The 72,089-nt window shown below is 41.5% G+C and overlaps 1 protein-coding gene across 1 annotated transcript; it reads left to right on the forward strand.

Annotated features, from left to right (window-relative positions):
- Positions 1-6,667: 6,667 nt before the first annotated feature.
- INO80C (INO80 complex subunit C) lies at positions 6,668-37,269 on the forward strand. The gene is made up of 5 exons (XM_080610687.1): positions 6,668-6,891; positions 27,107-27,217; positions 30,032-30,143; positions 31,823-31,890; positions 36,666-37,269. The coding sequence occupies exons 1-5, from the start codon at positions 6,754-6,756 to the stop codon at positions 36,795-36,797; spliced, it is 561 nt and encodes a 186-aa protein (XP_080466813.1). The 5' UTR covers positions 6,668-6,753; the 3' UTR covers positions 36,798-37,269.
- Positions 37,270-72,089: the final 34,820 nt, after the last annotated feature.

The raw sequence follows: 72,089 nt of genomic DNA on the forward strand, positions 1-72,089 counted from the left end.
GGAAAGGTTTGGAGAGAGTCCAGAAGTGTAATGCCCAAAGCTAGACATAGCACTCAAATTGAGCCTAACCAAAGCTTTGACAAGTGAAGGGATTACAGCATGTGCCTCGCAGGCTTCCTGCTTGTGTGACGCCTGTTTCACAGCACTGCAATAGCACTGATTCACATGCAGCTCATAATTTACCCAGGTTCTGCAATGCCTTCTAATGTGACTGTTACCCACTAATTTTTACTCCAGCCCATGACTTATGTAGTTCCAATTATTTTCTGTGGTTTTTTGTGTCTTGTAGACAGACACTTTACTGAACAAGGGATGATCTTTTTTAGGAATGTCACAAAAATTACACTGATGCTAAGCACTATGGATTTGCTTCTTTTGGTCACCTCACATGGACTCCAGGGATTTTTCAGGATCAACAGACAAGACTTTTAAAAATCATTGGCTGTAGAAATAAACTATGAATTTGTGCTTGTCTGTGCTGGTTCCTATATATATATGTATATATGTATAACAGATATATATATTTTACAAAAACAAACCCCAACTTTTCCCTAAATTCTAATCTCATGCTCTAACTCGTCTCCAGTTGGATTGGGAGCATCTTCAAATTCAGTTAGGGTGGTTATTGCCTATTCCATTTCGGCAGAGATGGCAGCCAAGAGACCTTGGCTAAGACACTGTGGTTTACCTCACACTTAAATTCCTAGTTTGCATATGGAAAACAAACAAGAAAAAGGTGAGACTGACAAATTATCAGGAAAGTCAAGATGTCATCAAGCAGGCATCACACAGTGGTTGCTCTCTGCATCCTCATCTTTTGTGGGGAGGGTTTTGCATCAAGAAAGTAATAGTGAGCAAAGCTGTAACATTCACAGATGGCCCACTAGTACAGATACTGTTGACAGAATTAACTTACTCAAATTTATATCCTAACTGCAGTAGAAATATCACAGCCTTAATCTACAGGCAAATGCAGAATTACTATAGAACTAAAAGTGCTGTAGCACTGGAAGGCTCGTTCTAACAAGCGAAGATGCATGAGCTAATCCCTGTAAACAGTTTATTAAGTTACTTCAACCCCTGTTCTGTTAAGTAATTCAATGGGACACTTTTATTTCTGTGAATTTATTCTTTATTTAAAATTATTAATAAACTAATTCTACGATCATGCTCAGTCTCCAGATTGCTCACAAACTATTTGCCATTCCACAGAGCTCTTATATTCATAAATCAGATTACTTACTCAGCTAATCCACATTTTTTGCAGTCTACAAACCTACAGCATTTTCAAGGTGGTTACTGTATTAAAGATTATGCAAATGAGTATCATGGCATTTTTATCTTTCTCAGCTGAGCATTTCAGAAATCAAGAACTTGTTCACATGAATAACTGCGGAAAACATTCATCAGAATCTGAATGCAAAGTAAATAGGGAAATTCTTAACCCATTTTCACTTTCAAAAAGATAAGATTAAATCTGGTATGATAGATTAATTCATAAATCTTTTGAGACAGTGGGTAAATATGTTAAATATTGCATAATAAATAATTATCCAGAATATAGAGAATACAGGGTTCCATTAACTGCACAATGGCCAGTTTCTTCCTCTCACAGTATACGCCAACAGTGTAACGTTTGAAATCAAAGTCAAACACTATATGTCACTTGTTTTCCAGTGTAGAACTCTATTTCACCATAACAAAATCTGTATTTAACCTAACATCTTGTGTCAGATTTCTCTTGCCTACACAGTATTTTGGTTAAACTTGCCAGACACAGCATGCACACAAATTTTGGTCAGACGTCCACACTTCATGTAAAAACACTGATAAGTGGCAAGCGTGCTGCCAGCCTAACTTTACTATTAGTAGCAAAAAAATTCAAACAGAACAGCACTTTGACTCCTTTCTTACTGCTCATTTCTGATGTGTCAAATTCATCACATTTTAAAATAAACTTAGAGAAGGAGAGGCTACTAGGAAAATGGCATAAAAGGCATTCCTAAAGACCTGCTTCTCTTTTTGTGTTACTAAGAATATAGAAATGTCTTTTTCAAAACTTCTAACAGGAAGATTGCATTGAAAATTAGACATTTGATGTGTGCAGTAAAAAGGCCTTTAATATTACACAAGTAGTCTCCTTAATCCAAAGTTCAAATACCTATTTTAAAGGCACTTGGCATTATATTTAAACAAAGCTAGTGCAGCGCCTGCAGCTGCAAATTGCAGGGAACAAATGCAAATCACAAGAGTTCAAGCTGCAGGCTCTGAAAAGTCATCAAAGCCTCCAAGTACTTTTAAAGAATAATGTACAAAATGCCACCAGACCTCACAAGCTACCCTGCAGGAATCCATTGCTTTTTACCTGATAGAGCAGCGAAGCTGAGAACGTCAATCCTTTCTTTTTCCAGAGCCTCTATAAAAATGCAAATGACACCTGATAGACACATACACAGCTTAAAAAAAGAGTAATTATTTTTTTAAATAAAACGTTAAGTCTTAAGTAAGGTTAAAACCTTACAAATTATAAAATAAATTGTATCTGTGCAATGCTGCTAAAGATGGCTGAATTAACAGAAAAGTTGTCTGATACCACGGCCAGTCAATCGCAATGGTACAAATCACTAAGTAAGCATCACTAGACAATGTATCTCAACTGCCCCAACTTCCTATATTGAGTTCAACTTGTCACCTAGTAAAAAGTTAATCCCCACTTTGTAGATACCAAAAGAAATGCAGAAGTAGGTTATGTGAGAAATTGAAAGCCTTCCATTTAACTCAGTGGGATACAGAGGGATTATGTATATGCTGTCACACCATTTTGGATACTAAATCACTTTATAAACTGCAATATGGCCAATGAGTGAAGCCACAGACAGTTTAATTTTTAACCCCATTTTTCTGGTAGTACAGAAGCAAAAATACTAGGAATGTTGAAAGCTTAACAGGCATGTGGAATGTAAATTAGGTACTGAGATAGATTTAATTGCAAAGCTTAGAGCAGAATAAATTCACAGTTGTGGATACTGGCTTTTCCTTTTGATGAAGCAGAAGAGTACCAATGCATTTGGTCCAACAGCATCCAAGGCGTTTGGTCCCACTCAGCCCGAATGTGGCAGTTGTAGGGTGTCTCTCTGCAAGCAGCCACTCGCTGGGCCAGTTCACAGTACAGGTAGGAGGAGAGCTGGCACAGCTCTCTACTCACTAGCAAGCTGCTCCTGGGGCTGGGACAGGGAGCTGCTCTGATAAGGTGTGAGCTGTCCCAAAACTTTTGGCCTACAGATCTTCACCAGCTGCTGCTGGACCTCTAGGTACACACTAGTGATGTTCATAACGGCAGCATCTTTTTCCATTTCAGGTCAGTCCTTGCTGACGTGATGCCTCTCAGCCCACAGCAGAGCTCTTCCACAACCCCCACAGCTCACAGACACAGCCTGCACAGGGGCCTTGCTCTCTACTCTGCCTTATTCTAATTCATGCTAAAGATCCTTCTGCTGGTTTTCCAAACATTTTCTGCTGTTACTGTTTTCTTCCTCCATTAAGGAAAAAACAAAATAGAAAATTTTAAATTATCCTAATCATGAAGCATCCTCCACCCTTCATATGCATCAATAGCTTCACAGTAATTCCCTCTGTGTGATGAGAAAACTATTGTTTGTGGCCACTTTCGATCCAGCGAAAGGAACACATCCCCCCCCCCCGCCCCCAGCAAAACCAAAACACCACCTCACAATCCTGGGCTAGGAGCCTGAAATCTTCTTCCCTAATTCAGGAGACTCCTGCATTTTTCCACACCTATTATCAAGAAAAGCACAAGGAGCTTTTCCAGTTCATTGACACTATTACTAACAGTCAGATAGGCGACTGCTCATATCAAAAAGCTTGCAGGGTTATTGCTGAATATTATTTAATTTTCTTATTAGCCAGGCAGCATATAAAAAAATAGACACTGCAGTACTAATGAGGGAAAGGGTGTTCACCTCAGGCCAGGTTTAGAATAAGCAGCAGCAAAAGCCATGCCACACCAAAGCAGACTGGCAATTGCAATGTGCACTTCTTCAAGCAAGCCCTCGTCTATATGACAAAGCAACTGCCTATTTATGCATGTAACAGGAACTTAGCAAGATACTACACACTTACTCACCAGACCACCACCTCTCAATGTTCAGCAGGGCTGGGTGTGGGCAGCCACTCAAGGAGCAGGGAGATGGCTGCCCTGCAACTCCATAGCCCTTCCCACATCCCTAATTCCATTACTCATCCCCTGCAGACACTCTCACCGTTTACATTGCCATTAATGCTATTTTCCAATGAGTTGTAAGCCTCCTGGGATTGTAAAGCATTTGGTACCATGTAAAATTGCATTGCATTTAATATTGCTGCAACACACATGGGCCTTGTGATCTTGTTTCAAGCCAACTGATTGATAAAAATGGGTACAGATAAGAAAATGCCTGGGTAAATGCTATTTAAAAACTTTCACTGATGCAGCATGTTCATTCTCTGCATGACTTACATGCAACATCTACTGCACAGTGGCATTAAAATTGCTCCTCTCAGTAAAAACATTCCTCTGATAAGGTACACTTTCTTTTTTAATCGGGCATGCTGGGAGCTAAGCACACAGTGTGTGCGTGGGAAAGGGACGGGACCCAGCCCTGGGAACGAAAAAAGCTGACTAAGATCAATGCTCTGAGCACACAGCACAGCACAGCACATTTGGCTTTGTCCGGGAACACGACTCCCCTGCAATTCCCAGTGTTCCTGCTAATTTCGAGCTCAGGTCACCACGCTGGGCATGCAACAGGAGGCTGTCACCTGAAACACACAGAAACACATACTGCATCATACGCAACAGCCAAAAACAGTCACTGAGGGCAAACACAATCGTGTTTCCCAGTTGGCTTTGCAGTGCTGTTGGCAGCCCACACACTCAGCCAGAAAGACAACAACTACCATTGGGGAGGAGAAGATGGCACTTGGATGTTTGTACAAGGCCTTGCTTACACCCCTGGAAAGCAAATCTTGTCCTGCTTTTCTGCTATATACACAGGTGCCTGGAACACAGCCTGGAAGTCCAGGCTTTTGTCTCCAGCTCTCTTTCAGGCCACCTTCAGAGCTTTTGTTTTTCACAGCGCTGCCTGGCACCCCTACTGTGACCAAGCTCAGCTCTCATTACAGCACTATCTATAAACGTGACCTAATTTTTATGCCTGAACATCAACTTGTTGGATCTCTGCCTCTCCACAATGCACATGCTGGGGCAGGATCTCATACAGCTGCAGCTAGAAACCTAGTAGTGAGGCATTATATAGAGGTGCCTCAAACAAATCTGGTAATAAGTTGACCAGTATGTTGAATGCAGGAGTATGCAAGCTTAAAGAAGCTAAAACCAGTTTTAACAGCCATCAAGCAGCTCGAGAAGTGTCTGCAACCTCTTACTGCCACCAACTTGTTCTCTGGGGTAGGGTGTGAAATAGCACCAGACAGCAAGAGGACTGCAAAAGCACATTGTAGTTCTGCCTGAATCATCACAAATCTATTCTGGCATGTTGCTCCAGTGCAAAATTACTCCAAATTCCAATAAAAGGAAAAAAATTGCTGGACCAGGTCACTAGCTATGCCAAAACAGCTTGGAAGCAAACAAATCTGTAACAGTAGGAATCAATCAGAAAGACATTCACTATCAGCTCTCTGTAGTCGTATACTCAAGCCTTTAATGACAACTGTAACTACTTGCAACTTGCATTTTAAAGGTGGTACAGTTTAAGTGCGGACAACCACACACAACACTTACGGGTAGGCTTCTCTGAGCTCATGATCGCAGAACCGAGGGACGCGATTAAAACCAACTGTAGGTTTTACCAAGGCAAATGGAAAAACCCACAGACCCTTCTTGTGGTCTGAAAGTGGTGTGCATAAACTACCTCACTTTGGGGAGGCTTAAGACAGCGACTGCCTGCAAACACAGCACTGTACTCCAGAGCTCAAGCTGTGCATGGGCTAGGTCCCACGTGTCCCAGACTACAGATTACATTCATTCAGTCAAATCTTACACAGCTTTTCAGTTTGCACTTCCAAAGTGACTGCATAGTGCAAAACTGAAAAGCCTCTGTGATACATGGGGCTTGGTGAGAGCACACTTCCTACCTCTGACGGTTAGCAAACCCCAAGCTCACCACATTTTGTTACCGCCTACACTCGGGAGCACTAGGGCTATGCTGCCAGCCGAGGTGAGATGAACTGAGCACAGAAGGGGCCTGAGCTACTGTAGGCCTGGTGGGAGGAACACAATAAGGCGGCAGCTTCCTGCGAGGTTCACCCCCGCTGCTGAAGCACTGGTCTCACACACCCGTGGTGGAAAAACTTGCGAGTGGGGCCAAACCGCCATGACCTGCCTGAGAATGCTGAGGCCCTGGCACAGGCTGCCCAGAGAGGCTGCAGATGCCCCATCCCTGGCAGTGCTCAAGGCCAGGTTCGACGGGGCTTGAAGCAACCCGGTCTAGTGGAAGGCGTCCCTGCCCATGGTAGAGAGTTGGAACTGCATAATCTTAAGATCCCTTCCAACCCAAACCATTCTATGAGCCCCCCATGACTAGCACCTTTCCTCACACATCCCAGACGGTAACGGGAAGGTCGCGCCGCGGCTACTGCGCATGCACGTCCCGCCGCCCGGTGAGGGGAAGCAGACAGCTGTCTCTCTCGGTTCCGCCCCTCCGGCGCGCTCAGCCCGGGCGCGGAGGGGGGAAAGAAATGGCGAGTGTGATCCCAGCGGCAGCCTCCTCTCCCGCCGGTGGCCCATCCCGTACCAAGAAGCGCCCGGCGAGCCCCGGCACAGGCGGCGGCCTCGCCAAGAAAAAGAAAGCGACGGCGGCGCCAGGCGGCTCGCAGGTACTAAAGCGCAGGGCGGCCAGAGCGCGTGCGCGGAGGCGGCCTTTTCCCTGCTCTCCCCATCGCGCATGCTCCTGTGCGATTGACATGCCGCGAGCGGGGCGGCCTGGTGGTTACGCTATGCAGGTGGCTGCTGCAGGGCTCCTGTCTCGCCCGGGAAGGGCCGGCAGCTGCCAAAGCCCGCCGACTGGGTGTCTGCCGCGGAGTAGCGGGCCGGCGGTTCCTTTATAGGCCTTTGGACCCGAGGTTCAGGCTGCTTTCATCCTCCTGTAGTGAGGAGGATGTGTGCCCTCCGTCTACTAGAGCTAGGGACTAGCGCTCGGATGAGCTGCTAATTCTGTTGTGTGCAGCTCAAATACAATTTTGCATTATGGCTTTCTCTTCGTTGATCTCAGTAGACCTAAGAGTTAAATGTGAAATGAAGACGTAATGTCAGAGCCTGAGTTTTAGGGAACAGGGTCAGGGGAGGGCTGTTAATGTGCGTTTCTCCAAACCACTGCTCCTGCATTGTGTGACACCACCACAGGCCCATCCCCACCTGATGGCAGCTGCCACTTGATCATGACGGAGCACCTCATGCTCCAAAATAAGTCCAGGAAGAGGGTCAGAGTTACTGTGTATATGACAATTGTATAGACTTTAGATGCAGTATGTCTTGGATTACTTTTAGAAAGATTTTGGTAGTTAAAAAAAGGGTTGGAAAAAATGGTTGGTTTTTTTCTTATTACTCCTTCCAGAACAATTCTTCTCAGTAATGTTTTATGAACTACACCAGTAGTATACCTACAAAACGTACCCAACTGTCACTTAGGTTGCTCATTTTCACAGGAGCCATCAGATCAGGGGAGCATTGCTGCATTTTTCATCAGGTCTTCTCTCCAGCCGATTAAAAGCCACTGTGCACACACTGGAGCACAGGCACAAACCCTTCCTAATTCTGAATGTTGCTTTTGTAACACTCGATTTTCACCTTGTTACATAGTTCATAGATCATTTGCCTTTCCTCCTGGGCTTATCCCTACTAGAAGGCTTGTGATCTGTAGTGCTGAATGTAACTAACAAACTGCACTGCAACTGTGAAAAGTTATTGCCTGACATGATCAGGTTTGACAACTTTTGAAGGTCTGCTAGGGATAGCAGTCTGGATTTTCCAGTATGGAAAGGACTGCTCTGTGCATGTGTGTGTGTCTGTGTATGCAGATATAAAATATGATGTATATAATTTAAATATTTAATATACAATATTTCATATTTTAAAAAATCCTCCAAACCCTTTAGCCTCTCAGACTGTCTTAAGTTCACACCAAACTTAAGCTTGTGGACAGCTTCCAGTATTCTGAGACAATCCGTGATTTCTTACTCAAGCTGGGTTTTGGTAGTGTGTGATAAACAGTTTTTGTAATCCTTCTCACAAGTGATTTCAGTGGAGAAAGGAGTAATTTCTCAACGTTATGTCTGAGTACGCATTCAGACTTCAGCAGTACAGATCAATCCCATAAGGAAAAGGAAAAAAACTGAGCCTCAGAAAATGTGTAACCTCAGGAATGGGGCAAGAAACAGCTCGTTGATCTTCTAGCAATCACATTCAATGTTGCTGACTAGCTCTGGAGCAAGCCAGTTCAAACAGAAATTAAATGGGGGCTTTGCATTTTTTGAGAGAGAAGCATTGATCATTGGGCAATTTCTTCTGCAGAAATCTCCGCAAGTCCTTATAAAGTCCATAGCTAATTGCTGAGTAATGTACTCTTTCTGGATAAGGAAACCTGTGACACAATGAAGCACTCAATAATTCTGATCTGCTGAGCTATTCAGAACATAGACAGTCAACAAGCACTTAACACTCTGTTTTATAACTTACCCAATCTTTAAGAGGCCAAGCCAGTTAGGGACTAGGTCATCCATGGCTTTTAAATACTTTTCCTAAATATGTTACATACCAAGTATCCAGTCATTGTGGGATTTTTATTTTCTTTTATTTTTTTAACTCCAAACAAGGAACATTCATCTATCAGCCTAATAGGTACACACCTTTAATAGAATCATAGAATATACATACCGCTTTCAGCACAGGTTTGCAGGTAGCACTTGTTAGTCCTCCAACTGTTCACTTTCCTAATTAACCCTTTTAATATTTTTTAACCCTTTTAATATTTTTTTATATTTTTTCTTAACCCTTTTAATGTTTTAATATTAATTTCAGCCTTTCAGAAGACATATAAGTTGTGCTATTGCTCAGCACCAAATAGTTTCTGTTTGAAATAAACTGACATTGTGAAACAGAAATAGTGAATTATTTCCTTGGCTGACTAGCAAACTATAGGTAAGAGGATTCCTATGGAGAGTTTTGTGACTAATTTCAGGGGTCAGCTTGGGATCTGGGGACTCAGCTAATATTCTCATGATATTAACTGGTAACCTCTGCTGAGGACCTAGTGCCTGGCCTACGTGAAAATACACTTCACATTGTGCCAGCTGTGAACTTACCCACATCTGTGATTCCATCACTGTGAAATTACACAAAAAGGGGCTTTTGTAAGTTCTGCAAATCACACAGTTTGTTTTTCTTTCGCATGCTTTATGTCACAAGTGGCTCTCTCAGTGCTTGCCCTGAAAGACATGCTGGTCTGGTAAAGCTGTAGATTTCAAAAATGTGTTTATTTTTTTATATATAACAAATTTACTTAAGTATAGCCATGTAATCAAGTAGTTTGTATAACTGTGTGTATCCTACAAGAAGCCACAATTATCACACAGCATGCAAATTTTTATAAACCCAATTTTGATTATGTTTCTCCAACAGATGAATTGCTACTTTCTCTAAGATACACTTTAGGAATGTTACCAAAAAACATTCTTCATCATTCGTATGAGTTACCGACCCAAAGGTATTGAGTCATGTTTGTTTTGGAAGCATATTGCACACAGGCCTTGTCAGTCATGTCTGCAGAAGGAGACACATGCTTTTTGGATATAATGCCTGTATTTGCCAAATGTAAAATTAAAAGCGAGTTTACAGGAAAGCATGATTGCAAATTGATTACATCATTTTCATTAGCATTACAGAATTATTCCTCCCATGCAGTTGTGTCACTGAAAAATACCTCAGTCCTTGCTGCAGGAGAAAACTTTAATGTTGAGGATTAGTACACATATTAAATGGTAACATTCCTGTATCAAAAACAATGCTGTTGAGTTGTTTATGTAGCACCGTTCAGTTAGAGGTCCTTGTCTGATAATTTGCCATAGCTGCTGTGCTGGCTCAGCTCTGTCTCTGGCTCTCGTGCAGACTTGTCTCCAGGTCTCCTGTCTTCTTGATTACTATCACTTAACCTGGGATATAATCTTGACACAGATCTTAAAATGCCAGCAGTTCTTCTACTTTAATGTTCACATCATGATTTTTATAGATTGTACAGCAACAGGAGCCTTTTAAGAGTATATGCCACATCATGATGTAATTGATGAAACAGAATGCTTACCCGTGACAGATAGCATGCTTTAAAGATAAAATTTGCAGTGAGATAAGAAGGTGATTTGGAAAAAAGGTCTCTTGATTTTGTTGGATGACAATTAAAGAGAGAAAATATGCCAAGTACTATAGTAAATATATGTCTACTTGCATGATTTGTGAAACAGCTTCAGAGTTACGTGATAAAGTGAACGCCTCACTTTGAGAATGACACCATGTTTCATCTTACATTTTGCATTGATGTACCCTGTGGACTATGGAAGTGCACAAAGAATACCTTATACTTCATTCTTCTCCATCACTGTAGCAAGGACAGGTCTTGGTACCATTTAGAAAATAAATTCTGAACTTGCAGTGGTATTAAAGAGTTAAATTATCAAATATGTTGATTTTATCTGTAATTGTGAATATTGCAGCAGTACTACTGGTGACCTTCCATTTTATGTATCTACTCTCATGTATACTTAACACTTTCTGTATTTCTTGTTCTATGCTTAAAAACAGAAGCTATACAACAATACTGGAAAATAAAGTCAAAATGGTTTAAAGTCATTGTCCTCTAAAATAAGCTTCTCTCAGGCACAACATGAAAAAAAAAGGAGCTTAGAAATCCTTTTTTATTTTAAATGTAAATGAACAATGAAGTTTTGTATCATAAACTGAAGATCAGAGTAGAGTTCAACAAGAATAATTAAATACATACACATTAACATGGTTACTGTTAGGTATTCAAAAGCTGTCTGCCAAGGCAGAGAGCTTACCCTAGTACATAAACAGCGTGCAGTTGGACTGCAAACCATCAGTAAGTTTCATCAATTCTCCTCCTGTGCTGTTTTAACAAGCCCATCACTGTAAGTAGGAAACCATCAAACCAATTTAAAAATAACTTTATTTTAAGGAGTCCATTTGATCTGGCTGTAATTTCCTGAAAAATGAGGTTAGGGGGAATGAGTGTAACTACAGAATCAGTGAGTACCACTACAGCTGCTGAGCTGAACTGCTGCTCTCACCATGTTCTGGGACAAGTACCTCCTCTTGTGCGTCACAGTATAATAACTTTCCGATCTGAAATTAAAAATTGCCTACTTAAGAATTCAGACCTTCTTTACTCCAATCATTATAACACTAAACCTATTCTAATTATTATAACGCTATTCCATATAAGACTTTCTGTAACAGAAAAGCATGATTTTCCTTTGTAGTTGGAAATTTAGTAAGTTGTGTTTCTTACCAATCCACCTTCCTTGGAAGAGACATCAGGACCCTGAAACAGCATGATATAGTAAGCATATATAAGTGCATAAGTATTTGCCAGTTTATTAAAAAGCTACCTTGTCATTATACTCTAGACTACATTTCTTGGGTTTTTTAAACATCTCCCAGCCCTTAAGGTTATGACAGTAACAGAAAATGTATGAATTTAACCAATGAAGCAGTGCCAGTCTGAAGCTACTGCTTGCCTGGAATGATATCTTTCATGGATGTAATGTGCTCCCAGGGGATGTTAACTCAAACCTAATTAAATTTACTTAAATGACACTTTCATTGGATAAACTACAGATATCATAATACAGTGCAGTTGCTTGGTAGTTACTGATAAGAACTGCTGAAGTGAGCTCTTAAAGTTCAGCTACTTGCACACTTACATCCCAAGAGTCTTGTCTCTAACAAAACTAGCAGCCAGTTTAGAACAAATTGCCATGTCTTAACAAGAGTTTTAGCAGGTAATGTTTAAATTGGGGCATCTATCCCACAGATGGGTAACATACTCTGGCATCATGCTGCATGTCAACAGACCACAGAGCACTGAAAATCCCCCAGACTTGCAGTTCTCTGAATGAAGCACTCAGAGGGTCATCGCTTAGTCTCCTAATCCTTTCAAACAAGACCACGAAGATACTTTCTGCAACAAAGCAGATAGTGAACAGCTGAAATATTAAGCATCTTTTCTTCCATGGGTTTTTGTACTCTTCCCAAAAAACAGTTTATATTTAGGCAGTCCACTAATGAGAGTCAGGATTATCCTTGTGTACCAGCTTTTGTATCTTGCACATTTGAAGTCAAATCTGTCAAAGAACCAGAATCTCTCGAGTCCCTAATGGGGAAAAATGACAATTAAAAGACAATTAACAGATTTCATAGGGAAATCTGGTAAAATGTATGTATGCTTAAAGTTTACCTTTACTTAAAAAAAGGGAATTGCTGTTACAGAGAAATCTAGATTGAAAGAGAAACTGTCAACACTGAGAGCTTGTCATTTATCACATACTGAAGACTTTAGATGATCTGTAATCATGAAAGTATGTGAATTTCCAAACCAGACTATGCCAGGCTCAGAGAATTACCAACCCCCCAACCAAATGTGATTAGATTTCAGATTTAGAGTAAACACAGATGTGTTATGTTGTAGAAAGGCAAAAGCATATGTCTATTGACTTCTACTTTGGGTGTCAATATGTTTGTGTCATGAGGGTTTTTACCCTTCTCCCCTTATCCTAGTAGAGAATTTTATTTTTTTCCTTTAGCTAACAGAAAATAGAGAGTTCTACTTTAAGTGATCCCACTTAATTTCAGGATTCATGATAAACATGCAAGAAACTTAGAAGAGATAATAAAGATAGTTTACTGGTTCTATCATAAGGAGATAAAATAGGATGGGTTATTTTTTGTAAAGTCTTGTACGCATGTACTTTAGCATGACAATTTGACACATAGTGCTCCTAAAAAGCAATCTCAGAATCCAGTTAGTGCATTAAAAGGTTCAGATTGACAAAAGAAAACTTGGAATAAATTAACTGTCTAGATATCGCAGATCTGAAGAGGTGTCAGACTGTGTTTATATTTTTGTAAAGTGTAATGCTTATGTTAGTTAACTTCAGTTCTTGCTTTAGCAAGGCATTAGTAGTTCAGTAAACATATTAATTTTGGATTAGAAAGGCTAATAGAAATATTAATTTGGTAGCCTGGAATGGTTTTGAACACATTTTTAACATTCCAAGAAAACAGAATGGAGACATTGGCTATTTATGTAGACGTGCAGAAAAGCCATTAAAAGTTGTGACACTCCATGTTGTGAAATATACTTGGTCCTCACAGAATTCATATCCATGAACATCATGTCTTGTCTCACTGTAAAGCATACCTGCAACTTCAAGAGGCTTAGTCAGGCAATCTATAGAGTTCCAGTCTCCTATCTTCTGCACTCTTACCTTCACTAGTCTCAGCTGCATGCTCACAGCCAGCTCTGGTACTTGCCAGACCTGCTCAACCACTGGTGAAGGGCAACTTCCCGTCTCTCTGTGTTGTCTCCTGCTGCACTGGTGAACCCCACTGAATCACAAGGAGGTCTAACAGGTGTAGGTAGTACAAGAAAGTAACAGGACCACGTAGCAAGGAAAACCACTTCTCCACTACAAGCAGCCCACTCTTCACTGCTATTTCATTAGTTTACTAATAATAAATGAGTCAATTACTAATAATAAATGAGTCAATCTCTAAGTACCTGAACTGATTCTACAAATGCCAGCAAGCACTGTGAGACGCCACCAAAATAATCTACCCGGAAATCCCATGGACTAGTCCTACTTCTCTTTCCACTTTGGAAAGAACCGTGAACATCTATCAGCTTTCTTGAAAGTAGGTACTAAATCCCTTCTTTCAAAAATAGAACAGAAGGTACACTTCTGGCACCGATACTTGCTTTTTGTATCATGTATCCTTACAAGTGTTTGCTGTGCCCTCCACTTCAAGTTAGTTCTGTTCGTGCCACTGCCTGAGGGGATTCCAAATCTCTTTTTGCCCCATGTGCATCCTAACCACCAGGCTGGAAGACAGTCTGGTGTGGTGGGAGGGGAGCATGAAAATGTTTTCTCCTATACATCCAAGGATGGAGGTTCTGTCAGTTTCAAAGAGAATGACTCCATAGTCTGGTATTGAACACATCTTGAACTGCTGTAGTTGCCAGAATGGTCTGCTTATGTATTTTAGGCATTTATTTCTGTAGCACGTTTTATCTAATAATTTTAATGACAAATACACAGTTGTGCAAACAGGGATCAGAAATATTTTCCATGCAAAACTGTAGCCAAAAAGCTACATATTCATGCCATCTAATAACATGCATTTATGTTGTAATGAAAATGCATCACTGTTAATTCAACAAATTTGAAATGGATAGAAAGAAACTGTTTTGTGAGTAATAATGTAATTTAGCAGAGTCCATCATGCTGGGAGGGGTGAGTATCTATAGTTATGTTGTTTGTAACCATCCTTCTCTGGAAGAACTATTCTTCCTGATTATAAGACCCTGCTGTGGTCAAGGAGCATTTAGGAAAGAAATCTTCACTCTGAGGATGGTGAGGCACTGAACAGGTTGCCCAGATAAATTGTGGCTGCTGCATCCCTGGAAAAGTTCACGGCCAGGTTGGTTGGGGTTTTGAGCAACCTGGTCTAGTGGGAGTCCCTGCCCATGGCAGGGGGGTGGAACTACGTGATCTTTAAGGGCCCTTACAACCCAAACCTTTCTGTGTTTCTGTATGTGCCTAATTTTCATTAAATAGACAGAATGTTGCACTACCATGTGCTTCTGTGCACAACCTGCCTAATGTGTGAATTACATAAAATCTGATATAATTTATAAAACCCAAACCCAACTAATTTTGCAAATATCCACAGACTTAGAGGTGAAAGCATCTATACAATTTTAAGCAAGTTAGTTGTTTTACTTTTCTACTGTTATAGTAGTGTTGGCATGCTTGTAGCATTACTTACTCCTGTGTTCGTAAGGATGCAATGTGCTTATCACAACTGCCTTGTTTACTGCTTCCTCAGATTTATGCTTTTCTGAGTTAGTGAAAGAATGAGAAGAAGGGCAGAAAAGGCTGAGAAGCTTATAGTTTCTGCATAAATTACACATGATTTACAGGTATGGATAGTGTCATTTAAGTGGTACAGATGGAAAAATAATACAAGCTTGCAAGCATGTAAGTCTTTTTTTCAAATCTGAAAATGAAACAGCAACTTCCCAAGCTAAAAACAGAACTGCTTAGCGTTTGGTTAGGTGTGTATCCGGTAGACCAACTTTGAAGAAGAGGTTAGTGGCATTCCAGAAGTACAGGGGATGTTAATCGGGGAAGGGAGAGAGTATTATGAAAATACTCATCATCTAGGAGAAAGGAGAAGGGAGTTAAAACCCTGTTGGAAGCTGCATGAAAGTTATGTACCATAAAAAGTCTTTTTGTTTAGTCAGTGGTGTATTGATATGTAGTCCATCCAGAAGCTTCTCTTAATTTTCCAGATAAACAGGTACCTTTAATAAAAGATGACCCATCTGCCTAGGAACTTTGTTACATTTATGCCCTGAAACCATCAGGACTACAGAAAATACTGCTGAAATGGAACATGTAGAAATTAGGGCAGTAATTAACGTGAGTTATATGACTGCTCGTGACCAGAAGAGCTTTTTGTTAATAAACCCAGTATTTTCTATTTTATAGGATATTGATTTCTAACTAGGGAGATGGAGAGTTGCCCAGAGAGCTGCGGAATCTCTGTCCTTGGAGGTGTTCAAGACCTGCTGGGACAAAGCCCTAAGCAGCCTCGTCCAAGGTCAGTTCTGACCACACTTTGAATAGGCTAGTGACCTCCAAAGACCTCTTCCAGCCACAATGATTCAGTGTTACCATGTCTCATTTCAGCTGTCTGATTTATGTGATTAAGATGGGTGCGTCCTCTCCCTAGACAAGCAGTCAGACACTCCTGCATTAATAAAGCCCAAAACTCAATGGCTACATTCAAACAGTATATAATTCTCCCTACACTGTAACAATGCTTCTGTTTTAGTAGAACTGCTTTTCCCTGGGAGGAACAGCACAATGTTCTTACAGCAAAATTAACTCTTAAAATCAACATATTTGCATGGGAGAACTTCATTTTTCCCTGATATATGCACAGTGTGTTCAGGCTTCTCAAACCAAGTGGTTTGCTGAGAAGTCCTTATTCCTTAAGTTGCTTATCTTTGTTTACACAGTCTAGAACAAGCAATGCAAGTTTGAGTCTCACGTTAACAACCTTAAACTTTCTCAAGTCAGAAATTCCTTTTTCTCCTTAATTTTTGTTAAATCTATCTGTTCCAGCCAGAATTGCCCTTTTTACTCTCCTCCTTTCCATCTGTCCCATTTGCTAAATAATTCATTGTGGGAAACTTCTTTTAAAATCCTATTAAAGCCATCACAAAATATCAAATACTATGTTTCCCTCTCACCTACAATTGCGGATGTGATACCAAAACTTCACTAATTCTAATGAAGTGGAAAAGTCAAGTCTTCTAATAGTTCTGTTCTGTTTCAAGTCCAGCAAAAAAGGCAGTTGGGATACAAATTGATACACAAAACACTGAACGCACTTTTCGGATGTGCTGCAGTTTCTGAACTTCAGTATATAGTATCAGGGCAAAATGTCTGGCCGCGAAACTTACAGAGGTGATTAACCAGCCACCTACTTGTATGAATGTTTCTGCAGAAATATTTCAGAAATTTGCTTTGAAATTAGCATCATTATACAACTCTCTTCCCCCCTTTTCCTCCTGAGCAGCCTCAAAATAGTCTACAATAGAGACCCCTATTACCTTATTTTCATCTAAATTAGAATTTGCTGCTCTTTATTTTGGTTCAGTCATCAGTTTTTTTCATTATCCAGTTAAATGTAGGTATCCATAGGATAGTGCCCCTAAAGTTTTGCTGAGTTCAGGAGACTTGGTGTGCTATTCAAAACTCAATGGTTGTGTTGAGTTTGCTAGCTGAAGGAAAGTGGATGTAGTAGTGAGGGCATGCCAGACTTTTTCTGTGCCATAATATGAGACAGACAGTGAAGATGACATTTGTAGTCTGAAGATTTTTAAAAAACTATAGTTTATTTTCTTGTCCTCTTTTAGAGACCTTTGGGGCATCTTATACAATTACTGCTCTCTGATATGTTATGCCTTTGATAACTTTTTGAAGGTTTGCTGAAAGAACAGTTTTATTCTGAGTTGCTTTAGAAGTGAAATGTTCCATATGTCAGTGTACCTAACGTTTATCTTTCTGACATGGTTTTTGGTCATGGCGGTCTTAGGTACCTGTACAAAAATGGAAAAACCTTGTGAGCAACTTTCAACTGCAATGCTAAGCCTTTGCAGTACAACTGCCAGTGTTAACTAATGCATAATGGCAGCAGTAGGTGTAGTTAGCAGAAACACAATAGAAATAGAATTTTTATCTACTTAAAATGACAAGACAGACAGAAGGAAGTGTTAAAATTTGCAAATGCTAAATGTACATTTGCAAATGCTAAATTTGCAAATGCTAAAGTTAAGTTCTGTTTTCTGTGTCAGTTTACCAGTTCATAACATCCAAATGTAAAATTTGACTGTACTAATTCAGATCTATTTTTCCTAAGAAAAATAGGTAGAATAGGAGCACTGGAAGAAAGATACACCCTGTGTCTTTGTACACTCAAAACTAATTGCTTTTCCTTGAAGAGATGGTTTTTATGTTTTTGTTTGTTACTCAAATGTTTTTTCCTGTCAAAATGAGTAACATTTTACGGAATAAACTATAAATTCAGGAAACTGAGTATTTTTTGCCGAATGGAATTGCTTTCCCATCAGCCACAGGAGCGGATATCTTTTTGCTTTCCTTGTTCCTGGTTCAGTCGTGTTCAGATGAATGGACTTGGATCCTTTTCCTGCCTTGGCTGAAGCCTGTTGTTTGACAGACGAATTCTGATATACTCCCTGAGCAGCATTACAGTGTTAACAGCACATGAGCATATTGTAATCCTCCAGTCTTTTCTCCAGAAATACTTTGACCTTAACTGTTCTATATCAAATGATGTATTTTAAATTTTAAGAAGCAGTTTAGCCAAAGTCCTTGACTGAACTGAATTTTTCTGATAGAGAAAGGAAGAACGTGTTGATAGTTTTTGTAAAAATTTGATTGTGATTTAGTCTGGTCTTTTTTTGCCAGTATGCTTCCATCAATTTTCAGTCTTAAGGCCCATCAGTTTAGAAGACTTTGTTTCTCTCGGGTAATCAAAATATTCTGTTAGCTGGGCTCAGTTTTACCCTTTGTGAAAGTATGAACTAACATGTGCTTTTTCATTGCATATATACTGAAATTGTTAGCTCCAGGGCTGCTTCAGTGTGCCATTCAGCTCATGAATTTGTCCAAGTTACAATTTTGTTAATAAAGAAAACTGTCAAACGTTATAAACAAGGAATAGTCCCAGTCCACCAGATGAAATCTAAAAGTGAGAGATCCTTTGCAATTATTTAAGCCGAAGGGAGTTTTGTGGCAAATGCAAATTAAACCAAGCTTTTCTGGGATAGTGAGAAGCTATTCACAGTTGAGTCCCAGTTACATTTTATTTGAGGCTTTTCTCCATGGAAAATAGTATTTTTTTTTTCCCTTGAAATATCTGTAAGTTATAAAACTTTGTCTATCATAGTTTTTACATGGAAAAACATGTTTGGCATCTGAAATCTCTTGAGAAGAAATCAAAGCTTTTTACTGAAGCTTGTTAGTATCTTTCTGTGTTTGAAAGTTTAATAATTTTGAAGAGAACAAAGTAAACTTGAGTTTTTCTGAATTTTTTTTTTCTTTCTTAATTGAGCAGTATACCAGTAAGAAGGGAGTTCCTGTGTCATGAAATTCCTAGGTCTTTTTCCCCCAGGTTTTGAAGAAATGTTTGAGAACTGGGGAATGTAATTAAAATCTTATTCTCCCTTTGGCTGCATTTTTAATTTTGAATTCAGACCCTCACACGGCGTAATAGAGCTTTGCTTTAGGGTGTTTTATACCTCTATCAAAGTGTCTGAAGTAATTAGTATTTTATACATTTTGGTAAGTATTTTGCCACTGGACGCACCAGTGCGGGGGAATGATAATGGTTTGAAGCTCTGGCAGTGACAGGACCCTAAATGAGAATGTCGCCTTTTAATCAAGAGCACTTGGAGTCTATGGTATTGAAATGCCCTACAGAGAACATAGAAAAGCCATCCATCACTTTGTGACAGTCCAATCTTTTAGTGCATGAGTAAAATTTTATTCAGCCTTTCTAAGGCAGTTGGAATGTAAGATGTTTTTACTTACCTCAGAACAGCAGTGTAAAAGTTCGAAAGCATAATGTACAGATTGCTTTCTGGACATCATATGTGTCTTTATGCATTATCCTTATTTAGATTGCGGTCAAAACGTTTTCCATGTCCTGCTTCAAACATCTTCTCCCTCCCTGTAATACACCCAACAGCTGAGATTATGTCTAAATTTTGGTCATATATTTGGAGTTAGTTTGCATAGTTGATTAACTCTTAATGCTCAGTGGAAATACTCAGCAAGTTAGAGGGAAAGAACTGCTGCTTTAGGAAGGGCAGATTTTGTAAGTCTCGCACAGAAAAGTAGTTTTACATGTGACTCAGAAGTCCTCTGAGGAATGCTTGGAAGAAGCTGAAGTATGTTTAGCAACACATACATGGAATTATAAACTATTATTGTAATAATTCAGTGATCTATTTCAAGCTTTGTGTTGTTATGTTTGTTTTCAACAGCCCTCCCTCAGCTTTCTTTATAAATGAAAGGAGCAGCAGCATTTGAGGACAATGTCATAATTTAAGCAAAAATATTTTTGATGTTAGGCATTTGGGAGATTAAATTTTGATGTCCATGGAAGCAGAAACCTGATCCAGGAGCCCTGTCTTTTAAGATGAGTTGGCAATGACGAAATGATGAAATCCATTGACTTAAATGGATTTCCTCCCAATTTGCACTGTATGCATGATTGTCTTGCCCACCCTGCTAGCTGCTTGAAATCAAGAACATTGATCTGCACTGTATACTTAATGCCTTTTTTCAGGTGGCTACTACTCAGGTGTTTTGGTTAGTAAATTGAGTTTTTCAGTATGCTGTAGAACAGAATTTGCTGTGAATATGCAAGTTTAGGGTTTTGTTCCTTCCATTTCAACATTTTCAAGCTGAAATAATATTTTTTTTTAAATCCCCAAATAAGGCAGGGCCTAATGTGAAGGGTGAATGTTCCTAAAATGCTACCATGTACCAGAGTGCTGAGAGAGAAAAGGCTGGGGAAATTGTATTGGGCTTCATTTTAGTGAGTGGAAAGGAAGAGAGAAAAAGTTTTTCCTGCTGAATCCAAGAACCAGTAAAATGCAACCAGATGAGGAAGATATGTTCATGCATGTTACAGAATAAGTCTTCCCAGCAAACCTTTCTGTCACAGACATGGAGAGAGTTCTTGATCTTGTTCAAGAAAGTGCTAGTTCTTCAGTCTTACCTCCTTACTGAGTCTTCAGTGAGTTTGCTTTCAGAAATAGACTATGCTAATAACATTGGTGATGAGAAATTGTTTAGCCATCATTTTTGCTTGAGCTTAAGCATGTCTAAGTCTGACACCTTTCTATGTGAATTTTTCCCAGCGATGTGAAGAGCTGCATTTTTGTCTGCTAGAGTGTACGTGTTCAAGTTGTAATGGCTCCTGTCATCATGCAAAGTTAAATGAATTAAATATTCAGAATGTTCAAGCGCCTGTGCCAGGCTTGTTATACAGTCAAAGCTAATATATTAATCAAATGGCTGAATATATATGTTCCAGTATGAGCAGTATTAGCTGGGACTCTGTTAAAAAGCTGACATTCAAAGTCTACTCCCAGTTTTGAAAAGTCTGCTCGTATGATCGCTGCTGCCAGCTAGTGACATTTGTGCTCTGTTTCTACATAGCATTTTCACTCACTGCAATTGGCTGCTAGTGAAAATACAGGTATTATCCATCGATTTTATAAATTGCCATTTCCTTCCCTGGCTGCATGCCAGAGCTTCATCAGGATGTCACAGAACTTACAGCTAAAAGCTGAGAAAGTTGCTACAAGTTGGATATTGCTGCATTAGAAGTAACCTACTACAGGAGTAATTAGACATATACCATTAATGAGGCTAAGTTAAAACAACTGCGCCAATGAAATGAGGAATGGCATTGTAGTATTATTGTGATTATGAAAATCAGCTGCCAAAAGTAAAAATAATTTAAACTAGTTACTGAATCTCACATACAAAAGTCGGAGACAAGTGGGTTCCTCAGCAAGCCAAACTGGGAGCTTGGGGCAAAGTTGCCACCAAGTGTGAGGAGGGCTTGACTTAGAACCAGAACCCTTTTCTTACTTTTCAGTAGTGACATACAAGCCCCTAGTCATCACTGTAAGACAGAGTCAGTGCATCAGAAATACTGAATACAGAAGCAAAACCAAACCAAAACCCTGCATACATAGTCACCTTCATCTACAACTGCTGTACTCAATATAGTGTTAAAACTCACTACTGACTGATTTCCAGAAAACAAAACAGAGAAAATAAATACTTATAGTATTGGGTTTGCTCCTTTAAACTAGAAACTCCAGTTCTTCCAGAATTTATGTATGTATTTAAGTTTTCCTTCACCAACACACTGTTCAGTTTACCTTCTATTTGTAAATCCTGTTTTGCCATGTAAAACCATAACATCCACCAAAAAGGGCCTTTGATGATCATAGTGTACTTTCAGTGATGTGCAAATCCATTCTTTTTCTAAGCCATGGCATGCATGCTATGCAGTGATAGGATGCCAGAAATGCACAAATTTACATCTCTGACTTTTTTATTTATGGTTTTGATATATTGTAAAATCCTATTAGTCTAAAACAATGAAAAAAAATTATAGACTATAATCCAAAAGTAAATAGGTAAGAAATAATATTTCAGCATGTATTAGTTACTCAGTTATGCAGTTTTAATCCTTTCTGGGAAAGAAAAAAAATCCAGGAAAAAAAGGGAATGATGATTCAGACAAGCAGTTTCATAATAAGCTAATTCGACCTGGTAGTTAGTCCCATCCCAGACACCCATCCCAAACCCCACAGTGCTGATTCCACCTAGAAATAGCCAAACCAAAGAATTCAGCTTCCATGGTCTACAAGTTTTGCTTGTCCTCTCCCTAAATAAAACCAGACAGACGGAGGAATCTTTGGAAATCCTGTGAAAACTGATACATCTGCGGTAGGGAATTTGGAACAGACTATATTTAGAAAAACTAATAGATCTACCAAAACCTAAGATTGAAAGTAGTATGTGAATAGGCAGCCTCGCAGTGGCTACAGAAAGCATATACAATAGGGTCCAAACTAAGCTCATTCCTGGGGTTTGGCTTTATTCAGAAGAAACCAGTGTTAAGGTAGCTAAGCTTTAGCTCAGGTCTCTTTCCCAGACTTGGCAGGGCTTACAACAAACCTCTCAGGACAACGAAGTGTTTGCCGCAGGTCTTCACTCTCTCCAATTGTTGCTATCTCCTCACCAAGTGAAGTTCTCAGCCAGCTTCCTTCCCTGGTGACTAACACCCAGTCCCACTAAATAACAGGGAGGACAGTGTCCCACCCACGAGGATACATTGAATACTTGATACATGGTCTTGGGAAATTAAATGCAAAAAAAGAAGCAGCTCCCATCACTGTTGCTCCTGTTAATCCCAGGAGGCATAGAGGTTGCCAATCTGTCACACTGTGGTTGTAGGTAAAATTCAGGTAAAGCACATAAACTCAACTTTATAGAGGGAATAAAATCACACAAATGGTCTTATGAGAAGCCTTTGACCTGCTGTCTACAACTTTAAAACAGGCCATTCCAGTCAAGGTTGCTCTACACCTGGCTAAATAGGATACTGGGAAAAGGAGAACAGAGAGAGGTAGCATGGGAAGAGGTAGTAGCATGGACTTCTGTGGAGGTTAACAGCCAGAAGAAGGAAATGATGAATTTACTGATGGCTTAGCTGTAGTCTTTACTGTAGTGTTTTTATTGTTATTTGGGGGAAAACTAGCATAAGATGTACTGAATTCACACCTTCATTTGCCAGTGCAGATGTACCCTGTAAATGTAAAGCCACTCTAAAGCCTTTGTTATTATAATCTTCAACAGCCTATGGAGAAAAACAAGTACTGCCTAGTGACTGTTGTAGTGCAAATTCCCCGTAGCCCTTGTTGCATAAACCACCATTTAAAAGGCACAATTTAGTTATAAAGTGCACGTGAAGAGCTGCTTGACTGACTCCTTTCAGTGTATACTGAGCTCCCCATAAGAGATGTTTATATGACAAGATCAGTTAAAAGGAAAATTTAAAGAAGCTATTAAGAGTTTCATCCCGTGGTTACACTTTCTTTCTAGCCCTCCTGCAAAGCATTTGGGATTATCCTAGGACACTGGGAGTGAGGAAGTTAGCTAAGAGACTGGCCGGGTACAGAAAATGTGCTGGGGACTGGTTGTGAGTTGGGCAGGAAGGGGAAGTTGCCCCACACGTGACTGGGGGTTACGGCACACATTGAGCTGTATGTGTTCCCTGGTGACAGGCGCTTCCTCATTATGCTCACGAAACCGCCATCACTTCACAGGACTACAAAGGGGAGTTGAATTAATTCCTGTTTGTTTGCCCTGACATGTGTCAATGAAGAATGAAATATCTTCCAAACTAAATGACCAAGCACTTTTGGGAGAGATTTGTTCAACTAATGTTAAAAAGCTAAATGTTACCTTTACCGCATAGCGATTGTTCACTGAGCAATCTTCTTTCAGGCTGTAAATAATGTTTGCTATTATCCCTGTATTACTGACTTTCAGGAAATGGGGTTTGCAGTACAAAGATAGATCCATATTGGTTAAAATTAATTTGGCATCTCTTCCCCTCCCCCCCTTCTGCCTTTAAAAAAACTTTCAAAAACCAAACCTGAAACATTAAATGGTGTTTCTTATGCTTTAAATACTACCATTTTTAAACACAGGCTGGACGGCGTTATAGATTGTTGAGACACTTTCAGTTTGTGGCTATAAGACTGCTGAAGATATTAGCTGAGACTTCTGCAGGCTGCACAGAAAGAGCATCTCAAAGCTCTGTACTTGCCAGAGTTCACTCTGTGCAGTAGTACATTTGGGAAGCAGTGCTTCTACTGCATTCTTTAATGTTTTCCCAGGAAGAAAAGCATATTAGCTGTGTACCTCTCTTCCATAGTGCTGCTGCTGAAATCAGGGTTTTCATACAAGCGGTGCTGAGTGAGGGAACTGGCATGCCTCTACAATATGTCGGTATCTCAGTTCCCAGCATTTAAGTGGGATCATAGTATTCAGTCTTACTTGTTTCTCAGTCTGTCACAGGGCTCTCAAGTCGTGGTATCAATTGCCTACCACTATGGTATGCAAGCTGCTTTACAGTTCTGCACACCAGCCTGCACCTTTTGCCTTGAAGTGGAAACCACTGCTGTCAAATTGTCCATGACAGATCCAGAAGATGCTGCTGGCATTATGTTTCAGTGGGACTGGAGGATGACTTGGGTGTTCATGTGGCCCTGAAAAGCAGCAGCTGCTGCTCCGAATCCTACTGCCTCTGCCACTGTGCAAGGAATACTGGCACAAACAAAATTAACATCTGTTCTGTAATGTGAGTTATCCCAGCTCTTAGCAGCACTAATATCTGAAATCTCTCAGCGATTGGTCTGGAAAAGAAATGACATGTAGAATTTTCAGTCAGGAATTGTCCTGCCAGGAACTGTTCCTTACTTTCCTTCCCAATGCGCCAGCAAGATTAGTGCTGAATCCACACAGAAAAACCCACTGAAGACAGTGAGTGGAATATGTCAGTGTACCCAGCTGTAGAAATCAAGAACTGTATGTATAAGGAAGCTTCCTCCCCTTTACTGTATAACTGTTTCCATTTGCTCTGTCTTAAAAAACTAGGTACTGTTTTGAGATGTTGTTGAAATGCTAGTCAAAACCCATTTCATGAACAACAGAATACTTAGGGGAAGATCACTGAAAAGGCAAAAGTGGTAAAGTAATTAATAAAAACCTGAACGATTGCATTTAAAACTGACCAAATTGTACCAAATAAAAGGCAAGAATGCTTTGAAGAGTAACTAAGTGCTGATTCCTCCACTTAGAGATTTTATAGTGATAATGAGAAGTATCAGAGATAATTTAGTCATCAAAAATAGTCTTGTATCTCAAGCCTTGTCTTTCTCAATATTGACTAATGTTTGCTGCTGAAATCCAAAGTGTTGGAAGCATGCGTGTGCAAGACTATAGTTTGAAACCCAGCAACTCATTGTACAAAGCCACTTTACTCAGGATTGCTGAAGGTATTTTCTCTGCTCATTGTCACATAATGCACATATTTCTAAACATCCATCTGCATTTCTTCTGTTTCTTTGATAGCCACTGCCTTTTAGTGTTGTCCTCAGCAAGCAATGAGTTCAGTTTTTAGTTACAAACTTCAGTGTTGCTTCCACTGATGTTATTATGGCAGCATCCCCTATACTATGAGCTTACAGAGGACTGACTGTTGTTTTGAAAATAGATCATTATATGTTTTATTTTAATAAGACTCTATAAACATGACTATTTTGCTTGGATACTTCTTTATACCATACTTTGAATATTTAAGACCTCTCTTTGCTGTGTTAAAATCAAGCCCTGTTGAATAACTGATGTATTTCCCCAAAGAAGAGTTAGATTTGCCTAGTTCCTAATCCCATAATTACTTATGCATGTAGTTAAGAATACAAACACTTCCTTTGTAATCACATGGAGAAGGATATGCTGAATCATGGTCTTTGCTATATAGTCTCAGATTCTAGAGGTGCTCTCATAATTCAGTAATAAGAATGGACCTTTTTTTCTCCTACTTAAAGGAGTATTGTATCAACACAGAAGGATTTGCAGTGCAGGTTTCCACAGGAAAGCGTTGGGTTTTTTTGTTCTAAGAATTATCTGTCTGAAGGTGAAGAAACGTTTTAACCACCCATTCAGTAAATATTGATTTAGCTTTTAGCCAGGCTTTGTGTTCTTCAAGAACAAAGAACCAAGGTGTGAAATCCTATTGCCTGAACTGCCCAACTCAATGGCAAAATTCTCATTGGCTTCCATATAGGTCAGGATTTGACGAGGAACATTTATGTATGTCATATAGGCCAGTTCTGGTAGTGGGGAGACTTACAAGGTGCTCACAAAATAAAAACCAACATAAACTCAGGCATGCAGAACTATCAGAAATTGGTTAGACCAGCATACAAATTTTTAGCTTCCCAGTCACACACACACCTTCCCTAACTGTTCTTCCTGCTAAATAAATAAACCACAAAGAAAAGCCTAGAAAACACCAACTAGTACCCAAGTAGATTTTGTGAGGCTTGTATATAAAACTAATATCTATATGCTTTTTTTTTTTTTCTCTCAATCCTCATTCAGGCATGATTGAAGCCAACGACGGAGAATAAACTGATTAATCAATTGTTTCTTCAGAACCTTAAAAAAACTTTATAAATAAGTTCTATATATTGCTATTAATGCTCTAATATTGAGCATTCTGAAATAGATCCAGTGTACATTTCTGCTGTTTCAGGTTTCTCATGCTGCCTTCCATTATATAGAGATGGCTTTCATTAATACGGAAATAAACCCGATGCTGTTTTTACATAATAGGCTTTGGCCAGTCTGTTCCCTTCCTCCCTTTATATGTCAGTTGTAAACTGCTTGACAAATACTCTGTTTCATGCTTCTCCACTGCTGGTATACAACATCTTTAAAGATTCAGAAGAGGTAGGAAGGCTAAAAAGACAATAGGTAGGTAATACAGCAGATGGCTCTGTCTCCAGTTAAGCTTGCTCAGAGTAACAAGTATTTTTTTCTTCAGAGTGCAGGTGGAGAGGCCATGAATGAAAACAAATTTCTGAACACAGACTCCGGCACAGGATCAGTGGAAACAACCGTCAAGCCGTTACCATTTAAAGATCCAAACTTCATTGTAAGCATACGATTTTAACAACTTGATATTCTAAACTTTTCAAATAAAGCATTAACTAGGATTCTATTTAACCATATTGATAATGTAAATATGAAGAAAGTCAGCTTAACAGCCAAATAAAAGGTTGACAGTTTTTAAGAAATTCACCCCAAGCCCATGCCACGCTATGGTCCAAAGCGCATGGTGTGGTATGCACAAACTAGAGTTGTGGTAGTTTGTGAGATAACATTCACAGCTGTGAATGTAGGAATCCCATCTCCTAGTTCCTAGCCAAGGACAGCTGCAATGCAAATTGAAATCAGCCAGGGAGTCATTAGCAACTGGCATTTTGCTCCTCTCCTGGTCCCTGAAACTCTTTAACAGACTTATGGTGTCTGTTCTTCCAGTAATTGCTAGATCTAGAAGCAAAGGCTCCATGCTCCCCAGAAGCCCGGCCTGCTGACATTCAGAAGTCATGTAAACTCTGACAGCTGATGAAGTACTGGCTGCTAAAACGCTCTGAGCTTTAAATTGGGGGAGAAGGTGAGGGAAGACTACAGCTAGTAATGCTGTCACTGCTGGGTTTTTTTTTTAATATCTTTTTGTCTCACTGTGCCAAGGCCAACTCATTGGCACACTGTACAACTGCTTTCTAGACAAGCAAACTTCTCAGACTGATGGTCCTAAGCCAGTACTTAGAAAGAAGGATTTTATCCCAGATTTCACTCTATATGAACAAGATACACTATCCCATAGCAGAAAACCTGAATAATCAGACATCACACAGCTCACTAAGCACAGGTTTGGCAGGGGATATAAAATTAATCTCTGACTTGAAAGTTGCCCTCTATCTGCTTTGCAGAAGACTTCTGTCACAAGAGGGGCATTCAAACAACCATATATTTTGCTCACTGTAATGCTCCAGTGAGTACCAGTGTCTTTGAAAAATGGGGCTTATTGGAAAAGCTACATTTGTGCCCAGAGGCATTCCATATAGCTTCCATAAGGGATTTAAATAGCCATGATGCCTTGTGCTTCTGTTCTTAGAGGGATGTCACCATTTCCAAAGAGGCAATACTAATACGTGCATGCTCGAAATAATAATGAATGTACAGGGCCTTTGGCAACTGCTGGAAAAATAATAGACAATTATAATAAAACCATGAAATTGTCCTCTCCAATACTGTAACTAATTTGAGAAGAAATGTATTGAGTTTTAGCTAGCTTTTTGTCAATATGAGCTGGTGGTAACAATTTGGATGATGTTTTGCATCCAGCCTAACTTGCCTTTAAAGGAAGAAAATAAATCACATAATACCTAGCTCATAAACATACCCAAGTTTGAACCACTGCAGAGGACAGCCTTAAAAGCAGAGAAGAAAGCAATTACCTTCTTCTAACCTGAATGGAATTTGCATCCCTTGGCAATGGGGATGGAGAAGAAGACCTTCCAGCTATTGTGCAGAGCAATGAGTAGCATCACCTGTCCTAGTTCCAGCTTTCCCTGAACTTCACTAGTGCAGAGGTTGCTTGGTTCATTTGCACTTGGCAGTCATTGTCTTTTGACTGTAGGTATGTGAGGTAATACCCCAATTCCTAGGAGGCATAAGTTCATATAAACCCAATAGTTACTTTTGATAAACCAGATCACTGAAAAAAAAAATCATTATGCAATGATTTGGGGGAATATTAATATGATGAATTTGAATTACTATTTGCGGTATTACATCTATTTTCATTTCATATTCCAGCAGTCTCTATTTTACAATGATCTGTAGATTACTAAGATGTTACCCTCAGAGCAAACATTTGCATGTACTTTCTATACTGGATATTCATTGCCAAAATGCAGTATATCATCAGCTCACGAGCATCTTTTTTGAATATATCTTACGTCTACAGGAAAAAGCTTTCTCATTGAATTCTTCCTTCTATCATCTTCAGCAATTTAACAAGCTAATTTAGAAACCAATCACAGCAGAAGTGTTTTTGCAGAACTTTGCCGAGTTCTGATAAGACTGATGTGGCAGGTGGTAATTATTAACAGAAATAACAACAACTCCCCAGATGTAAGAACATTTTCTTTTCTGAAGTAAAGCTGTAAATCCGTGTCGTTTGATCATTTAGAAGTAGTACAGTATGTTGTGCAGCTTCTGTCTCTGGAGGAACATAAATAAATTACTCTGTAGCAATCACATTTGATAACTGAAACTAGTATTATAGTACCTGTGGCAAGCTTTCCATTAGTGTACCTCTCAAAATGCAAAATTGTCTTGGCAGCCAACATTCTATTTATTACTCCTTTTCTATTCTTCTGTCTCCTATCCTTTGAAAGAAAAATAAAATTTCCAGAAACTTTCTCATAATATTCATTACATTTTGCAAGATCAGTTGTGTCTTCTAATCTGTAAAAGGGCTAGAGCTGCCCCTGTAATATGCTGTAAAAAGGAGAGAGAAAATTTAGCCATGTAATCACAACTTTAGACACAACTTCATAGTAATAAATTCCAATAAGATGGGAAGTACACACAGAATCCTGTAATCTCAGGCTAAACCTGACTGCATTGATTTTCTATTTCCATGTAAAAAGGAGATTTTAATTTCCTTCAGTTAATCGTAAGCATAGTAGCTTTGACACAGTCCAAAAAGCTTTGTTTTTCTTGCAGCCAGGATTAAAGTGTACAGTATCTTAGCCTGCTGATGAAATAAGTGAGGATAACGAATGGTTCATGACAAGATAAGACATATCAGAAGGACTATGAAATAAAAGTGTCATGCTCTGAAATAGCATTCTTCATTTATTTTTTTCTCTAAACACCATATCTTTAATTCTAGCACTCCGGCATTGGTGGAGCAGCAGCTGGCAAGAAGAACAGAACTTGGAAGAACCTAAAACAAATTCTTGCTTCTGAAAGGGCATTGCCATGGCAACTAAATGATCCTAGCTGTAAGCTGCTTAGACGCTTTGCATGTATTTATAAATAATAAAATCCACACAAATAACTTTCTTTAAAACAAACCTAAATTGTTTCATCACATGCAGTATCCTGCTTGAGCAGGGTCCAGTAGTACATTTAAGACTGGTTTAATCACACTCATCAGCCCTAAGTGGAAAGTAGGGGGAGGCATATAATTTGGAGTATTGTGACAAAGTTCAAATGCATTCAGGGAGAGTTTAATAAAGGGAATGTATTTATCCAAGCAGGTCAGAAACTTCTTATTCCCATCAAGTTTTGATCACCTCTTTACTGCTGAGGAGCCTTCTTCTCTGCATATAGCCCAGATGTCTTCTGATGAGTGACTGCTGCTTGATTACCTCTATTTGAACTATTTTCAAATAGATTCTGCTAAACCACATACCTGCAATAGCTTAGACTTCAGCCCAAGGTTCCTATCCAGCTCCTTATCTTAGATTCTTGGGAGGTTTAAATCCTACATCCCCTATTTAGTTCAGCACAGCTGAAACTGCACTGCTAGCAGTCCTGATTAGCAGTCCTAACGGGTGCACATCTACAGCAGTAGAGTTACAGCAGTGGTCTTAATCTAGATAAACTTCAACTCTACTCATAAAGTAGGATACGATTGAATGAGGCAGAATGTGATACTCAGATTCTACTTGAGCAAGCGGAGGCATTTCAGAATTGAGCATATGCATACACTTTTTGTCAGACGTGGTGCTTTATCCAAAAATAGCTTGCCATTTTTTGAAGTGCTTTAGACACAACTGTTACAGAAAAATGCAAGCTACTCTGTGTTCCTGGCTATTGTAACAGACAATCTGCTGATGTTGCTGTTTCTATTACGTTCTGTTTGCAACCATCAATTTACAGGATTTTTAAGAAGGAGGGAAAAGAAATTCAGTTGCATATTTAAAACCAGCTGTCTGTGGCATTAGTGTCTTTTGAATTATGAGTGATGAGTTAGAAGTTTGGTATGCATGGAGCATTTGAATTGATCATAGCATCTGAATGAGGTGCAAGAGAGATCAGGAAGGAGGAAAGAAATGAATCAGGTACAAGATATTTTTGTAAACATCCAAAAATGGCAATTTAACTATTTAAACATACCAAATGTATCCTAAAATAGTTTATGAATGAGAGTTGCTATCTAAAGGGCACCAAAGAACAGCAATTTCCATCATTTAATTTAAACATTCAGACAATTTTCTAGGTCATTGGCTGGGCTTAAAGTGGTACATGCTTAAAGATTTAACTGATTTAAAAGATTACTTTGCTTTTCTGGATTATGGTATTTCAGAGCTGCAATCTTGAGCAACGTTTTGTGGCCTTAACATACAGCATGCATATGATAATGGCCATTCTTTGCAAATAACTGACTGCAAAGGAATTCATTGAGACTGAAATCAACACATTTCAAATAGGGGAAGGCAGTTCTGCTTATTAAATTTGTACTTCAACAGGTGAGCAGAACCAGGCTGTTCTGTTCGGTGCTAACAGGCTAAATATTTTCTGCTTCTTATTTCTTTGCCTTAGTGTCGCTAGTTAATAGAGGCCTCAGATCATAAGGGCAGCCTTTTAAGGAAGTATTGTTACCCATTTACGTTATTTTGGGTTATGTTTCAAAATATATATAGCACAGTGAATTTACCCCTTTGTTTCTCTCTAGATTTTAATATTGATGCTCCTCCTTCCTTTAAGCCTGCCAAGAAATATTCGGATATTTCAGGACTTCCGGTAAGTATTTTGTTTTCCTCTTCAAAATTGGCATCTCACTTTCCACAATGAAATAAAGCTGGTGCTTGCTTTTGTAAAAGATGTACTTGCTGAGGTTCCTATTCAGCCTTGTGCTTAATAGCTGTCCAGTGATTTAGGGCCAAACCCCAAATACTGTCACTACATCACAAAATCCTTTGGTTGTTAATAGATGTCAGGACAGATTAAATCCCTTTTCCTGCCAGAAGTGGGTGATAGGTGGCTCTCCTATCACACCATGTTCCCAGCTGTAGAGGCTGCGTTGGTCCCCATCATTTCTGATTCTTTAGAGTGTTACAGGGAAAGCTGGTAGCCCACAGTCTCCATGACTGCTAACTTTGTCAAGCTTTAACCACACAGACCGAAACTCGCCATGCTGAGAGTTTGCCCGAGGCTGATTTATTTCATTGTGTCCTTTAGAAAAAGTTTTAAAAAGATGGCTAAGCAATTTCCAAACATGAGATGAGGCAAAATCACATTGATTGGCCCAGGTTAAAAATCCCCCAACCACTTGTTGTCATTGCTCTCAAACTTTCCCTCAAACAAATGAGCCTGGGACAGACACTTGGCATGGACTTTTGAGAATGTCAAATACCCCCATGCTTCAGAGCTGGAACTTGGATTTTGGCAGATAGCCTGTGTGTCACAGATGGGCTTTTTTACATGGTTTTGTTAAAGAAAAGAAAAAAAAAAAGGAAAAAAAAAATAAAAGGAAAACGAAACCAACCCACATTTGTCTTAGATACGGTTTTCACATGCTTCAAAAGTCTCGGTAGTTACAATTTGGCACTTGAATTCCCCAAAGATTCTGTTGGCACAAAACAGGAGTAAAGACATTGAATTCTGCCCAACAAAAATTATGTATCTGCTGCAGACACTGTTCCTATGTGACATGAATAATTTAAATAATACTTAAAACAAAACAGGTGTTGGTAACAGCATATCTTTTCACTTTTCACCCTCAGCCCCCAGTGATTTATTTTGTAGAATCCCATGCATGTATTACAATTGAAATGAATGGGAATGTTGTATTTTGGACTACAAAAAGCGTTAAGTAATGCTTACACTAAATAACTCCAATAACGAAAACTTTGTCACGTCTAAGAGTGTTAGACAGAATATCTGGGTCCCTTCCCACAGTTTAATCTGTTTTGCATCCACAGGGCACTAGCCCACCTCACAGGCTTGATATCATCCCATAGAGATGCTTATAAAAGTGCACATTTGTTATGTTGATGCAGGTTAACACACCTTGCATTCTGTACACTGAATTAGGTGAAAGTCTCTGTTGGCAAAAAAAAAAAAATAGGATGAGCACTTAATTAAGGACTGCCTTATAGTGGATATACAGTGCAAGGCATAAAGAATGGCTATAGCACCAACTGCAATCCTCACATCCTAGCATTTCAGTTCTTAATCTGTAGCATATGTTTTCTTTGACTTCTTTATTTTTCAAGTGACACATTTAAATGAGGCACCTAGGAGGTGGCATGTTTCCAGCCTGTGCCTTTGAGCATGATTTGGAAATGGAGCGGGTTGCTCGGATTGAGGCTGCTAACCCTCAGTGTTCAAGAGGGAATGGAAAAGCAACATCTCCCTTGCAGATGAACTGGCAGACAGCAAATGGAAGAGACTGCTCAAAAACTCAGGGAAAATAATTCCCTCGAGCCAGGCAGACTTACAGTCTTGTATTCTTAGGATGCTCTTGCTTTGATGTAGTAGCAGCTTGTTTTCAGACTAGGAGCAGGGGTCAGCTGAATAAGGAACCTTGCATAAGTACTCCTACTCTATAAGATGCAGTGGATGGAGTAAAAAAGATTAGATGGACATGTGAAACAACAAGCAGATTTTACCAAAACACCAAAAATTCCATACCGGGACACTTAATGGTGTTTATCTGTTTCCTGCCCTCTCCCCTCAGATTTGCTTTGCAAGTATTAGTGGCATTACTAATACTAATTAAGTGGTATAACCCCAGGTATTACTAGAATTGCTGCAACATCTGTGACCTGTGGGGGGTTTATGTGGGGCAGAAGGCATAAGTCCCTTTCTCTACCCCATCTCCAACGAACCAAATAATGCTGTCAAAGGCCAAATAATTGGCCTTTGATGCATTTCAAAACTAGTCAGCCCTTGCACCTAGCAAGATGATGGTGCAGGTAGGTTATAGATGTGAGTGAAGACCGTATCCCTACCAGCTAAGGGTCAGTTTAGCCATGGAAAATAAGTCTTCCTCTCAGTTCCTGAGTTTTTCTTTGTCAGCTCCTCCTTTCTATCATTGATTTATGTACTCTTAACTACTCCAGCTCAGTATAAATACTCTCCTTTCTATATGAATCCATTCAGTGCTGCTTTTGTTTCCTTTTTTGTCTTTCCACTTTTTTCCCCCCCCTTAATTTTCCATCCTCTAATTGCATTGTGAGTCAAGCTTCCTATTTTACCTGGCCTGCAAGGTTTCTCCAGACTGTGATAAAAATACCGTGTTTAAAAAAGATCTTTTTTATTAAGATAACTGAGACAGTGTGTCCTTTAAATTGCTAAGCTGGAAATGTTTCATAAGAAGCACTAAATATATTGTCAAGCTAATTCCCTAGCAGGAAGATATGTGGGATAATAGAATATTTTAGAAATATAGTATAAGAAAAGCGTCCCTTTATTTTCTGTGTAAAATCTGGAAAGATTTGTGTAAGAATATATTTTCTGTGGGAATGCTGGATTTCCCATGAGTGGAAAAAAAAAATAGTAAAATAAATCCATTAGCATTACCTAATACTGGAAGAATGAAATGGCCTAACAGGCACAAAAAAGGGAAAGTGTATTAAAACACTCTTGTCTGTATACCTGCAGTTATATTAAACCCCACAATTAAATTCTACTGATCCTCTTCTCTTTCTGTGTGTAACACAGCTGGAATTAAATTTACCAACGGTCTGAGCAGAGCTGCTGGTTTATATTTGTAAGGCAACCTAGAATTCAAAAGCTATTATCTACTATATTGACAATGCAAAACAGAACTATTCTTTCAAAATTTGCAAGATGAGTATTTAGATATTTTAACATGCAAAACAGAGTAATTTATTGTAAAGCAGATACAAAAACCTCAAAAAACCCCAAACATTCAGATGTTTATATTTCTCTTCCTTTCCTGAAAATGGATCAGCCTTGTTACTATAGAAACAAATCGAGATAACTTATTTATTGTATTTGGAGAGCATGTATCTGTGGCCTTTGACTCAGTTTCTAAACACGACAGAGTTTTTTTTTCTTTGCAAAATCACCTCACTTCTCTAATCTGTTGTAATTATTGCTGAAGGAGCAGTAAACTTTGTTTTTAGACTGAAGTCATGGCATAAATGAGTACTTAGGATACATTAAGATGTGCAAACAGTACAGCCCAATGTGAAGTATCAGAATGGTGAAGAGTTCTGCCATAATATTTTTAACCTAGATTGATGTGCAATACAAATTGCAGATGTTGCTTGGGTGGTTTATTACAGATTCATGCACATTTGAAAAGCAGTCTATTTGGGCAGAATTAAAGTGGAAAATAAAGGTAAATTTATACATGAATTTATACACAGTAACATCAAGTTACCACCAGGAACAAATTTACTCCTAATGCCCTAACTTTGTTTGAAAATTAATTGATCGCTTGACTGTTACCTCACTACACTTATTTAACCTTGTGGCATTTCTTTGTAAAGAAACAAGCTACAAATAACACTTAATTTACTGCTAAGTCTTATCAGGGGAGATGATTAACTGGATTGTTACCACGGTCAACAGATCCTTTCCAACATAAAAGTGGCAGAGGGCTCTGCACTTATGAAGGGAATGCTCTGGCTCTTCCTGGCCTTTTCTTTTTTAGTAGCAATGTCTTAAAGGATATCAACTGCCTGTGCCTTGCAGCCTGCCACCATGTCCTGTTAAAGAAAGTTACAGAAGAACACTTCTAGAACCTTGGCAGGCACTTGGCAATCCAGTACTGAAAAGGCAGTGATTGCCCTGAAGGCTGAAGGTGGAGAGGCAATACCCTGAAGCTGCCTTCTTCCAGCCCAGCCTCCTGTGCTGCCCTGGAGCTCAAGGTTTCTGTAGCAACATGGAATGGGAGAGGATGAAGGAAAATGGCACTGCTTCCAGGCACCTAGGGTCCAAAATATAGCAGGGTATACAAGCATAGCCCAGGGTTAGCTGGCCAGGCTGCTATTCTGAAAGCAAGCATCTGTAGCAAAGCACTAAACTGAGTTCAAATTTCTTATCAGTTCAGTCACAGAACCATAAGCTGAGACTCCCTTGCTTTAACAGCCACTTTAAAGTAAATTAAAAGCTAAGTTGTATGCAGGAAGAGAAAATCAGGCCAAAGCTATCAGAGCACCCATAATTCAACCTCTTTGTGGGTAATTTATTGGCAGCAGCCTGACTCTTTGGAGAGCTGCCTTGAGAGAGACTGCACAAGGCACAGAGTTGCTAGGGTGAGTTTAGAAAGTTGAGGAATTTCTTTTACACAGTGTTTTGTATGAAACTATTTCAGCTCTCTGTTATGTTTAATGCATTTCTAATGTGATTTTATAGGGGTCTGTTAACATCTCTTAAGTTCTGACATGAGGAGAAAGAAAAAAGTACAAACCTTGGTCACATGGTAGAACAGCAGTGCTGTTACTGGGAAAAGAAACTCATTATTTTGTAGTCTTGTAATTACTTTTTTTAGTATTCTGTTTTGAGATTTTATTTGAATAGTGCCTTTGTTTCTTTTTCAGGCAAATTACACAGATCCCCAGAGCAAGCTAAGATTTAGTACTATTGAAGAATTTGCCTACATTCGGATGCTCCCTTCAGATGTGGTTACAGGATACCTGGCTCTAAGGAAAGCAACAAGTATTGTTCCCTGAAAAGACCAAATATTGTTGTGTACTGCCTGTGAACAGTGCTAATTTTGCGAATCATGGTGGAAACTGACTGCAGGACTGAGGTTCCTTAAAAAACTATCCATGGAGTTTTACATCTGGAAATAGTTGATACGTGGATTTGAAGAACATATGGATTTAATTTTGATAAATGCTGATATTTGATAGTTTGCCAATTTGTAAGCAATTTGGTTTGGTGAACAGAATAACTTAGACCTTAAAGGTATGTATGTGCACCATAATGTCTGAGTTTTATTCATTTCTGTAGAGACGGGATTTCATCTCCACCCTGTAAATTTTATGTACTGCTCTTGCTCAGAAGAAACAGTCATTTGAGTTAAGGAAAAGGTACCAAGATATCTCAGCTTCTAAACCTGCCTTGCCAGATGCACTTGCCACTTGGCTGTGAAAAAGGTTGTCCCATTTGTGAAATAAAGCTAAAATATTTAGTAAGTGATGCTATTGTGATGACTGTTTATGGTACTGAGCACTGTGGAAATGAACAGCCTCACCAAATATTTGCATTTAAGAACTGTCACAACCGTAGACTCTTGTTTTAATCTGGACTCCCAAGTTCAGGCTCAGCCACCCCTATCCTCCAACCACACAGCCTTCACACCCATACTCCACCAACTGCCCTGTAGTTGTGGCACTTGCCTCTCTTATCTCTCTGAGCCAGTGGGTGTTAGTCAGAAAAGCTGCTAGGCAAGTTGCCACTTGCTGTGGGAATGCTTCCTTCCCGTGTGAAAAACTGCCAAGTGGAGGACTTCTCCCATAGCTTGTCAGTCCTGAACTGCCCAGGTCACTGAGGAGGTGGGACACTGATCATGGGACAGCATTCCTGTCTCACCCAGGCTCTGTCATGGACATTGGAATCTTGTTCAAGGCCCCTCTTCTCTCTGATTGCACAAGCAGCACGCAGTGGTAACTGGTTAGTGTCTAAACCACACTTTGAATGTACTTTTCTATAGACATGATAACTATTAGAACAGATATTTTTTTTTCTCATTGAAAGAAAAAAAATATACAGGGTGTTATTAATGGTAGTTTCACTTCAGTTCCAAAACAGGAAAAAACAATAATGGGACACATTGTTTAATGAAAGTCTGTGGGACTCATTCCTCAGTTTTTGTGATCTAATATTTACAAAACCAAAGTAATTTAAAAAGTCTTTGACATGCTTACAATAGATCCTTCAAAGTCCTGGATACCAGATAATGCTACAACTGTATCATGGAACAAAAAAGAATAAGACAGGATATCTCTCTTCTTGCCAGTAAGCATCCAAGCCACATTCTCTTTGCATCCGAGTTTTAGAATGGATGTTTTTAACTTACTTTTACGTACTGAAGATATGTTTATAAGATAAGCTTAACACTGATAAGAAAACACGTAGAACTGCTGTAAGATCATTTATGCTTTAAGCAGGCAGCATCTCAGAAAATAGCATTTCACCAGCTTGTTCTCTCCCACTAATATTTTTAACATTCTTTGGGAATGACTGTTTAGGAACCCAGACTCCCTCACCATCAGAAGAGCTCTGTGAACTCCTGTGCTGTATATTAAGACGTTGCTTCTCAGCTAATTTCTGCAGTGTGGTGTTTATGCATTCCATGTTCAAAACCTAAGTGTCTTACTGAGAAAATGGGCATCACGAAAGTAAATACAGCTTCGATTTGGCAAAACGCTAGTGACTTGTCTCTCAGTGCTATAGATACCATGGCTTCTATATTCCCTTTTCTTTTGTTCCTTGTTTCTTGCTTTGTTAGCTACTGGCACTTTTTTCTTAGTGATGTCTCACTTTTACTCATTAGGCTGTGCAGTAGTCAAGCCAGGAGCGGTGAGTCAGCCACCAGCACCATTCAGCATTACGTTGGTCAACAACAGTTTACTGTGTGAAGCAATCAAAATGAATTTGTTTTAGCAGGAAGCTGAGGACAGAAGAGATCTAGCGGCAAACATGTACGATGTTGTTCAGTCCTACTAGGCTCTCTTTGGGAACAGCATGTGGACCTGCTGCCTTTATCAGTGCTTCTATGAGAGAACTGAGCAATACCTCCCTTGCTCTATGTAAAATATGGATAAGTGAAGCGCTGATCTGTGTCATGGAGTAATTTTAAGCCATGTTTTATTGACAGCTTTAGAAGAAGTGAAAACTGAGAAGTACCTTTATATTTAAAAGTACTTACAGGATGCTATTGAGATTAACACAAGTAAGTTGAATTAAACTGAAAGGAGGACAAAAGAAAGGCATTTAAAAAGACAAACAGCAACAAATACCATTTCAGATTTGGGAAAATATATTTTGACTAATAGTACTGTCACATCTGTAAAGCAGAAAGCCAGCAGTCAGGGTGAGGACTAATTTGTTCAAGTACAGCCGTTACTATCTGTGAAGTATCACCTGAATGCATTATTTAATACAGACCACAGATGGCTTCTCATGTGCATCCGCATTAATATGTTCTCCTGTCATCCCCCTTCATTACCCTTATAACAGCTTACAGCGTACCAGTTGCTAAGCTCCCACAGCAATCTCACTGACATTAATGGGAAGTGAGCTTCTCCAGGAACTCGTGAGGTACAGTCCAATTGGCAAAGCTTTACCCTTAGTCTTTTTGGCAGGTAGAAAACGTATTTTCCTTGCCTTATCTGTCTTACCCCTCAGAAAGAATGAGGATGTTCACCAGAGGCCAAGCTGCTGTTTTACTGTGCAGCTACCTGTCCTGCTTGCTGCTGGAGATGAGGGGTCGCTTCCAGCTTGCTGTGGGGTTGTCTGTATTGGTTTTAAAGACTGCAGTAACTTGTATTTACTTCGTGCTTGCTCTGGATGTGCTTGCTCTGGAAGGCCTGGACAAAGCAGCAACTGCCTCTGCAGGTCTCAGCCTCAGGGCAGCAAAGCTGCTGTAGCTAAAGTGCCTGGTACAGCCAAAGCCCTGGTGCTGCTGTGCTGCAGCTGGGGCAGGGACTGGGCAGCCTGGGGCTGTAGGACTGCAGTGCCAGCTGCCCCGTGGGAAAGGGTGAGCTGGGGACTGTGAGAAGAATGGAGCTCTCAACAGCTGCAGCTGCTGCCTCCATCCTTCACATCCTCTGTAGTGGATGGGACAGCAGGATGCTGGAGCTCCAGGGCTCTTGCCCTGATTGTTCCCTGCTGGTTCATACAGCAGGTCTGTGCCCATGGAAACTTCCTGTCCCAGCCCTTCCCTCAGGGGCATCTGTACTAGGAATGACCTTGGCCCCGTGTCCTGGAAAGCAGCAGAATTCTATTCAGAAAGGCCTGGGGCTAGCTCATTTCAGAGCCCGTGCATTTCACTGTCCTTTATTTCCCAGCTTTCTCTCATCACAGCATTCTGGATCCCTACAGAGTTGCTATATATGGGCTTCCACGGAGGACAAGAGTAGCACATGCGGGGAGATGTGCCTTAATCTTCTTTAACAGAGGCCTGTAAGCATCAAACCCCACCAGAGCACAAGAAAATGAAGGTAAGCAAAAGGGAGGGCTTCTTACTGGTGAAGAGTATCAAAGTAGAACTTAGCTAGTATAGGCTAAAACGATTTTGTAGGTTCACCTCTCTTCAGAAGGAAGCTCAAGCTCCTGCATGATTATGGTCTTTTTCCTGAAGGGCTAAGTAATCTTTAGTAAATTAGTACAATAATTTATTACTAGAAATGGGTTTTAAGGCCTCTTACAATCTGACAAAGTACGTGCTTTACATATTTGAGACAAAAGGGCACATAGATTTTCTTTCTGAATCACTTCATGGCACTGACTTTCACAAACTTGATGTCACGTTCTGGGAGAAAACCCCTGACTTGGTGCTCTTTTAAACAAGAAAAGTCAAGTGGTATCTGTGTTGTTACTGAACACTTCAGTTGTACTAAGATGATGACACCACTAATATTAGAAGTCACAGAAACCGCTTCATATTTTTCTCATTTTAGTATGTGTGCCCCAACAAAAAAACCACTTTTCGTGCTGGAGAGTGGATGGCTGGGACATAATAAAATAATACATCTTCAGGTAAGAAAAACATTTTGTTTAGCTCATTTGGTATCTGTAAAGATTGCTTGACTTGGTTTTTTATTATCTGAGAAGCTTAAAAAAATCCAGTCTTTTCAGATGATTACACTACTGTAAATCACAGCCTACAGACAGCAATAGCAGTAATCTCTTGGGAGAAATAACAACACTGTTTACTGGGAAGTAGTGCTTGTGTAATTGTATACAGTTTATGACCTATGAGATCACATGTGTTAAGTACAGAACATAGCTTTCTTTGACGCTACAGCCTAAAATCAATAATCTGCACATAAAAATGGTAGTACTAGTGGACTAGACAATAATTTGGTTTGGGGCTGGCTGTGGTTACTGCTTACCAGTGTGTTCTCTGGGCAAGAGCTCCTCTCATCTACTTGCACACTGACTGCTGTGGCTCTGTTACTTGACTCCAGTACACCAGCACAACACCCCAGAAAACTGCGTCTAGTTCATGGACTATCTGAAATCTTCTCCAATGTCCTAAATCTGGGATGCAAAAATTACTCTTCTCTCAAGTGAAGAAATCATGCACAGCACATATGAACAATGCCCCTTTTCTCTGCTAGTCTTGAATCCAAAGCATACTTTGTATTAAAGGAGAATCGGTGCCCCTTACATGGGTATTTGTGTTTCAGCACAGGACACAGAGAAGAAAGTTCTCAGCATTAGGTTTTAGAATGTCTGAAGGCAGCTGCCTACCCATGCATGGGAAGAAAGCATTTCCTGCCTCATCTTATGAAAATAGATTGATATCCTTATACATTTGGTGCATCCCTATAGATCTGAAAATCTACTGCAATAAACCCTTATGAGAGGAGATACAGGCCTGGTCTGCTTGGTCAATAGTTGATGGGCGTTGAGCACTGGGTAAGCAAGGGTAATGGCGAATTTTAGGGAACTACAGGAAATAGTTTGAATTTTGGCTGTGATCCCATTTATACCCTGAGGGACAACAGATTTACAAGGCAGCTTCTCTTGGTTCTCTTCTCCCAGAAGGAGGAGGTAACTTTAAGAGGACACCAAAAGCATGAACATACATTGCCTACATACTGTGCGTCAGGTCACTAGTTTCACAACTAATGCATCAAGATGACATAAAGGGGACAGAAGTAGGACCTTTTAATGTAATTGTCTGTTGGCCCAAATCCTCTCTCATCTTCCAGCTTGCACAACTTGGATGCTGGTAAACCCTGCATGCTCACAGAAGGGCATGAAGGAATAACCTCACGCACACAGAGGAGTGTTCCTGTGGTCTGAACTCCATCCAAACAATTAGAGTGGTTAACTGTGTGAAACCTTCAGGCCACGCTGCTCACCAAGGCAGTAGAGGGCTGGCTGTACAGCGTGTACCCCACCCGTCCTGTGCCTACAGCTGCACTCTTCACCAGGTGGCTAGGCAAACATGGTGGGAATGAATATGTGCAGGCAATCTCATGGTGGGAGTCTGCCTTCCAGCTCAGGCATCCACTTTCAAACAACTGGGAACAGCCAGCAGCCTCTACAAGTGCACCTGAATAGCAGTTCTTGCATGAGGAGCAACAGAGGCAGTGTGGGGTCTGACAATAACCTTAATAAAGAGGAAATCCTGGGAATTTCAACAAGAGCTGCACTTAGGCTTAAGATGAGAGGACTGAAAGTGGGACTGTAGAAGCAATTGCCCGATATTATATGGTTATGCTGAAGAGAAATAATTTATAAACCACTCTGTGAGTGATTCTTAATCCTCTGAAATAACATGATGGTGGTTTTATATTTGGAATAAAGACCATAAATAGAGCATAACTCACTGCTTCAAATTGTTCCTTTCCGGAAGGTATGTCATAGCTGGTGATGTGGAGTTGACGGCTACCATCAGTCTTGTGTGCACAAGTGACAGCACCTAATAGGCACAAGCCTTGTTTTCCTATTAAATGGGCTTTTGTCACTGAAGATGATGGCAAAGCACAATCAACCAAATATTTCTGGCCTCTAACAACCAAGAATTTGTTTGTTACACTTCATCTCTTGTATCAGGCTGTATAAAACCAGAGGGCTAAGAAATAAGTAATAGCAATTCCAGCCCAGTGTTACATGAGCCCTTCTCAAGAGCTTTGTAAATTGAGAGTTATTACCACCATTTTAGTGAAGTATGAGATGTTCCACGTCAGTACCGTGGCTTGCCCCCATGCTTCCTGAAACCTTGGGAAATGGCACATCAAACACCACTGTGAACCCTCCCTACCTCCCGCAAATGTTTCCTTTCAGCAGCTGTCTCCACATTCTTATAATTTTCCTAATAATGCATTGGAAGCCAAATTCTCTGTGGACCTTGAGATGTCCTTCCAAAGGATCACACTGGGACAGAGCATGCAAAAGCCGTTCTTCCTGTACATTTCCTGTATTCAATGCCACTGGGACACGCAGATCTCTCCAGAGACTCTGGGCAGTGACTCTCACCCCAATGTCTGTTTATATCTTTCATAAAAAATACTCATAAGCGTGGCTGGGTTTTGGAACAAACATCTGAATCCTGCTCTATAACCTTTCACACACATGCTCTGCTTACTGTGCTTAACAGCCTCTCAATTAATTCCTCCAACTCTACAAATCCTGGAATTGCACCCGCTGCAAAACAATCACACAGACCTGGTAGTTATGCCACTCTCCAGAGAATGGGAGAGGTGCTTTGTGTCTGTTAGGTGAAAGAGGAGACTGAGCCCATATCAAAAGGCTGAGGGGAAGCATCCCCACACTGGATAGTTGGATAAGGAGAGCAGGAACTGCAGCAGCATCCTGTACTGGCTGCATTTCAATAGCCTACAATAGCCTTTTTGCAGCATGTGATCTGGAAGAGCACTGCATCTGCTGCTGCAGGACAGAATATGGGCAGGAGGCTGGCACTGAGCTGCTCAGCTCTGTTGAGGCTGACATGTCTTTGGGCACGCTCAAAGGCAAAGCTTCAGATGTCTGAGTAATCATCCAGGATGGAGCCAGCAGCTGTGAGGCTATGGAGGACTGCAGGTTTGAGCATAGACTATTAAACTCAGTTCAAATCCCTTTTGGGGATCTGCTCCTCTCTGAAGACCTGGGAATGAGTCTTAACAACTCTGGAATTTGACTTAACACTCATATCATATGACCAGCTCACAAAGCATGTGCTTCTTGTCACCAGAAAGTACCTGGTGTTGCCCCCGGTACTGGATCTGAAGTGGTGAAAGCATGAGCATTAGAGGAGGAAAACAAATTAACCAAGGGCAGGCAAGGGGCCCTCTTACTCTCCCAGAAGTGCTCTGCCTTTCAGGCCACATCTCTATTATCTTCATGACCTATTTAGCACTGTCCTTTACCTCCAGTTTTTCCAAACTTGAGAAAGACAGCGGACAAGGTTAAAAACCCTGTCCTAAAACACACATTTCTAAGCACTTCTCAAAAGACATAACCAGGATCCAGCAGTTACAGGTGTCCTGAAAGCCTTCCTTTGCACCTCTGCATCACTTTAGGTGGCAAAGTTTTGGTAGAAGGTGCGACGCAGGGGTGGTCTCTATGGGAAGATGTTCAGGGGGTATAGGATGCATAAGAATTACGGATTCAGTTTCCTGACCCCCTAAAGATGAGTATTTGAAGTAACAGCTTGTTTTTTTGGGTCATACTGAAGGATGGGCTTTATTTTGTCCTAAATAGCACATATAAGTTTAACCAAGTAGTAATTATATCTGAGCCACTAAGAAATAATCTCCAAGGCATAATTAGTAACAGCACCTTCCCCTGGAGATGTGATTCCCTCCACCCTCCGCTTCCCCTCTCTGCTCCAAAAACACTCAACAAGCAAGCAACCAAAACCCTGCAAACAACCACAGCCCTGTGATGTTCATCTTAAACATGAGACTGAAAAATAAACGACTAAGTCAATCAAAGGAAGGCGTTCATATGAAATCGGTAGAATTCACCTGCAGATCTGCAGATACTGCTTACTGAAAACAGAAAAGAAGCACTAGAAGAAGAAAAATCCTAAGTGGAAAAGCAAGAAGAAAAGCTGAAACCACAAGAGGAAAGTTAATGGCCCATGTTGCAGAAGAGGCAGCCTTCTGCAAAGAATAATCAAAACGCCAGGGTGGGCCAAAGCCAGAAGCATCCTTTACAGCAGGTCTTCTGTCAAAAGAGCCACTGAAGCAAAGCTCAAAATGGAATGAGTTCACCAGAAAATCAAAAATGCCTGACATGGAGCCAGCCAGATATCCTTATGTACAGATCCCTTTCCATCAGCAAGCATATTTCTGTTTTTCAAACTATGGTTACTCAAAGCTCTCAGTTACCACTTGAGAAACTTAGAACAATTAAAAAGACACACACACCCTAAAACCTTTCAGATTTCACTCAGGCAAGCACGTGGACGCTTCCATCTTAATACTGTCTCTCTCCTGCCAACTCATCTAGATTAGGGATATATATCACACTGTAACTCTATCTACAAACCCCGAGTGTAAATAAATGCACAAACCTTTAATGTAAATATATGCACTGGAAAGATTTTGCCAGGAACTCAGTGTGTGTGAGCACTTCAGGCTTATCTCTGGGTAATGACTTCCATTTGATTCAGCTAATGCAAATTCTCATCTAGACAAGCCCACATCTAAGCCCTCATGGCAGGCACCAACCTGCATGTCTTGGCCTCAGGCTCCTGTTAGGAAGCAGGGCTGGGGATGGCACGGTAATCTCCATCGCAGGAATGCCAGGGTTTACTGGGAGATCTCTTTATTTTTCTTGGCTCAGGCTTTATATACATCTCTGTACAGAACACACCCCACACGTGTGTGTTTTAAATGGTGCTCTTATAAAAACAGTACAACTGGAAAAACCATTGCACCTGCATACACATGGGGCACACCTTATAAATACTTTATTGTAGTCAAGCAAATCCTAAGGGATAAACTTTGATTTTGTTTGCTAAAACAGAAAACCTGAAATTAATAATAAGCCACTAGGAGCTATTCAACAGATTGTCTATTGCAGGAAATCTTGCCAGGACGCTCAAGTAGTTTACAGCCATCTCAGATATCTGGGGAAGAGTGAAACGGGTCTAATGTTTTTGAAGTTCAGTGGGGTTTTGAGAAATCCAGACATCTGCATTTTAATCTTTGGAAAATCCTGAGATCAGCAAGACTATCGTCTGCTGGATTTAACCACAAGTTGGGCCCACCTCTTAGCAAGTCTAGAAGTCCTATGATTGCTGTAAAAAAAAAACCCCAACAAACTCTTTATTTCTAATACGTACACATAATGATGAGGTTTGTGCTGCTAAACATTTGTCTTTAAATGACAGGGTAAGAATATGATAATTCATGCTTTCTGCATACCCAACTTAACCAGAGGTGTCTTATCTCCTGATTTAAATAACTGCAGCTTTTCACCTGCTTCTTTGTCTGCAATGTGTTTATTGCAGCTGTGCGTGCCAGCAACACAAAAAGGGGTAAGAGCAGCTCTGCAGCAAGACTCAAAGACTTACAAAGCACGCTTCCTGCCTTTAGATGGTCCCATTACCCAGCTATCATCACCTCTACCTTTCACATGGTTTGTTGGGGTTTTTTTTAACAGAGGGTATGTGGTTTGACCAAGAGGTGCCATGTGTGCACACCAGCACTTTATGCTGACAGGCACACCTTTGAACGTTCCACTTTTCCTCTCCCATTACTTGTCCTTCCATATTTGCAAGTCAGGAAAGATCTGAATGCAGGCCCAACTCTTCATGATATTTGAGATTTTGAGTTGAGCGAGACATTGAAATAGCTCCAACCCCATCAGCAGGGACCTCCAAATAAAAATGTAGTAACACAATGACTTCCCTTTTAATGTAAAATGAATCATGTCAAGTGCTCAGATTTACACATTCCTCCATATGTACTAATCTACACCACCTTAACTGCTTTACACATTTCTAGTATTTACTTTGGCTTCCTACATCCTTTGTTACTCAAGACTTATTTTTCCATGACACAGGCAGCTATCCTAAACTTTTTCAAGAAGCTGATATGACACAATCCCCTTTGGACAATGCAATAAAATATGGGCACACACCCAGTGCAATATCTACAGTAATTAGAGTCACTGCTCATTAAAAGTGAAAATAGTGGATTGTGCCGTACAGTGCACTGGTGCTGTGGCAGCAATACTGCATTGCTCCATAAGCAAGAGCAAAAAAATCCCATTAAAGCCATTTATGGCACTTGTCTCCAACAAGGACACTAATTCCAGGTTATTTGGAACAAAGAACACAGTGTGTTTTGCTCTTTTTTCATCTTTCTGCTTCTAGACTAGGCAAATTAACATTGCTTTCTTACCACAAACCTCTGGAGAGACCATGCTTTAAAAAGCTTTTCTGAACACTCACATTAAAAACCAGTCAGCCAGCTACTGAGCTTTGGAGGGAAGAGGTGGCTTCTCTGTTCATGCACCCACCTTGAAAACAAGTCGCCCTGCGGAGAGCCAACATGGGTAAACAGCAGTAGGCAGAAGCACTGAAAACCTTCTCCCCTCCACCCAGAACCAGTGTAGCTCATTTAAACTGCTATTTTAAGCAGGTCACAGTGATCTTGGATGAAGACTTTCACACTGCTTCAGGGTGCCTTATCATTATAACCACCTATATGTTGATTTAGACAAGTAGATAAGCATGTCATCCCTCTTCCCTCCCACTCCACACAGGGGGAATGCAAAGGCCAGCTCCTATCCCAGACAGCTCATAGCCACAGTGCTTCATGATGGAGGTTGCCTAAAACTGTAATGATAGGAACCCCACCACAGAAGAAATGCGTGTGCACTGCTAAGAGTGAGAAATACAGCAAAAGGAAAGAAATGTGGCTGTCATCCAATTTGCAACTTATTTCTATTGAGCAAATCCATTTATTTTATTAACCATTATATTTTTAGACCTTTTTCCATGGTGGCCAAGTTTCAGTGGAGCAAAGCTTTAGTTTAGTTTCTGAGAAAAGAACCAGAGGTTTAGTGCCTCAGCAGGGTGTGGGGAATTGCTGCGAGAATAACTAACTTCTGCAATGGGCTTGCTCAGGACCGACCTCTAAGACCACTGCAAGCCCAGCAGCTGCAGGGCCCAGGGGCCGAACGAGTGGTGTACCCCATCAATCTGAACTTCCCAGAGCACACAGATGCTGGGCTTGGTACCAGCCAGACAGATAGGTTTCCGGGGAAAAACTGCCACCCTCCCCCCTCTTCCGTGCCTCCTGCCATCTAGCACAGGAACGAGCCATCTGCTGCCATTAGCTCACAGGAGCGATGCCTACATCTAAGCCGGTCACAGCGTGTGCTCTCTGCAGTGCTATCCGCTTTCCGCTCCAAGCCGTGACGCACCGCGACATTCCCCTCCGGCCGGGGACTCCAGGAAGTGAGCTGTTTGACTTGGACACAGGCACGGTGACACAGACACAGGTGGCTCCGTCTATGGCGACACGGGGTCAAGCCCGCTGCAAAGGGCCCTACTTTCCTCAGTTGTTTCTCTAGGGACCAGGAAGCAGGGTGAAAAGCAGGGCCCTCCCTGGAATTAAACTGTGATATAGTTCACTGCGTGAGTACCTGTGCAGCTCCCTGGTGTTTCTTGATAAATCAGCCCAGGCCCCAACAACAGGGAGAGGCACGATCTCACTTCTGTACTGCATTTGGGAAAAATTACAACCCAAACTTGGAAGCTAGTTTGTGGCTGATACGTGTTTTCACTGCATACTTGTCCAAAATCCCACTCCCAGCCAACTCCAGTTGTGGGACATTTAGTCTGGTGCAGAGCTGGATGGGTACCCATCCTCTGTGGTAGGAAGTTGCTTTTGAAGTAGGTGGCTGATACTTGCTAGGATGAGGGACATCTCAGGATGCATGTACTTTTGATGTTAAATTCCTCTTCCTCAGCTGTTTTTTTCACCTCTTGCTGCCCAGAGAGACGGTGGAGGCACCATCCCTGGAGATATTTAAGGCCAGGCTGGATGTGGCTCCAGGCAGCCTGATCTAGTTGAAAATGTCCCTGCTCATTCCAGGGGGGTTGGACCAGATGATCTTTGGAGGTCCCTTCCAAACCAAACTATTCTATGATCCTGTGATTTTCAACACCCATTTTAATGTGTTTGCTGCCATCTTTTACCTGGTGGTATTTTCCTTCATGGGAGAAAGAGTCAACATTTTAAATGTATATGAGAGAAAAATAAAATCCAAAAGTCAAGCTCTCTCTCAATGATAGCGCTTCCTTCTTCTTCTTCTGGGCAGTCTACATGTCTTGTTGCTTTTTATCATTTTATCCTGAATAAAATTAGATGGAGACCTCCACCACCAGGTCTGAGGCAAGAGATCCACTGGCTGACTTGTCCAGGATGTCAGATGTCACTCTGAACACTGGCTTTGCAGTGACAGCGTTGTTTGATTAGGATGCAGGAGGGAGATGCTCTGATGAAAAATTCCATCTCAGAGAGGGAAACAAAAAGCGCAGTTCTTCCTAATGGGAAGTGGGGTAGGTGAGGCTGCAGTGGTCACTTCCCTCCCCTTTCTGCAGACTCCTTGGTCATCAAAAATGATGATTAACAACTTGGAGCTCGTATTCCCCTCACCCCCTCTCTCTTTTTCATCACTGGCCTGGCAGTAGAAAGGCTTCCCACATGATCCCCAAGCCAAATCCTGCTGGAACTTCAGTTGTCTCATGGTGCTTTCATCCCAAATAGCTCAGTTGCTATGCTGGCTTCTGCTATTAGGATATGTTTACATTTTCTGCTGCCTGAAAAGAATATATTTCTTGGTAGGCTTTGTGAATCTGGGACTGGAAGCAGGACTGCAGCGTAAAGGACAGAAAGCTCAGTAACGCATGATTCGTTTGCTAAAGGTTTCATTTGCAATGCTCTTCTGGAGATAAAGCGAATTCACTGCCAAGTACAGGAACTGAAGTATTCAGCAAGAGTAATCTGTGTACTTGATACTTCTTGTGACCACAAATGGATAACATTTTTTACAGACTTTTCTTATAACCGTGTCATGAATAGGTTCAATAAAAGCAATTTTTGCCTATGGGTTGCTAATGGTACCAACACCTCCAAGCATTTTTGTTCAGGATTGAAATACACTGTGTGGCTGGTCACCCATGTTAAACAATATGGTTTCTATTCCCTAACCAGATTCTTAAAGAGGCCAGGACTATCTGAAAATTATCAAAAAGGCATTGAAAGGGGATATAGGGAGAGAGGCAAAATTAGAAAATTCAGCAATCTTCTCTCCTCCTGCAAAAGAAAGTACCAAAGCACCACATATAAGGCTGTACATGTGCAGTCCAGACTTTGAAATACCTCCTTTCTTTCTTTACTTGCAGATATACCTGTCTGGATGGTATTTTACTCAGGACAACTACTCCAAGTCCTGCCTCGTGCGTGTATGCTTTGATTTTTCTATTGCAAAAGGTGCAGACAGGTCTCATTTTGGCTCAGTTTACTGCTTTCAAACCTGAATGACAAGTTGAAGGTTCACAGGGATCCTTTCTTTCATACAGCACGTACCTCATATTATTTCACATATTTAGTGGTTCTATGAATGGGTCATGCCTGCTTTATATCATGATGCAGCTGGCTAAGTACAGTGCCCCAGGTGTGTAAAGGGCACAAGATCATCCAGGAGCCTGTGGATCTTCTGGGTTCCTGGGAACTTCAGGCCTCAGATAGCTAAAAGTCCTCCTCTAGTGCTCACTTTTTGCTGCCACATAGAACCATGAGGAGATGGAAGGAATTGAGGCCCTTTGATGCTGTGTCCAGAGAGACGTCTCCAAACTGGTGAGAAAGACAGAGGGCCTGTGCCCCGGTCTCCTGAGGTTTCTGTCCTTGGTGTTTTGCTGCTGAAGAACATGTGTTGAATGCTCGAGGGAGAGGAGACCTACCACATGCTTTTATGTAGAGGACCTCTCTCTTTTTCTCCTTCACCACCACAACCTTATCCCGCTTTTGTACACACTGGTACTCAGGCTAACAAATTTTAAAACGTATTTTAAGATGCATCTATTAGATAGCAAGATTAATGCCCAAATTCAAGCAATAGCAACATCAATGAACTAAACTGTCAGCCTGTCCCAAAAACCTTATCAAAACAAACTGCTTGCTGTCTGCGGCTTGAGGTAACTTTATATTTCATTTTGTAATAAAAGCTGTGTGACATTTCATGCTAGAAACTGCCTAGGATGTTTAAATTCACAGCTTCCATTAGTCTAGATCCACCACTTAGAAAGAAAGAAAAAGGCACCTCTATTTTGAATGTTAAGGCCTTCACTCTGCATTTATGACCATTGAATGTGTTGTTTCCTAACTCTGATGTAATATAAGTACTTGGCTTTCATAAAGATATAGGTTTCAAAGTATTTGAAAAGGTCTGCAGCATGTACATAAGCAGCTAGAACTGCTGTATGGCATCAAGTTTTCTTTAACTTCATAGAACAGGTAAGGAGGATTCATTTTAATAGAACACCTAGAAAGACATTACTGTTATTACTGGTCTTTAAATGGTGGTTTGATCTCAGTGCTTACTATAGTAATACTGTGTCAAGCTCAGTGAGTGTGGATAATGTTTAAAAGTCTATGTTTCACTTATTTAAGCTTGCAGAAGCTTACTTAAAAAATTATATTGGGCTCTTATTTTAGCCACTCTTAGCTTTATATTTTTTACAGTGGAAACAGATTTACACCTCTAGTGTAAAGTCTCCTCAAAGCTGCTGCAGAACTTCAGCAGCAAGGATAATACACGCAACCTCTCAGAAAGCAAGGCAAACCAGAAACAAAGGAGAAAATATGCAGTGCAGAGAGGCAAATACTGAAATACATAACCTCGCCAAACCTCGACTTACATAACCAGCTGTTTGAGAGCACTTCATGTGTTGGAAAGAGATTGAATGTGAAATGCTAAATCCTGTCTGCCTCTGCTACTTACACAGGTAATCTTCAAGGGGGGCTCAGGTGACTTAAATACTGTGTTGCATAAATGCAACTGGAAGTTTAAACACCCTATGTGGGTTTCAAACCCTTCATCACAACCTCTACAACGTTCTAAATGGTTTCTCGGGTAAATGGTATGGTTGTCCTAGAATATGAAAAGATACACATTTTAAATGAGGATTTGGTTAAAAATCCAAATAAAATCTCTTCTGCATACCAGGTAATAGAATACATGGATTAAACTCTTTAAAAATTGTGAATGAAGAAGAGACCAGTAAGAGTGCACATTATCTGTGCCACAAATTCAATGACAATACAAAACGTGATATGGAATGGAAACTGTTAGCAAAATATATTTACTGGGCACCAAAGCAGAAAATATGTTGTCATTTGCTTGAACCAGCCTAAATAAATATCTGCCAAAGAAAAAAACAATTTACAAGACCTTCCTCTCTGTAATGGGGCTATGTGCTTGACACTTTTTTTGTCTTCATATTGGATTTAAACTGGGTCACATACATTCCCCTTAAGATGACATTTTAGCACCTATTTATAGAATCTCATCCTGTCTGCCACATCTTGTTTCAATTAAAATTTGATCTTGAAACAAGGCAGAAGGATGGAGGTGGGGGACCCTGTGGTACTGGCTACTGATGAACTATTGTAAGTTTATACTGCACTTTGAATGAAGGCGAAGGCTTGCAGGGAAATCACCGGTCAGAAACATTGCCCCAGAACAGCCTCCTTCTGCAGTAGGACAGCCCAAGACACCTCCTCTCATGCCACTGGCCACCGTGCTCCTTTACAGAATCACTTTCAGCTCTGCCAGCCCTGCTGTTCACGCGCCTTTTGCCTTTTTATGCCATGCTTCTTGCCCATTTCTCTGTTTTTTTCTTCAGAGTGTGAGACCACTTTCTAGGTTAGAACAAGCTTTCACACTTCAGACTTTTATATAAGCAAAGCTCTTTGTAGATTTCTCTTTCAAACCTGCCTCTGGGACATGGGGTAAGTTCTTCCAAGTGTTGATGATCTCAGGAATCCTGTCTGTCTTGGGGTATTTAATCAACTTCTGCATCTCTCCCTTCCACCCCAGCAGCTCCAGTTCACCTTTCCCATCCCTGGTGATATCAGCCTTCACAGTATTTACTGCCACTTCTCCTTTCCACAGGTCTGCCTGCAACATTACCTCTGGCTGCCTCCCAAGTCACCTACATCCTTCCTGAGGAGGAATGAGCTTTCTTCCACATTTCTGGCTGGCTCAGAGTGATGTGTCTGAATATAAGCAGGGTAAGAAATGAGGGAAAACTGGGAGAAGAAAGACAGAAAGAAAGGTCAAAAGACCTAAAGAGATAATCTGTGAATTTACAGCTGTTGCACTCCTCTTGCAAAATAAAGCAGGCTGCATATGGTGCAGTTCAGACTTTAAAAGAGCTGTGCTTTTCTGAGAAGGGCAGAGAGATCTGCCTCGGGGCAGATGGAAACTCCCTCTGGTCGATCTCCATTTACACACAACTAGACAGAGCCTTAGTATCTAGTGACCCTTTGCCCTCTGAAGTGAGAGTGGAATCAGCTAGCTGGTTCAGAACCCGCTGGAGAAATGGTGGAGAAAACTTCCATCGTATCTATGTAAAACCACCAGCACTGTAGCTGCCTCTACCTTTGCCCAGCATTAACGTGAGAAGCAAGACAACTCAGGAGCATTGCCCTGGGCTGCCAGAACACAATCCTGGTCTTGAAACCACAGCTGCACCTCATCACAACAGAGCTGCCAAAACACACAACACAAACTTCATACCTGGCCTGAAGAACAGAGAGATGCTTTGGGCATCTCCACCCTCAGTCTTGGCAGCCCAGCTGCCCCAGGCCACACACCTCTCCTTGGCATGTCCTACCCTCCAAGGTCACAGCAGCCCTAGGCTGTCCTCCCTGCTCCTGCATCCCCCATGTGTGTGGTCTCCCCATCCCAACTCTCCCTTGTAACTGTGCCTATCCATGCACTGACCTGAGCATCTGGTGTCTCCCTTCTGCCTCTTCCATTACCCCAGACTGCTGTATTCCCCCATGCGTGCACACACACACGCTCTCACATTTCCTTCCTCCATTCTTCTGTCTCTGAAGTTAGACAATTTTAATGTTTTTATGTTAATTGCGTTTGAATAACAGCCTTTGTGGAAAACAAAAGGTTTCCCAGAGCACTGGTTTCTTTGGAAACGTTCCCATGGCCAACTACAAGCTGAAATAATAACAATAATAGGAAAATTTCCACAGAAGCATATACAAGTTGTGGGGTTCTCTTTGGTTGTTTGGGATTTGGTTTAGTTTTTGACGTTTTCAGGCCAGCTTTGCCCTCCAGCCTCCCCATCCCTCACTCAGCCAGGAGAAAGGCACAAAGTGGAGTCTCATTGCAGCCTGCTTCGATACAAGGAGAGGCAGCGGCCCTGTTTACTGAGAGCACCCTTGGTGCATAGGGGCAAGGAGCTGCGTGGAAAGGCTGCCTGCCTTGGCTGGCATTCCTCTGTTGTTACAGAGCACAGGAAATGATGGTCGTTTCTAAACCGGAAAAATGTGCAAGCAACTTCGGCTAACCGCAAGGAACTGAAGTACACGGCAAGAATCACAACGCTTATGGCAGGAGGGGAAAGCTGACAACTTCTGATTCATGGGCTGTTAAAGGTTATGATGCTGCCATATACCAGTATGGAAATGAAACCACAGTTTTAAACACTAACCAGGTAGCTGCTTTAGCAAATAAATGCAGGGTTCGCTCTATTTCATGTGTTTGTGTGTGAGGTGATGGTGAAATTGAGCTTGTCTCAAAGAGCTAGTGACCCTTTGCAGGGGGGAAAAGGGGTTGTGAGGGCCAACTCACATGCAGAGTGGTACAGCCCCTCACTAGCTTGCCTAGAGCCAAGCCTGTTGAGTACAAGCCGAGCCTGCATGTGGAGTACAAGCATGCTAAAGTCTGCCTTAATCACGCTCCCGTCCCCATGGTCTTCTGTAGCTTTCTAATGTTCCCTTCTACCTTTAGAAAGTGAGGGTCCAAGACAGTATATGGACACTGGAACAAACTGAGCCAGTGCCTACCTTACAGCCATTGAGAATGGGTGAAAGACTAACAACCACACAAATGCAACCCTACCTTTTTGCTTTTTTGTCTGATAGCCACAAACTCCAAGATTTCCCTGTTGCCTTTTTTCTCAGCTTGTCCCGTCTTCCTCTGTTACGCTCCATTCCACAGGCTGCTTAAAAAAAGTAGTTTAAAAGGTGCTGTAAAGGCAGGCATATGTTACACACTATCATGAGTCAGCATAGGATTTTTCTTACAGCATGCACATAATGTTTGTTAACTACTAAAATATCACAAAAAGTACCACCATCTCATATGGTGAGCTGGGAAAAAGAAAGGAAAATCAAATCAATTCCTAGCTTCTACCAGTGACTGGCACGCTTGGGGGCTTGGCAAGGAAAGACACTGCTGAACCATCTTCTGCCAGCACAAAGATTTCTCCTGTGGCAGCACTGTCACATCTGTGCCTGGGGATGTCTGTGCCTGGGGCTGCCAGCAAAGAGGGGGAGAAAGGGAAGGAGGTTTTGCTCATGGGCCCACCTTTGTTCCAATGACGCCGCAGCACGTGTAGGGTGGAGGAAGATAAAGCTGAGACTTGGTGCTTTTTACCTTCTGAGAGGACTAAAGGGCTTCACAAAGGTTTTCCCCACATACTGCCACAGAGAGGGTGCTGTCAAGAATGTTGATGGAGTCCTCCACCCAGCTTTTCTCATGACCAATTCCTTTAAATCACAGAGGACATGAAAAAGGAGGACAAGGAAAGGAAAAGAGCACTTGCAAGTTGAAAGAGAGAGAAGCCCAGCAAGCAACAGCTGTTAAAAAATAAGCCCCCAAAAGCTGCAGGTGCTCGTTTCCTCCAGGTTTAAAGCAAAGCTCGCAAGAAGCAAGCTGGAGGTTTGGAGGGGTTCTTGGAGCCAGCTGGAGATCATCAGGTATTCCCAGCCTAACCTATCGGCTTGAGGACAAAAAACCTGAAGACATGTTTTTAGCCCTTTAAAAAATGTTTCCTGTGTTCATGATAGCCTTGGCCTGCCTGCTAAGTAAAAGTTTCATGAGGTTTGTGCAGCTGCCTATGTTGGTTCCACCTGCAGCGGTAAAGCAGCCTTCCTCCTGAGCCAGGTGCAAATATGGCTGCTAAAATGGGGATCCATACAAACAGCATTTTGAGACTGAGTCAGTTGTTAGAAAGGAGTTTGTATTTCTTTAGGCACACAGTGCTTGCACTATGTTAAAAAGGAGACAAACAGCTTGCTATGAGCCCACTGTGCTTGTTTCATACTCACTGCCTGTGCATGCATGCGGTGTTGAGCCACTGAAAGGATGGTAAGATGCAGAAGGATCACAGCATTCAATGCCGCTTGAAATTGTTTTATGTCAGCTCAGGCCCTGCTCTCTTCTAATGTGCGCACCCAAAAGCTGGCTCTGGAAGCCTTCAGTAAAAAATTCCTTGCCCAGATCTACTGATCTATACAGCCTCTGCTTATTCCAGCAGAAGTCTGGCATGGATGGCCAGAGATGCCATAGGGTCTGGTACTGGTATTGCAGCAGACCATTTACACAGACACCAGGGTCCACATTCCCAAAGGCACTCAGACATTGCATTTCATACACCTGCAGCCACAGGGATCAGCTTCCTGACTGCCATGAGCCCTTGTCCCTGCAGTGGCTTTCTCCTTTCAGATCCTAGCAAACAGGGAGCTGGTATCAATCTGTTATCTTAATTTTATGTCTCTGAGCACCATGTAAAGGGAGGTCCCCAAAATATGCAACAGGTAAGTGGAAGTTGGAAGGGCCAACCGTGAAGACAAATACTGGTGAGCCTGAGGTTATGAGCCTACAGCTGCTGAGCAAAAAACATTTATTCATTCAGAGATGGGAAAATAAACAGAAAAATCAATACAGTGTGCCTCTGTGCTGCACATATCCAGATGAAAACTATTAAAATGCATCTTGCTGCTTGTCATGCAGGCTTAACAAAGCATAAATGAACTCTGCTACTCTATTACACTGCAGGCATGGAGGAGGGATGTATTAATGTCAGACACTGAAATGGGTGAAGTAGCCAGTTTAGCTTTGCAGACCAGCATGAAGCAATACGAGACAAGTGTCAAGGCACGTGTACGCACTGCTGCAGAGCACAGGTTGCCTCTTGGCTGAGCCAAGGTCCAGTGTCAAGAAAGCGCAGAGGAACAGGCTGCTCCTGCAGATGGATCTGCACAGTGGCAATGTATGCCCACTGCAAGCTGGAGAAACGTGGAAAGTGGTGAGCATGCCTGAAGATGTGTAGAGATCCACAGCAGAGAGAGTCTTCAACGTAATGATCTCCATCACCATAGGATTCTGCTCTTAATCACCCTACCTGCCAAGAGAAGCTATAACCAACTCAAGTTATTTCAGTTGGGGCTCCCTAGATGCTGTCAGCAAACTGTTTGAAGTTCTTGCAATTGAGGGATAAGCAGCTTTTATAGAGAAAAAGCTGGCACTTCAGAATTTTTAAAAACTAAATTCAGACATCAAGAAGAGAAGTCTTTAAAAGCTGCCACTGATGCAGATTTTGTGTAAAGAAGGATTGCTTTTCCCTCAAAAGGCAGAAAGGTAAAGAAAAACACTCTTCCCTCCCTGTGCGCTGAAAACAGCTATAGGCTAAACGTGTCACTTCATACTCAGTTTAGAAAAGAAACTGAATGCAAATGCAAAAATACAGAAATACGTTGGATGACATACAGGTTGGCAATACTTTCTACTACTGACTGTTATATACAGCAAGTAATGAACGCACAGCTCTCTAATTGCTGAATTGTCTCAGGGTAACACCATATTTTTTCCTTCATGTTGTTTTTCCTTCTGTTTGTTGCCCCCCACCACTGCACACACAGCAGTGAGCTCCCCACAACAGTGGCCAGACCTGGCAGTGCATGATGTCTAGCCCACTTGGGCTATGTAGGCACTAAAGGGACTGTGTTAATCCTTCAAGCAGGTTATTTTTCTGGGAACAGCTTTGGACATCCACACAACAGTGGTTTATTAACTATTTGTTACAGACAGCATGAAGAGTGCCACCATGATCAGCTGTCCTGCATGCTCTCAAATGCAGGAAGTGCAGAGTGTCCATTCTATGCAGTTACATTCCTGTAGCTGAACTAGAAATCAATCCACTACTGATCCAGGGAAAACCCAAATCTTTTCAAGGACGCACATGAGTCATGTTCCCCCTGTGTGCTATGTATGTATACTGGTGTTTAATCTGCTGCACTTTCACTTAGTATTGCCAGCATTCATATGTTACAACCAGGAAAACTGAGGGAGGAAGTTTGGAAACTTCTTTTATCTCATGGATTTAAGAAAAAACCCTCTTAAACAGCACATCAGTTACTGTATTGAACAATAGGCTAATAAATTCTAGTATTGCATATGCTATATAGTAAAAGTTAACAATCCCTTATGCTTTAGATTAAGTGTCTTCTCTTACAAAGCACACCCTGAAGGGCTCAGCAACAATATTTTTATCATCTATCTAGGTGCTTATATGGCTCCCATCACTGCCGTACCTACTTTTATGGTAGCTGTGAAATACGGAGTCATAGAATCTGATACGGAATCAGAACCAGGAAATGTTGTTTGTCCAGCTACTAAATAAGCCAACAAAAGAAACAAAACAAGAATCTCAGTGAGCTCCAAGCTCTTTTTATGATACTGGACCACTTGACTTCTAATTTATCGATCACAAATTGCTATTGTTAAGATTAAGTATGAGCATCACCTCATGCCAGAAATCAAGCCACCACTTGAGAGACTGTGAGATGAGCTACAAGGGAAGAGTGTGATTCCCATTTCTTCTCCTATGAAACTCTCAAAACACAGAATATTTGTTTTGCCGACAACAATCAATTCACATCAGTGACTCAACTTTGCTTCTGTAAGAAAACAGGAAAGAAGAACAGAGAAGTACACACAAGCAAGTGCCCATGCATGCCATCTGTTATGACCTGCCTCTCAGAACAAAATGGTATTACCTCCTCAGGGAAGACCTGCTTCATTTCAGTCCAACAGTCATTAGCATGTTCACAAAGTAAATACAAGAGACAGCTCAGGCACTGTTTTGTACTTCTGCAGGGATATGATTGATAGTACAAGGCAGTTTATTGTGGGAGAAGCAAGACTGTGAGAACATAAAGCTTTCATACGCCTTTTCTTCTTGTGAATGTGGCTTACCTTTAGTAATGAACACGGACGGGTATTTTAGACGGGTCTCAGACAGAAGCAGGACCAGGGTTCTATTCCTGAGGAAAGAGCCATTCAGGAGAGCAGGCTGAAGCAGGCAATGCCCAGGGCTGATGTACAGGACTGCCGGCAGCAGCAGTGCAGCAGACAGTGACCTGCTACTGACAGTGTACGGAGGCACACACGGATCCCACGCTGAGAGACCTGGTGCACAACAGGACAAGCACCCCTGGAGCTGAGAACAAACTGAGTAAGGGGTAAATCAGGCTGGTGTTTAGAAGGATGTCCTTTGGGAGTAGGGAGTAGTATGTGCAAGAGGAGAGAGAGGTTGGTTGGAATATGAACACGATATAAAATAACTCATGAACACTCTGGCTGCCTAAGGAAAACAGCTGCCATGCATATGGAGATACATGAAGACTTCCCCCTAGGAAAGGTTCTGCTGAACTTCTACAGCAGGAAGGTTGTAGCTGGCGACTGTCTGACCAGTAGGTCAATGGGAATGCAGAAAGTTCCCCTTCAAGTTTCACCTCACTTAGCCACAGACAAGTCCCATAACCAACATTACTTTGTCAAAGATCTGTCTTGGCTTTCATAAGAGTCTCAGACAAACTCTTAGTCTGCAAGACACCAGTCTAGACAGTAAGACAGAGAAAACATGAGGTTTCAGCTGGGAGGTGTGTAGCAGACAGCATAATGGCTGGCCAGAAACGCGCACACAAGCGAATGTGGGACTTGAGACAGAAACAGTGTTTGTGAAGTCAGTGCTGGGTTTAGGTCTCTATTTCAGATAAAAATATCTCTCATACGCTGTAGTGAGCTCCAGGGCGACCAGCCTGTGCATGAAATCTGCATTATGCAATTAAAAGAGACCAGAACCTTCTTAGTTCATTCATCGAAATGTCAAGGAGCAAGCTACGAGGAAGGTGTTTCTTTACAGAAAAGACATCTCTCTGAGGCTGCCACTTCAAAGATGTTGAAGTGACACATGGAAAACACCTGCAGTGGTGTCTGTTCTCTATTTCTGAGGCAGGGGCAGAGGGGGAGAGAAAGGGTGGCCAGATGCCATTCTGGAAGCAGCTTTCCTGTGTCTGGTGATACCAGACATACAGGGCTCCAGACCACCCTCGGATGCAGATGCTGCTCTTGCTGACAGACCTCGCTGAAGGGTAAAGCCAGGGAAGGAGGCACAGGTACTGCAGCACCAAGGATCACACAGAATCAAGCACTCAGGCTGGGGGAGCATGTCAGAAGAGGTCTGGAGCCACTGTGGCTGTCACGGTTCCCTCGTCTGGGGACCTAGGTCCCACCTCTGCTCCAGGGCTTCCAGGAACAGCCCTGCACAAGCAAGGAGGCAATCCACACAGTTTACGCAGGCCCGTAACTTCTTCACCAATTAGCGCTTGCTACTGGTTTTGAGGCTGTATTGCAGCACCCTAGGCAGCTGTAGCGGTACCTTCCTCGAGACTCTGTAAGGACCTGTGTACTCTCCCCATTTACCCCCAGCTCTGAAAGTAACAGCTTCTGGGTGGGTTTGGTGGGGAAGGAGGAGCTGGGGAAGTAGATCTCCACTGCAAAGTGGCTGCACGGTGGCAAGAAGGGAGCTCATGGGGTGAGGGCCATGGGGCGCGTGGGGCTCTGGAGCTGGTGAGGTGCAGGGCATCACTTCTAGGCTAGAAGATCGAGTAGACTAGACCGTCAAAGCTAGAGTCTGCTTTGGAAGCGGTGAGCCACGAGCTCCCTCCTGCCCCTCACTGAGTCTGGTAGCTGCCTTAGCCAAGCTGACCAGGAACAGTCTTTTCCTGACCTCAGGTCTCACCCTAAGTGACAGAAAGGACACCAGGTGACAGAAGTACCTACTTCCTCTAGGGCATGTGTCAGAAGGAAGAAATTCAGTGGAAGCCCTGAGTCTCTCTCCTGCCACTGGATGCTGGCTCCTCTCCTCCCTAGAGAATTCAGGGAGGAAAAAAAGATCAGAACAGTCTGGCTAAGCCTGTGTATCTTTTTACCACAAACACCTTCTGTTCTGGCCTATGCAGTTGCTTTCATAGCTGGAAAGGGAATATTTTATACCTTAAATAAAAGGAAAAAAATGGCTGTATTCTTTTCAGTGTGCTCTGGGGAGCATCAGGAAGCCACATGAAACTAAAATGCTCTCTATCACACCTCTGGCACCTCTCCGCAGCTTCCTGGGTGTCACTGCAAATCAAGTTACATTGGCCACACTTACAATATTTTGCTGAACATAACTCATCAAAGGTAAACACATGGAAAAACTCTGGCTTTGGTAGCAATTAATGGAGACGTCTTGATGACAAAACCACATGTTCCCTCAGGGCTGGCCCTGGGCATTTTGCATTAGTGAGTTTGCACCAGGCTCTCAATTTCGAAGTGACTCTCAAAAGACACTTTCTACTGCCTGCCTTAAAGGCTGGATGAGAAGATTTAAGGGTAAGGTGAAACCTGTTGCAGCAGAGGTTCTGTTTTAATAGCAGGAGGTAGCAGACTCATATCCTATACAAGGACTAGGCACAGAAAGCAGGGAACAGGAAGCAAGTGCCCATTCTCTATAAAACAGGAATTGAACACTTCCCATGATGCTGTCCCACTGGAGCAGCTAATCCCTGCAGCAAGCCTGGTGACCAGCATGGTTCTTCCAGCCAGCTTCCTCTCACCAGTGTTTCCCATGCACAGCCCAGCCCCTTGGCCTGCCTTCCTTCAGAGGCACTGTACAGTGGCCAGAGAAGTTTGTTTGGGTTCTGTTTCGCCCAAAGCAGGCCTCCCTGAAAGGCAGTAACTTGCTGTCTTAACCCCAGCCCCAGGAGCAGCCTGGGTCAGAGCATGCACAGGATCCCTTGGCAAGGAGGGGCTCTGAAGAAATGACATGGCTTATTCCTGAAGGAAGAAGGTGAAGAAGGGAGAGATGTGGCCATGGCTGTGCAGATTCAAAGAGATTTCCTTCCCCATGCAGATGGATGGTTAGCATGGCTTGCATTAAGTGAGGGCTGGGTGACCGAGCACCTTACATTGTTCTCCTTCTTTTCACACTCCCATTTTTAAGAGAGAAGCATATATATACTTTAACAGAGACGTTTTAATATACTGGGTCTGACCTGACCTTACACCAGTACGACTTTGACTTCACTGATGTACATTTCTATTTACACTGGATGAAGAAAAACCAGAATCAGTTTCTACCATGGCAGCACTACAAAGATGAGAAGAAAAAGGACTGTGAGTGCTATAAGACTAAGTTGTCATAGCAGCATAATTGCATTTGAATCTACCTTGTACAAAAGCAGACTGCCAGAACTTCGTTTTCAAGGGAGAATCTCTGTCGGAAAAAAAAAGGAAGTGCTGCACTGCTCTGCTCAAATTGTATTAGACAGCAAACAGCAAACTGGATCTGCATCTCCCTGCAAATGAAACTCCTTGGATGAAACCACCCTGGCCATTTTCATCTGTTGTGAATTCAGAAAGAGATGACATGTAACACTTCTTCACAGAGTTTGAGGAAAGTATACCAAATTGTAAGCTACAGTGCATAGCAGCCTATTAATTATAGATGCAAACTGTTTTCCGGATGTTACATGGTCACTGAGTTAAAATTTAACCAATGATGGATTGGTTAGGTTGCCTTCCTGTTGAATAAGTCATTCCAGCAGTCATGTAAATACAGCCTCACCAACGATCAGCGCACGGTCCCTTGTAGATGCATCAATTGTGTAAAAACCCCAGAATATCCCGAAAAAGACAAATCAGAAAAACCCAACCACATCTTAATTGCTTTTTCTCTGATACGCTAGCTGCTCAGTTCACGTTTTCATGGCATACCTCAAAGAAACATTCCTTGTGGATGCCACGTCCCTCAATCCTGTACCTCACTTTCCTTCCGGAAGACTATCCTAAGTAGGGGCACTTTCCCATTGCTGCATGGCCATATTCACATCATATTGACAGCATTTCATAGCTGTTAGGAGCCTAACTTTATTCCACACATCTGCATGAACATCCCTCCAGCAATGGCTGCTGGGGTGGAGGTTGCAAGCAATGCATTCTCTTTTCTCCGGAGGACCTCACACCCTCCTGCACCGGTGAGTAACCCTGAGTCAGTGGGGCAGGACAATGGATGCTTGCTGCTGTCAGGGTAATTCCCTTCGACAGTTTTATTCAAGTTTATGCATTGCATGATTAACTTGCAAACTGGTTTTGTGAAATGAACAATAAGAAACACAAAAAGTAAACAGTGAACATGCTCCGGGTGGCACAGGATTACTAACCTGAGGCAGGCAGACACACGATTTCTGCAACAACTTGGAGCAGCTACAGAGCAAGGCAAAACCATACTGACAAAGTTTTAGGTTGAAGATCACGGAAGTGAAATATGGGAGAGAGTGTCAGCAGGAAAGCAGACTTGCTAGGAGAGCATTTATTATAGCTAACCAAAACTTTCATGTACAGTAAAAGAGAAGCCCTCAGTAAATCTTTTTCCCCCTTCATTTGACGTTGTTTCTTTTTCAGATGTAAGGACCTTTTTTCTTGAGGGTTTGTGTAATCTGTACGCTTTTGCTTGTGAGGAAAATACTGTAAGAAAAGGTATAATTCATGTGGTGTCTGAAAACAGCACCTATCATATGCTGAAACAACATTTTGGAATCATAAGCAGCTTCATTCATCTCGAGAAGACATTCATGCTGAAGCTTCACTGTGACCATCTGAGTGTCTCCATCCTTAAATATTTTGCAGCCACTCAAAGCTCACATCCAAAGCTCTTCTCCAGGCTGAACAGCCCCAACTTTCTCAGCCTGTCTCTATACGGGAGGTGCTCCAGTCCCCTGATCATCCTCGTGGCCCTCCTCTGGACTTATTCCAACAATTCCATGTCCTTTTTATGTTCTTTTTTCTTAGGAGTGACATTCAAAAAAACCCAAAACCCCTGTAAAAGCCAAACTTTAACTCCACCTTTTCTGTACCTTTGTGGTTTTTGTTTGGTTTGGGTTTTTAACAGAACATGGAACTGGAGCTTCCTAATTATTAGGTTAGATGTTGTGCTGGGGTGGAGTAGGGTGGTATTAAGAGGACAACACTGGCAGCCAGCACAGCTGCCAAAAGAAAGCAAGACCTAGTTTTCATCCATTCAGTTCCTTTTTCTAAACTGCTGCAAGCCCAAGCTCTTCTCAAGAACTGATGGAAACCTTGGCATGTCCTTGGGGACCCAAGGGTGTGAGGACACCCTGCAGCACCCATGCACCCACCACCCTGACTGTGTTGTGATGCCCCTGAGAGCACAGGAGGCAGAGGGAGGTGGTGGCACCACATCAGACAAACAAAACAAGTGACAGAGAGAAACTCCTCTTTAGATCAAAGCAAGTGCTCCCATCTGTGGCAAAGGCTGTTCCTACTCCTTCCTTGCATTTTCAAAGCCTTTCTCAGATCATGTTCCTTCTTTCTTCTGAATGTTTTGCAGCCTGGGAAAACACAGTGAAACCAACAGCTGTGCACCCTAGCAAGAAACAGCAGCTCCCCCCTCACACCACAGGGACAGCAGAAAAGCCACTGGCCTCAGCCAGGAGCCAAAGCACAGCCTTCTGCCATGCAGGAGGGCCCTAATACATCTAACTCCCCAAGCCCACAGTTGCACATCCCAGGCGGTAACATGGAGACAAGGCAGTGTTATTTAGAGATCCTAATTGAGATCACCACCCTGCATCCAAGCGTGTAGCTATTACTGAGTCTCCCAGTGAGATGTGTCTGCTCACAGAGCTGCTGCAGGGGAGTCCCTCTTGTCCTGGGATGAGCCAGTGCTGTCGCAATACCCTACTTTCTCCCCTAGCCTAGGTCTGCTTCTAGGTCCAAGGGCGCAGCTCAACTTCCATGTCTTCAGGTTGACTTTGTCCTTTTCTCTAATGATCTTGCTCCTGCCCCTGCAACTTTGTCCTGCCTGTAATTGTATTGTTGCAGCACCTCAACACATTAGATTAGGAAACTGGCTCAGCTGGAATCAAAATGCAATATGCTTTTCTGGTTATCTTTCAGCTGGATCAGTTTCCCAGTTTGGTCCCCTGGATGGCCATGGAAATACTTCTGCTAGCATTAGCATGGGGCTACTCTGGGATCAGGAGCAAGGAGCTGAGGGCCAGTGATTTGGTTTGAGACAGAACAACTCTTCAAAACATGTCTCAAAGATGTCCATCTCTGCACCAGTGCCTGCACAGTGGAGGAAGCAGGAATACAAGGACTCAGAGGAGAAGGAAGCCTGGCCAGCAGCCTGGGCTTGGATTGACTTAATTACACCAACTCCAGTTACTAAGGGAAAAGAACAAAAAAGAGACTTACCAGTTGCTTACATTTATTCTGTTTACTGGAAAAATCACTTAAAATGATTGGATAGCTGGACACCCTCCAGTGAACATGAACATGTAAATCTTTTGGGGTTTTCTTTGCTGTTGTTTTGTCAGACCTGATAAAGAGCCCAAGGCTTGTCTACCTACATTTACACCACCTGATGAAACAGATGATGCTACACCTTCTTACAAAGGTGATGGCTGTGTAACTATTCACATTGATGAAGCACACAGTGAGCCCAGTTTTGCTTGTGGACTGAAAGACAGTTCCTGGCTTAAGAGACTCAGGACCTAAACAGACTGAGAGAGGGAGGTCAGGAAAACTATACTGGATATCAGACTCCAGAGAAGAGCAACAGCAATTAAAGACATAAGTGAAAGAAATGGCCAAGTACCATGCAAAGCTGTAATTGCTCATCATTCAGCTAGTTTAATGATAGAGGTTTGACAGACAGGCCAGGGAAGGAGAGGTGCTGCCAAGCGCACCTTTAGCTAAACGCAGTGTCAGGGCTAACTGCAGTGTGCTGTTACTACAATGACCCACGGCATGGAAACGGCAGAGAGTAAATACAGCAGCCTCCCAAACACTGATCATTAGTGGAAATCAGGGAGGAACGAACAGAGGAATGTCCATGCTTCCAGAGCTTTCTGAGATCCCCAGAGAAAACTGATCCTTATTTCTCACAATCTGAATTGGATCTTGAAATAACGAAAATACACCCAGTTTACCAAATGTCCTCTATTAGTGTAGCTAATTCTGAATCTCCTGGGTTTTTCCAAGTCAAACACACTCCGACATCTGCTCGCAATAAAAGCAGATGACAGTGCTTCTACACATACGGCACAAGCTGACTCCCCTTTAAAATAAAAGCACCCCCCTGTCCATTAAATGAAGCATGAATTTTCACTTGCTTGATACATACATCAGCGGGTGTTAACTCAGAGATCTGACACAAAGCAGACTGAAGATGATCTTTTAATAGCCTGTGCTATTACAAGTGGGGCACTTGGCTGCTATGCCTAAGTACCCAGGTGAGTAGAATATGCCCTGCTCCACAGCAGACAAACCCACACAGCAGTGAGGTAGATTTCAAGTGCTGTGAGTGGTACAGAGCGGGAGCGCAGTTATTACCAGCCAGCTTCACCCTGCCCGATGATGAGTTAACATGCCATTCTCCCTCTGCTGTCAAAGACTTTGTCATGGTAATAGCCCGTTTCCTCTTTTTGTTAATATCTCTGTCAAGAGAATGAAGTAGCAGAATTGGAACTGCCATGGTGTGTGATAGCACCGCTCTGCTCAGGTTCCGCTGGCAGCCTGCTGTGTTTTGATTAACTGGATGTTCCTCTAAAATTTGTATGAAATTATTTTTCCATGGAAGCGCAGGGTGATGAACAGGAAGGACTCGCTGGGGTAGAGCTGGGGTTGGCTGCCTGGTCACTTGGGCTGCAGCCACTTACCTCTCCTCCTGTGAGAGGAGAAACTGCTCTCGTCCTTGCAGGTCAGTCCTAGTTTCTACTCACCTCTCTGAAGAAAAGCCTGTCAATAAATGTAAATTGTGCTCGCAGATATGTGAAAGGCAATTTGGAATGAATCCCAGAAGCCTTGAAGTTTTACGAAATCTTTAGATACCTGGCAGGCAAACTCTGCGTATCAGCTTGTACAGACAGCCACTTCACCCGCTCAAAACATAAAGTCCCCTGGTACAGGGGGAGGATGTGCTGACTTTCAGCCTTGTTCTGCAGATGGCACCACTGACCCCAGGTCTCACTGGGGTCTGCCATGGCACTTGCATGTCATGCCTCTCTTCTGCCAGTAAGGCCAGCAATGGTTTTGCTAGGCAGGGGCTTTGATCTCCTTGCATGTCAGATTGGGCTATGTAGCACAAACCAAAAGAAAACCACTTGACTTTGCTGTCTCTTGGTCCCTCTTGGTAACTAAACGGGACAAAGCTGACGAACAGGGAACTCTAATTTAATTTCCTAGGACACCTCACCACTCTGGAAACACCAATCCAGAATCAGGGATTCCATTTCCTAGATTAAACACAGCTCTCAGGCAAGGTGTAATGAATCTAAATGCCTGGTGTAGAAACTACTGTTGTATCACATCTTGTGATGGTTGCTGCAGCTCTGAGTGGACAGAATAATCCAAACTGTGACATTTTCATTCTGACTTAACACCAGTGAAAATAACACAGGAAACAAGGTAGCCAAGACTCAGACATTCCTTTTGTTGGTCTCTGGTTTTACTGCTAAACTGAAACTGCAGAGGGCTTGTGTGTTACAAAACAATCTGTTTTCTGCTCAGAAATCATTAGTAAAACAGTTCTGGCAAGTGCAACATCCATATCATTCCAGTTACAGACTTCGTAACACCATTGCTCTGCAATAAGTAGCGAGCTGGTATGAGATTAACTTTTCCAGGACTCACAAATCCAAGATCATAAATGTTTTACAAAATACTTCAACATATTTTCTAATGAGTTGGCTTTGCAGTCTGCACACTTATTACAGAGCTCTCAAAATATTTTATGGATTAATGGACTAATGAAAAAGATATTTGTGATGGTACCTTACTACCTCTTCTTCCTCTCTTCCCCTTTACTTATTACATGTGCTTGATAGACTCTATTTATTCCAGCAGGTCTGTAACACATATAAAAAGTTTGCGGCGTGGATTTTGCTTGGTAACTCAAAGAACTATGTCAGTAAATTTAAATAAATGGAGAGGATTGGAGAGGTACCACAGGAACTTGATATCTGATTACCCCAAGAAAGTGTGCTGCTCTACTTAGGCAACTCCCAGTCCAGTAAGGACAGTCCTCCTGTGCAGAGGACTCTGAAACACTGAACATAGCTTAGAACTCTGCAACTCACTGTCACAGGGCAGATGATTTTAGCCACCAAATCCCTTTTTCATTGCCTATTTCAACTCAAAGGAAAGCACTCCTGCAAAAACTTCCTATCTTAAAGCAGACATTAGAAGTTGTTGCGCTGTATGAGATTTGACTACCGGTAACTTACATCAAACTCACTGGGAGCTGGTTTTGATTTTCTTGAGGCTTTTTTTTTATGTAGGTTTTTTTATTATTATTTCTTTTAAAGGACAACAAATACTGGCACGGAATGGGAAAGCAAGATGCCATTTATATGACAAATTGTACTAAAAGGACTCTTATCATAGTATTGAGACATACTGCCTAATGAAAGAACATGCCTGGAAATCCAACCATTTCTTAGTCAGATAATTCTGGGCATTTAGCTGAATCTTTACTCCAATGCTTGCAAACCATTTTTTCTTACTGAAGATTGAGTAGACAAAGATAGCGGTGGGAAATACACTGAATAAAGCTGAAATGTAAAAATAACACAAATAGCACATGGCATCTGGAAGAGACATGACCCATGGGTATTTTGAAAATGAAATATGACAAGTAAGACATATGAAATGAGGACTTGCAGATATTAAATCCAACAGAGGTGCAGCAAAAGAAAAAAAGAAGGAAAGGTTTACAAGCAATGGGCTGTTTTGGCTTTTCAGAACACCGGATAATGGTGCTGGATAAGAGGAAACAAAAAGAAAAAAAAATGGAAAAAAAGTGGTACAATGACAAAGGAAGTTTTGCAAGAGGAAACTGCTTTGGCAGGGAATGTAGATAGGATAACGTGTGTATACGGAACATAATAGTTAACTGCTATAAAGCATCCACCGCTCATAGCCAAAAGCAGCAAATTGCCATGGCTGGGCTGGAGCACACGAGCCAGTGTTTCGGGTCACAGCAGGAAACACCACACTCTGTATTTTGTTAGGCTGCTGCAGTGTTTTGCAAACACGGGGAGGGGGGTGTGTGTGTTGTAGATATGAAAAGGTAAAGCAGGTTATTTTGTTTGTTTATATTAAAAATAAACAGCTTTTGAAAATATGACCGAGTCAGTAAAAAGTATGAAACACTATCCTCAATTTGTTATGATTTAACAAGTAAGAAGTGGAGACATGTAAAACCCATGCAACAAAGGCACACAATAGCTTTCAAAATCCCACTCGGTCCACAGAAGTGCTTTAAAGAGCTGGCATTGGTCTAAGAAGACTGGCTGGCCTCAAAGCCCAGCCAAAACGGGCAGGTTTTTATAAAAGAGGCAACTGCTCCTGCCTCAGAGCAGGCACATCTCACACCCCAGGAAGAAACACTGCACAGTATGATGCCAAACAAGTTCACTGGTAGGACACATACGGCAGTGCATCGTGTCACTGAGTGAAAACAGAGCACACTCAGGAGCTGCAAAGCCCTGTCAACTACCCACTCCATGGCCTTAAACTTTGTATTGGTTCAAGAGCATTATTCTCAAGGTATTTCTTCTGATATTACCATAGCTTTGCCTAATCTCAGAGTTACGCTGCCTGACATCCGAGAAGCAGAGCTGTGATAATGCCAAGATATAAGGAAGGTAAAACTCGGAGAGAGAGAGAATGTCTGTTATTAGTCTAACCAGCAGAGGTGAAGAAACTTGCCAAGTGTGGACAAGAGCCTACATTCATTAGAAGCAGAAACAGTGATTTCTAGCTCTGTGTGCTGCAGGAATGCTGAGACTGCAGTTTATACAGGTCACAGGCGAGCAAGCCAGCTCAAGCATCACACCCAACCTAGCTAATTCCTTGTGGAGCTTTTGCAGCCAAGGTTTGAATGGCTGGATTGCTGCAAATACTAAGATGGGTCAGTTAAGGCTAACCTGTGTGCTATGCTTTCTGAAAATGCAGACTGCTATGGAACAGCAGCAACAGCATCGTGCAGCGATAGTGTCTTACCCAGGAACACACTGGAGCTGCCAGCAGGCAATGCTTGGGATGTTGAGGTCCTGCCTGGCTTTGAGTCCCCCACTCCTGCCCCATGCATCAGCAGGAGTGAATCAAGGCTGTTCCTCTGAATTCACTCAGTTACTTAATTTCTATTAGTACATCCTTCAAAAACTCCTTAACTGTGCTCGACTTATGTTCCAACACCTAGCATTTGATAGCAAAGTGAGATTGGAAGTTCACGTTGCAGAAATCTCTTTTTTCCAGAGGATGAGGGTGGTGGACACTCTCTAATAGTTACTTCTGAAGACGAAACTGTGAAGAAACTAGACTAGAAGAAGAAAAAGCTACATAAATGGTTTATTAATAGAAGCCTTTGAAAAACTCCAGAGCTAGTTTTTGAGCCAAGACTAAGAGAAATTTGCAGTATTTTTTGGCTTGTTTACTTTTACATGTTTTGATTTTGAGATGGTGATAATGTGAATGCTAGCTGTTACGATCTTTTTATAGTTTCGTTATCTGAAGTCCACAGACCTTCATCTTTTCAGCATCCTTTGGTGCAAATATACATGTACAAACTTATATATATTTATACACAGAAAGTAAAACATATTCCAAGAATAAACACATGATATTACAAAAAGGGATGAGTCTTGAAAGACTTACATGACAGTAAGGGTTTCTCTCTGTCCTTTGCAGTTCTAGCTTTAAGGCATGAATAGCCACCAATTGCCTTTTTATCTTTAAATTAGAAAGCACAGCCTTAAGGTATGGCTGCCTAGAACTGCCTCTGGTACTGCTAGGAAAATGACTTCGTGCAGGCACACGAATTATGTAGATGAAATCACATTTCTCATATATTAACTTGATGATAGACTCAGGCCGAGATCTTCTTACCAGGATCACATAAAAATGAATGAAGAATTTCCCACAAAGGGCTTTTGAGCAGTGATTCTATGTTTGAAAGGAGGAAATGAAAGTGCTCAGTGCTACCAAGCTTCAGCTTTAAAAGTCTGAATCTTCTGTTTAAGCTCCATTACACCAGTAAATGACTAAATTGTGCTCAGACTATGGGAAACAACCTGCAGCTTATGGTTATAACCGACATAACTGCAGTGGAGTAGAAGCAAAAGAGGGGCACACCATGTTAAGAATGATGTGCTCACTTTCATTTCAGTTTATAAAGTCTTAGTTCTACTGAGGTCAGCCTACAGAGCAGATGTGTTGGTTACAACACTCATTCTGAATACAAAACTGAGAGTGCCTTCCAGAATACGAGCTCATGAAAGAGTGGATTTGATTCCTTACAGCCTTCTCCCAGCTCATGGAGCTTGCTCTGTAGGTGTTTAGCTATTAATTATTTTTCCCCATAATGGAGATGGGGTCAGATGCAGTCACTCATAGAGACTTGAAGCTTTAAATTTTTGGAAATCCTGGCCTTTGGGGGATATCTGGAGGAGCAAACTTTTAAATATGTAAAAGGTCAAAAATAGAATTAAGGTCAATCCACCACAAACATACATATATATATAACCGTATATATGTATATATATACATATATATATATATAACCCCAGGAGAGACAATCCTGGCATGGTATTTTTTCTAATCGCTCACCTATTTTACTGTTGTTAGCACTGTAACTCTAGCTGTGTTACTTGAATGAAAGCTAACACTGCAATAAAAATCATGAACCTCCCTTTTAATATTTTTGTTAATACCTGTTTTTAGATTAAATAATGCAAACTGTTTACTGGAACATAGCCATAAATTATAAGTTGGAGGCCATTCTTCATTTTAAGACCGAAGAACTCTGGAAGGTAAAAAATGTATGTTTTTACCTCTCATAAGTCTGAGTTCCTGTTTTAAACACGAGAAGATGA

Source organism: Psittacula echo (genome assembly GCF_963264785.1).
Source record: "Psittacula echo genome assembly, chromosome: 2".
NCBI lineage: Eukaryota > Metazoa > Chordata > Aves > Psittaciformes > Psittacidae > Psittacula > Psittacula echo.

Coding starts and splice junctions, on each gene's coding strand:
- INO80C (XM_080610687.1), top strand. CDS start 6,754: ATGGCGAGTGTGATCCCAGCGGCAGCCTCCTCTCCCGCCGGTGGCCCA. Junction 6,892..27,106: donor CGGCGCCAGGCGGCTCGCAG/GTACTAAAGCGC, acceptor TTTTTTCTTCAG/AGTGCAGGTGGAGAGGCCAT. Junction 30,144..31,822: donor GCAACTAAATGATCCTAGCT/GTAAGCTGCTTA, acceptor GTTTCTCTCTAG/ATTTTAATATTGATGCTCCT.